Source organism: Dendrobates tinctorius, unplaced genomic scaffold (assembly GCF_039654945.1).
Source record: "Dendrobates tinctorius isolate UK_male_01 unplaced genomic scaffold, ASM3965494v1 ptg000038l, whole genome shotgun sequence".
In the NCBI taxonomy this organism is placed as follows: Eukaryota; Metazoa; Chordata; class Amphibia; order Anura; family Dendrobatidae; genus Dendrobates; species Dendrobates tinctorius.
In genome coordinates this window covers 13,054,619-13,126,707 of record NW_027361706.1, presented here as the reverse complement: position 1 = coordinate 13,126,707, position 72,089 = coordinate 13,054,619, and positions in this window count along the sequence as shown.

The window sequence follows — 72,089 nt, the reverse complement described above, 5'->3', positions numbered from 1 at the left end:
AAAAGGACGACACAATGTTCCAACAGAGCAACAACCCTATGTCTATCATACCCTAACAGTCTTCTATGACTGATGCAATATCTTGCCTATGGTAAAATGATAGTAGGCTTTTTTTGAATTTACGTAAATCAGATCACAATGTTTTAGGGGCAAACAAATTTCCTGAAACTCAATACAAATTTCATTCCCATCAAATTAATTCACTCATCTTTAGTTATTAACCAGTATATCACTAGTATTTAGAATTTCCTAAATGACTCAACTGTCCCTCAAAACTGGATTTGACAAAAGAGGGAATGGAGAGGTAGCTACGTTAGCAGTCATGCCAAGCATGCCATTCCAAGTCTACATTAGTAATCAGATTTATCCAAAAAATAAATGTAAACAGAGGTCTTCTTTAAGGCAGTGTTCTGTCTGGGTCAATATTAAAAGTTAAAATATGAAACTTGCCTGTTGATAGCTTGGGAAGAAATATTCAGTACAAAGAGCTTGTACAGTACATTTGTGTCCACAGCTTGATGTTAAAATTGAAACAAGATGATGAATCTTTTACACGTTCAAAGTGATTGTTCTGCATATTTCATAAATGGTTTACAGACAGAACGCTGATGTTACTTTCTCTTCTTTTAACTGCACCCCTCGTTCTATTTGATGCTTTAGATTAGATTGTCAGATTTACTTTCTTCTCTGACACAAGTTCAGTACGAGTGACCAGATGTTCTACTTTGGCTTCCAGCTCTTTTGTCTTTTTGAGGCAGTGGACTTTCAAATTCTTGATTTTCTCAAGGTCATCTTTGAAGTTTTTAAGAATCTTGATGGAGTAGCGAGAGACTGTTTTTTGCTGTCACAATTAGCCAAAATGTCACTGAAATCTCCATCGAAGCTTGCAGACATGTGACATGCAATTTATTTATTTAATCAGTTCTCCCATCCTGTCTTGGGTATAGTGAAATGCTCAGTATAATACCGAAATATGCATGATCGGAATAATTCCATATGTAGGATGATTCCTTTTTATCCGTTTGATTTCCATTTTCATGCCTCATATTGACAATTTATTTAATCTAACCCATTCAGAGGCTGTTTGGAAATATAGGCAGCACCACAATTAGTTTAGATGAAAGTCAATGCTTCATTTTTCGTTTGTACCAGTTTTCAGCTATCGCCTTTATTGTATTAATAGACACAAAACTTAATTTGCGAAACATTTAGAACTAAGGTCATATTTGAGGATGATGAATGACTGAGGCCAAGATAAGTGTAATGGAAATAATAATTCCGGTAATTATAACTGTTTTGGAACTATAGGTTCCCAATGACTTGATTGCTACATGTTCTCCCTCAAATACAATAAATTTAACAGGAAAAAACTGAATAATAAAAAAAATATTTTCTTTAATTCCTTTTGTTTAGAAGGCTGCCTTGAAAAAAAGTCAATGACAAGGTGCCCACTGCTGCAACCTCCAGTGGTCACCTGTAATCTGTGAAGAAACTTGTCATCAAAACGAGTGCTCAACTCGTCTTTAGTGCACTACAGGGGAAATTAAGTATTAAACTGTGCCTTTTGAAATAATGAATTTCTCTATGTACTCAGTGGATAGGCATTTTGATACAGTTTGTGGAATCAGTTGGCTAATCAGCTATTGTATGTGTAAGTTTTTCTCTCCTTCCAGTCTGGTATCAAATACTGGCATCCTGAGTGCCCATTTCTATCATTAGACCCCCCATGATGTCATGATGTTGTTTCAGACCTATTGACTTCGGGGGGACCTATATAATCAAAGGAGGTGCTCAGGATGATGGCAGTCAAGTGCTGAGGAAATTCACACTGCCCTTGACACTCTACTAGAGAGTACCAAAAGTGTACGCCGATTTTACACATCTATTTTGACTTATGTTCTGGCTCCACTCTCTTTCCCTATGCCCGTTGTGCCTCAATGACATCATCATCCAATGCCATCATACCTTTCCCTATGGCCAAAGCTCTTTGCTGTGTTTCATGTCAAGCTTTACAAGTTGCCTAGGGAGCCTCAATGAAGTCATTATACAAAGCCTTTTACGGTCCACTTAGACACACCGAAGTTATATGACTATTACTTCAGTGTAGAGTTGGGCTCAGTTTCTGAATGTTTTGGACTAGCCACCATCCAATTCCTGAGCTGCATCTTCATTGCAAACTTTTGTGAAGACCTGTTGGTTAACCCATCATTTGCTGTAAGCATTACAAACCGTTATTTGAGTCCGTTTGCGTTATGCTGTAAACTGCAGTGAACTCTACAATTCTCATCTACTGTTTTTGTAACTTTATGGTTAACCAATTGTTTATTGGAACATTGAAAACTGTTACTAGATACTGTGCACACTACACAATTTATTGAATCTTCTACTACCTCTTGGTTTTCCCATTGCTTGATGTAGCATTATGAACAACTATTCAGAGACTATTTACTATATTCAAGCACCACTGTAGACTCATGTGCTTCCTACAACTTCAGCCATTTTCCTCTTCATCTGCTGTCCTGTGGTCATCTGCCTTCTCAGCTCCGTGGCTTCCAGTGTCTCCTGCCTTGCTTGCTTGTTCGTCATTTAGATTAGCCTGTAATCTGGATCCTCAATGTTCCATGTGCCTTGCCAACACCTTGGCTTTATATGTTCACCCCGACCGGTGGCACTGCAAATGCACCTCCCGTGGTGAGCTCTAACCTACAAATGAGGATAGTGCAAATCGTTTTGCTCTTCTCCAGTATATACAGTTTGTGAAATCAGCCTGCTATTCATCAATGGCTCACTTATCATCTGCAGATGCTCTCAGTTTATCTTGTGCTAAAGCAGCATCACATATGATCAACGTGAGGAGATATAAACTCAATAATCTCATTCAATACAAGATGGCACGAGTGGATATCATCTGCGTGTGCTCAGAATGGAAGTACAGGCAGCAACTCCAACTTAGGTTTTTGAACACCAGGGTGATCCTGATGAACACCAAGTTTGAGTTCTTCATTCCGTTATCTAATTCATCAGTGTGGTGAGAGGCAGATTTGCACTATAGGTAACATATTTTATATATACTTTTATTTTCTTCACTCACAGTGCAGTCTTTTGTGGAATTATCCTTTGTATGTGTAGATGTATAGCTGACAATAAGCTATTTTGACATAATGTTCTTCAGATATTATCTATTGGCAATTCGTAAAAACTTTGATCTAATGTTCTTTCTCTCTTTATATACAGTGCTGTGCAAATTAATTGGGACAAAGCATTTTTTTTTTAAGTAAAATCGTAAGTTGGTTACCAGTCAGTGATTTAAACCAGTTTTAACTGCTTTGAACAGGTGTGAGTGCCGGTTTGAATCACTGACTGGTAACCAACTTACGATTTTACTTAAAAAAAATGCTTTGTCCCATTTAATTTGCACAGCACTGTATATAATATATGCAGTGAGGAAAATAAGTATTTGATACACTGTCGATTTTACAAGTTTTCCCACCTACAAAGAATGGAGAGGTCTGTAATTATTATCGTAGGTACACTTCAACTGTGAGAGACAGAACCTAAAAAACAGAAAATCAAATTTTAGAATTCTTACATAATTTTATTGCATGAAATAAGTATTTGATACAATAGAAAAATAGAGCTTAATATGTGGTACAGAAACCTTTGCTTTCAATTACAGAGGTCAGACGTATCCTGTAGTTCTTGACCAAGTTTGCACACACTGCAGCAGGGATTTTGGCCCACTCCTCCATACAGATCTTCTCCAGATCTTTCAGGTTTTGCGGCTGTCGCTGGACAACATCGAGTTTCCATTGGGTTCAGGTCTGGAGACTGGCTAGGCCTCTCCAGGACCTTGAAATGCTTCTTACGGAGCCACTCCTTAGTAGCCATGCCTGTGTGTTTTGGTTATTGTCATGCTGGAATAACCAGCCACGACTGATCTTCAAATGCTATCACTGATCGAAGGATGTTGTTGGCCAAAATCTTGTAATACATGACTCCATCCATGCTCCCTTCAATATGGTGCAGTTGGCCTGTCCCCTTTAAAGAAAAGCACCCCCAAAGTATGATGTTTCCCCACCATTATTCATGGTTGGGATGGTGTTCTTTGGGTTGTACTCAACCTTTTTTTTCTTCCAAATACGGTGAGTGGAGTTGATACCACAACGTTCCATTTAGGTCTGTCTGGATCATCCAGATGGTCATCTATGAACTATCGGCCTGGACATGTTCTGGCATGAGCAGGGGGCCTTGCGTGCCTGCAGGATTTTAATCCATGAAGGTGAAGTGTGTTACTAACGTTAATGTTTGAGAATATGGTCCCAGCTCTCTTCAGGTCAGCGACCAGGTCCTCCCATATAGTTCTTGGCTGATTCCTGACCTTTCTCAGACTCATCCTTAACCCAAGAGGCGAGATCTTGCATGAAGCCCCAGACCAAGGAAGATTGACAGTCATTTTGTGTTTCTTCCATTTTCTCACCAAGCGGATAGCCTATTGTCCTGTAGCCAATTATACAATGTTCTTTTCTTGTTTTTATATTTAGATTCTGCCTAACATAATTGAAGTGTACCTACAATAAAAATTACAGACCTCTCCATTCTTTGTAGGCGGGAAAACTTCCAAAATTGGCACTGTATCAAATACTTTTGTTCCCCACTGTATATATCGTTTTGATAAATAACAATTTTTTCTGCTGCACATCTTCCAATTTTCTGAATACTGAGCCCTCTATAACTCCGCCCACACCCCTGATTGGCAGATTTTTGTGTACCCTGTGTATAGGCAGAAATCTCATGAATATGAGGACTACCTGGTAGCAGGTTTACCAGTCCTGTAATAAGAAAATCCTGTTGATAAAACAGTGATTTTATCAGAACAGCAGCAGACAGCCCAGTAAGTGACACATCGCTGGGCTCTTACCCTTATATTATGCAGCTCTCAGTTTAGATGGCAAAAACCTGGGGACAGATTCACTTTAAATATAATAAATGAGTTTTTCCTAAATTATTTACATCAGTAATGTGGCATGGTTCTGTCTATCAGACTATTGGGTTGTAATATCTTATCTCTTACCAAATATCACTTTGAATTTGATGAAGGGGTTTAGCCATTAGTGATGTTTTTACATAGAGGAATTAGAAGAACTTTTAGGGCTTTCACAGTATCAAGGCTCATGAGTATAGTAATTATGCCATGGTACACAGACATTAGACTTTAGTTCATGAAAATGAATGCTATTAATTAAAATTATTGTTTTTTCAGGTAAGACTTAAGAAAAAAAGTAGCATTTTAGCCATCCGATCACAGACCTTCATCATCTGAAGTGAAGTTGACCGTGTTTGCTTTTTTTTCGGGTCTGTAGTCGGACAACCCATCTGTGATTCACAAACGATATGTTGGTGAAAGAATGTTCCCAGAAAGATCATGAATTCATTGCTTTGTGTTTTGAGCGTGTATGGCCATGGACTATGATATGTATAGCTGCATCTGTATAACTATGGTTCACTAGACGATTGCTTATACTATGGTTGTTCAACCATCAATCTACTTTTATCTAATGTGCATGACAACCCTTAGGGAAAAAGTATGTGCTGAGCTGTGGTGCTTTGGTGTGCTGTGAGTTTCAAAGCAGCATCAGTAAAATCTGTCATAGTGGAAGATCAATAGGAAGCCATTTTGAACTCATAAATATGGTCTTCTTTACTTCCCCAGAAGTTCCTAGTCAGGGCTGCAATTACTAAGATGGGAATTTCTTCTTAACCAATAGCTCAATGTCCAAATTAAATTGTGATCCTGATTAGAATTTCTGCAAATCGATTCATAGTACTCATTCCACTGGCCGGGCCTGTAATTTGTGGCAATATGTACCTTTTCCGAGTCTAGGCTCTGCTCCCTTCACCTCGGTCTGCTAAATCACTGGAGCTCAAAGTCGGTCTTTACAAGTAGTACGGCATGCTCTCATACGATCATCTACCTAGACCTATATAAGGCCTACCAAAATGCACACCTGTGTCTTTCTATTAAGACTTTTAGTGTTCTGGAGATCTGTCTGCCTACTGCTACCACTACCTCTGTTACCTGCTTTCCAGTCTTCTGTCCACCTGCAGCCTCCAGTGCTTCTTCTACCTGCTTCCTAGTCTCCTGTCTGCATGCGTTCTCCAGTGCTTCTACTACCAGTGTCACTCCTGCCTCATCTGCCTGTTGCACCGATGCACATAGCCCATGTGCCTACCTGGACCTTGGGCTTGGAGGATCCACCTCAGCAGATGAGCCAAAACACAATGGACCGGAAGCCCTGAGAATCTCTCTTTTGTTGAATAACTGTCTTGGTATCATTATGCATGTGACATCGATCCAGGCTGGCTAATCAAAAGACGAGCTGTGGATGCCATCAGGTAGGCGGCAGTTCTTAGGATACCTGTCCAATGGCCACAGATTACTGACCTGGCCGGTGGACTGGGTCGTGTGAATCAGTCCGTACTAATTCTTGCACTGATTATATAAAATCTGAAAACTGGGAACAAGAGAATATCATTACGGTTTTGTGTATTGTTTCTTTCCTGTTAGTCTATTAGTGTAATTATTGCATTAATGAACTATATGAGGCTGACAGTGGAACACGGATAGGCTGAACTATAAAATATTAGACTTCGACTTTCTAAAGATATTTTCAATTTTTATTTCAATCAAGATTCTTCCCAATTAAAAAAAAACACATTAACTGTTGATCAAAATGATTTTTCAGTTTTTCAATCAGTAATGAGAGTTAATCCCTAGGAATTCTGTGTGTCTGTTAAAGAAAGAAGTGTAAACGTATCGCTTCATGTACAGAGAATTATTTCTCTTCCGGACAGCAAAATCATTTGCAGAAGTTTGGTAAATGCTAAATAAATATTTTACTGGCAAATTCTAAAGCGCCGTGAAAAAGCAGTCGATATAAACAAGGCGATGCAGAAAGAGACTCTGATTGCTGTTCAAAAGCTTCTAATTGATATCACAGGATCCTGGCTAACACCTGGGCTAATGTGCTCATCTGAAAGACGATAGGGTCCTATGCGCTATTATAAGAAATGTTATTTAATGTAATATTAATTAGAGCTCATTATAAGAAAATTGACTCTTAGTTGTGTTTAGAGCTTTCCAAATGACTGTTCTGCAAGTTCGACATTCTGTAAATGTGCAGGGCTTTCAAACACACAAGCATCAAACTTGGAAGATCAAACACAGGTCCAAAAAACACATTTTAGCTCCTCGCCACAAATATGCGGTGTGGTTTGGAACCTTTGGAAATGAGCGTGACCCAATGGATGGGTGAAAGGTTCGGCTCCTCCCCGGTGACGGACTTGATCCTGCCGTCATTCCATTCCTCAAAGTAATTGAGTGGTGTGGAAATTATGAAATGGTCGGGATAATGTGAATCATGAGTTTGTGGGTCAGTCTGATGTTTTTAACTTCCATATAACACAGTTTTTAGATTATTGCTTTTCTACTGTAAGTCCATAGGAAAGTATCTGAGGCTGTGGCAAAAAAAAAATGAATTTTCCCGTGATTGACTGTCAAAATTACTGCCAGAGAAAAAAAATTTCCCTGTAATCTTAAAAGGAACCTGTCACCAAGTTTTCCCAAAATAAACTATGGCCACCACCATTAATGCCTCTCTTACAGTAGTCTAACAAGCTGTATATAGGTCCCCAACCGTCCTTGTACAGGCCAAAAATAACTTATAGTCCCACCATACAGCACATTTTGGTCCAATGGGCATCACTGGCCTTTCTTCGACGACACCTGTCTCCTTGCAATCACTGTCCTCCTTTTTGCTTCATGTGGATGACGCATCAAACGTCATCCATACAATGTCCCCAATCATGTTCCTGCGAAGGCGCACTGCCAAGTGCAGAGAGTACTATACTACGCATGCTCCAGCTTCACTTCTCGGCCATTTGCTCTCTTCAGTCTTTCTTGGCACATGCACATCATAAATTCTTTTCTCTGCCCTTGGCAGAATAGAAAGAAGTGCGCCTGCAGAGAAATGCGATTGGAGACATTGTGTGGATGACGTAGGATGCGCTATCCACATCACAAGAAACGGGGAAGGAGGGCGGCTTTTGCAAGGAGAGAGGATGTTCCGGATCCACACCAGAGATGCCCATTGGACCAGACTGCACCGTATGGGGGATTATAAAAGGTATTGCTATGCAGAAGGGGTTGGGGACTTATGTAAAGCTTGCTAAACTACTGTAACAGAGGCATTGGCGCTGGTGAGCTTAGTTTATATTAGGAAACCTGGTACCCTTTAAAGGAAGAATGTTCTTTTATCCCTTCACAACATCTGCAGTACATGTACGACTACGGGAGGTGCATTAGCGCAAACTACTGTGCATGCATGGAATGAAGATCACGTGAGATAACTCCAAGCGCCGCCACGATAAAAGGCGTGTGTCAGCGGTGCTAGTGCCTATCGTGGGTGTTTATCCCCTATGATGATGGTATCAATCGCCAACTTTGATCTGCATGGCAGAGGGAGTGAGCTGCCTCTCCAATCGGCACAAAGCAATTGCGATCACATTGTGCCGATGCTCTTCATGGTGACCCCTGGCCAAAGTTTGGCCACAGGGCAACCAAGATATGGTGGTCTGTAAGCTCCTGCTTATAGCAGTAGTTGACACGCTTCCTCCTTGTGTGCGATGCACACATGTAATGCCTTGCATTGCAGAGTATTAGATCAACGATCAGAGCAGGGAAAATTGATGTCTCACCCTCGGACAAGGTAAAAAAGCAAAAACAGTTTTTAAAAATTGTAACATAAAAAAAAATAATAATCACAAAATAAAGAACAACAAAAAAAGAAAATATATTAATACAATAAATTCATATATTTATTTATAAACAAAAAGAAAGAAATAAAGTACACATATTTGGTATCACTGCATCAGGAACAACATGACCTTTAAAACTGTCCAAATAGTTAGCCCTTCTGGGAACACTGTCAAAACAGGCAAAAAATTATGCATTTTCAATATACTGCTGAACAAAAAGTGGAATAAAAAGCAATCAAAAAGTCAAATGTGAATAAAAATAGTATACCGTAGGTAAAAACGTCATCTTGTCCTGGAAAAAAAAAAGCCGCCGTTATAGCTTAATCAGCAGAAAAATAAAAAAGCTATAGTTCTCAGAATCGAGTAATAAAAAAAACAATTCTTTTTTCTGTAAAATAGTTTTATTGTGTTAAAGTGCAAAAATATAAAAACATATATATATATATATATACTGTATATACAGTATATGATAATTATTTTGTACAGCATGATTAACTGATTTAAGGATATAGAAATTGTGTGAAAATTGCAAAATTTTCACCAAGATTCCTATATTTTCACAAATAAACGCAAAAAATGTCAGCATAAGTTTACCACTAACATAAAGTATAAAGTGTCACGAATAAACAGCCTCTGAATTTCTGAGATTCGTTGAAGTGTTCCAGAGTTATTACCACATAAAGAGACAATGATCAGAATTGTAAAATTTGGCCTGGTCAGGAAGGAGAAAACAGGTGCGGAGGTGAAGGGGGTAAAGCAAAGGATGCTCATGGTGGACCTCAAATAATATATTAGGAATAGTTCTATGAATACCCAAGTGATAATTGGGCAGCTACAGTTGCTGAGAAACTAATTGAAATGTGACAAGTACTATGGCTGCTCTTCCGGTTAGTAGAACATAATTACCAAACACTTTGACAAAAACAGGCTTTCTCAGCCGGGCTTTGCACTTGCCCATCTGCGTAATATAGTGTAGGGACTCACTGGATTTTACCCTTTATCCATTATGAAGGGAATTACACTGTACTTCAGGGGCCTTGAGGTTGGGTCAGACTAGTATCTGCTGACCCGAGGAATGAGCTGAGGTTGGAAACCAACATAAGCTGGGTCAGAACTAGAGATGAGTTAATCTACCAAAATATGAATTTTGACAAATCACTCAAATTTGATAGGAAAATTTCATTTGCATCAAATTTATTCAATGAAAATTCATTGTTGCTTATGCTCTGCTGTCTTTCCAAACCAGATCTTAATAAATGTAGGTTGTATTTAAAAAAATGGAAAAAATTGTCACCTCACCATTTACCTTTCCTGCCACCGCAGCAGCCAGCCATCCTGTCCTCCGAGCCTCTTCTTCAGCCTGCTTTACTCTGTTTAGGCCTGTGATATCATAACAGTTTGCATGCATAGGCTAAGGACACACGATGTGATGTCGTGATTTGCGCAGCTATGGCACCATGCGCAATAACTTTATTTATAAGGATGCACATAACGGGGAAAGTCAAAAAGAAGAGGTGAGGAAGACCAAATGGTGAGCTCTGGTTGTCTGGATAGGTGAGTGAACAGATGAGTAGAGTTGAGCGAAACGGGTCGAAAAATTTCAAAAGTCGCCGACTTTTGGCAAAGTCGGGTTTCATGAAACGAAACCTGACCCTAGGATGAGGTCGGCCACGAGGTCGGCGACTTACGCGCCAAAGTCGCGTTTCAAAAGTTTGTTTTGCGCTCTTTTTCAGCCAATCAGGATCCATGGACACTGTGGGCAACGTGATGACATAGGCAGGGGTCACCACCATCTTTCAGAAGGGCATGCAAGTGATTGGCTTGCTTTGGTGGGCGTCACAGGGGTTATAAAAGGGCATGCACGCCGACCGCCATCTTACTTCTGCCGATCTTAGCATAGGGAGAGGTTGCTGATTCTGTAGGGAGAGCGTTAGGCAGGGAAGAAGAAAAAAACTGCTTCTGCTGCTAGCGATTTTGCCTGTACAACACACCAGTCATGGTGTGTGCAGTGCAAGGGGAGGCTATATTGTGGTGGATCAGCGGTGTTGGTTGTTAGGCTGCCTTCTAAGGCTTCCTGACAGCTGCATTGCTGTTTACCCACTGCTCTGCAAACTGCTTTTTTAAAAGCAATCCCAATTTTTTTTTTTGTCCTGCTGAGGTACTGAGCGTGCATTTTTTCACACCATACAGCGGTGTACGCTCCTCACACAGTACCGTGTAACGGCTGTTATCACAGCCACAGTGAAGCTATCTGTGTGTCACTGTGGAAGGATAAGTGGAGGACTTGTTCCATTCTTACAGACCTACACTCTAGGGAGATTCCTATTCTGCCCAATTCTACATACACCTTGTAGTTTGTGATACACTAGCCAATTTCTGCCTGTGACATAGCGCTCTGATATTCAGTGGGCCTCACACAATCCAAAAGTGTCCAGTGTCCACTAGTGTGTGCAGAAATTCAAAATCTCCCTTATCCTGTAGTCACTTTTTTCACACCTGTGCCATCGAGCCTGTGACATAGCGGTCTGATATTCAGTGGGCCTCACACAATCCAAAAGTGTCCAGTGTCCACTAGTGTGTGCAGAAATTCAAAATCTCCCTTATCCTGCAGTCACTTTTTTCACACCTGTGCCATCGAGCCTGTGACATAGCGCTCTGATATTCAGTGGGCCTCACACAATCCAAAAGTGTCCAGTGTCCACTAGTGTGTGCAGAAATTCAAAATCTCCCTTATCCTGTGGTCACTTTTTTCACACCTGTGCCATCGAGCCTGTGACATAGCGCTCTGATATTCAGTGGGCCTCACACAATCCAAAAGTGTCCAGTGTCCACTAGTGTGTGCAGAAATTCAAAATCTCCCTTATCCTGTGGTCACTTTTTTCACACCTGTGCCATCGAGCCTGTGACATAGCGCTCTGATATTCAGTGGGCCTCACACAATCCAAAAGTGTCCAGTGTCCACTAGTGTGTGTAGAAATTCAAAATCTCTGTGATCCTGTAGTCACTTTTTTCACACCTGTGCCATCGAGCCTGTGACATAGCGCTCTGATATTCAGTGGGCCTCACACAATCCAAAAGTGTCCAGTGTCCACTAGTGTGTGCAGAAATTCAAAATCTCTGTGATCCTGTAGTCACTTTTTTCACACCTGTGCCATCGAGCCTGTGACATAGCGCTCTGATATTCAGTGGGCCTCACACAATCCAAAAGTGTCCAGTGTCCACTAGTGTGTGCAGAAATTCAAAATCTCTGTGATCCTGTAGTCACTTTTTTCACACCTGTGCCATCGAGCCTGTGACATAGCGCTCTGATATTCAGTGGGCCTCACACAATCCAAAAGTGTCCAGTGTCCACTAGTGTGTGCAGAAATTCAAAATCTCCCTTATCCTCTAGTGACATTTTTCACACCTGCGACATCGAGCCAGTGACATAGCGCTGTGATATTCAGTGGGCCTCACACAATCCAAAGGTGTCCAGTGTCCACAAATGTCTGCAGAAATTCAGAATCTCCCCTGTCCTATAGACACCTTGTACCTTGTTTTACATTACTATATAGTTTGTTGGATTTTGTCTACATTTCTACCAAAAATGAGGAAGGCTGGTGGAAGAGGCCGTGGAATTGGGCGAGGGTTGGCAGCTGGTAATGATGGTGTTGGTGGTGGATCTGATGGTAGTGGCAAAAGCAAAATAGGACCGAATGCAGGAGGTGTTGAGCCTGCGTCATCGTCTGGCTCCACAAGGCCTCGAAGGCTTAGTTTTCTAGGAGTTGGCAAACCGCTTTTAAAGCCAGAGCTTCAGGAAAAAGTTTTGTCTTACATTGCTGACTCAGCCTCCAGCTCTATCGCCTCCTCTTCTGAAGTTGTAAAAAATAAAAGCACTGAGTAGTCATTGGAGGCTCATGTTCATGAACCACACCTTTCCTTGTGTCCTTCAACCCAACCAAGATTGAAGGATGACGCAGGCCATAATACTGATTACTCCATGGAGCTGTTTTCACATACCATGCCTGGATTATCAAGTGAAATGGTGAATTACCCAGGCCAAGATGAATCTGACATGGAGTGCACTGATGCACAGCCGCTGATAGATGATTCTGCTGGTACATTCACTCAGAGCACTACATTGTCCTCGCAGTGTACAGAGCCAGATTCTGACCCTGATGAGACTCAGGTGCCACTTCCCACACACTATACCACCATACATGACATTGAAGAGGAGGTGAAGGATGACCCAGTTGTTGACCCAGATTGGCATCCATTGGGGAAGAGGGTGCTGCTTCCAATAGCTCAGATGAGGAGGAGCATCCACAGCAGACATCGACATCGCAACAGCTGTTATCTGGCAGGCCCGGAGCACTCCAAAAACAGGTTCCAAAAATCAAAAGAGTTGCTGGACAGCTTGTCCAGAGGGTCAAAAGATCACAGCGTGCTAGGCCGCAAAATGTCTGCCAAAGTAGGAAGAGTGCAGTGTGGCACTTTTTTGAACAAAATCCTCATGATCAGGCCAAGGTTATCTGTAAGAAGTGCGCAAAGACCTTTAGCCGAGGGAAAAATCTGAAAAATTTGAATACCAGTTGCATGCTTAGACATTTAACCACCATGCACTTGCAAGCGTGGACACAACACCAAACCTCATGTGCCACATGTGCAACTGATCACAAAGAAGGTAGTCAACAACGCTACATTGTTTCCCCCACTGTAAGCCCACCGGTTAGCACAGCAGCAAATGTTGAAGTGTCGTTGCAAGGCCACAGCAGTCAGGGAATCCCACTGTTATATCAACGAAATACTGAATCTAGGCCATCAGAAAGAACACCAACTCCATCACCATCATCAACCCTCTCTCAGTCCGCCCTGTCCACCACTACTTCCACCATATGCAGCTCTCAAGTCCAGCTCACCCTCCCAGACACTATGAGTAGGTCAAGAAAGTACTCAGTCTCTCATCCGCGTACACTGGGTTTGAACGCCCACATTGCCAAACTAATCTCGTTTGAGATGATGCCCTATCGGTTGGTGGAAAGCGCAGCTTTCCGCGAACTCATGGCCTATGCAGTACCACGCTATGACCTACCCAGTCACCACTTCTTCTCTCGCAAAGCCATCCCAGCCCTCCACCATCATGTAAAAGACCGCATTGTCCATGCACTCAAGCAGTCAGTGAGTGGAAAGGTGCACCTCACAACTGATGCATGGTCCAGTCGGCATGGCCAGGACCGTTACGTGTCCATCACTGCGCACTGGGTTAATGTGATGGATGCAGGGTCCACAGGGGACAGTGGTGGTGGGACAGTGCTGCCTAGCCCACGGTATAGGAAACAGTTGGCTGTAGGCGTTCGACCCTCCTCCTCCTCCTCCAGAAGCAAAAGCTTGTCCACAAAGCGCAGTCGTACGAGCACTCCATCTGCAGCTGCCACTGTTGCACACGAGGTGTCCCCCTATCGAGCAGCTAGTGGAAAGGGTCAGCAGGCTGTGTTGCAGATGATCTGTTTGGGCGACAGACACACCGCCGAGGTGCTGGCCGAGTACTTGAAGCGACAAACTGAGTCATGGCTGGGCAGTGTACATCTTGAGGCAGGCAAGGTAGTTAGTGATAACGGCCGTAATTTTGTGGCAGCCATAGCCCTTTCAAAACTCAGCCACATACCTTGCTTGGCTCACACCTTGAACCTGGTGGTGCAGTGCTTCCTCAAAAATTATCCGGAGTTAACAGCCCTGCTCCAGAAGGTGCGAAGACTGTGCGCGCACATCCGCCGGTCGCCTGTACACTCCGTTCGTATGCAGAAGCTGCAGCGATTGCTCCACCTTCCCAACCACCGCCTCATTATCGACATTGCAACAAGGTGGAACTCCACCCTGCACATGGTGGAGCGGCTGTGCGAGCAGAGGCAGGCCATAATGCATTTGTGGGAGGATACACGGCCAGGCACTTTGAGAGCAGACATGGAGTTGACAGGTGTGCAGTGGTTGAAGCTGAAAGACCTCTGTAAAGTCCTTCAGTGTTTTGAGGAATGCACACGGCTGGTAAGCGCAGACGACGCCATCCTTAGCATGAGCATCCCACTTATGCGTCTGCTCATGCAAACTTTGACGCACCTTAAGGAGCAGGCGTCTGCAGCCAATGTTAATGAGGAGGAAGAGGAGGAGGGAATCCTTGATGACATTCAGCCATTGTCTGCTCAGGGACCTCTCCTGGACGAGGTGGAGGAAGAGGAGGAGGAGGAGGATGATGATGGGGATGATTACTTAGGGGAGGAGGATGCATCTCGTGGGGCAAGTGAAAATGTTGGCGTGGCAAGGTCTGGTACAGGGTTTGTGCGTGACTGGAGGGATGTGGATTTGCCAGAAAGTGCTCCTCCAACCAGCAGTCGCAGTGCATCATTGACACCGGGAACATTGGCCCACATGTCAGAATATGCCTTGCAGATCCTAAAAAGGGACCCCCGCATTGCCAAAATGATGAACGATGACGACTACTGGTTGGCCAGCATCCTGGATCCACGCTATAAAGGCAAATTACAAAACATCATGCCACAGGAGAACCTTGACCTAATATTGGCTAATAAACAAGCAACTCTGGTAAATCGGTTGCTTGAGGCATTCCCAGCACACAGCAGCGGTGATGGTTCTCACACGAGCCATACGGGCCGGGGGCAGCTTGGCAGAGGTGTTCATGGTGCACACAGCAGAAGTGGCGTTGGAGACAGGGGTTTCATGACAATGTTGTGGACTGATTTTTCAAGTACCGCTCACACAACTGGTAATACTGCATCGATGGAAAGTGACAGGAGACAGCAGTTGTCAACTATGGTTACAAACTACTTTTCCTCCCATATCGATGTTCTCCCACACAGGTCATTCCCCTTTGACTATTGGGCTGCTAAACTGGACACCTGGCCTGAATTGGCACAATATGCCTTACAGGAGCTCGCTTGCCCAGCTGCAAGTGTGCTATCGGAAAGAGTCTTCAGTGCAGCTGGATCAATCCTGACAGAAAAAAGGACCCGTCTGTCAACCCAAAATGTGGATGATCTAACCTTCATTAAAATGAACCATGCATGGGTTTCCAAGGATTTTGTCCCACCTTCCCCTGATGACACATAGGGTGACAGAAAAATGGCTTGCTTTGGTCCACCTCTTCCTGGGACTTGACCTATTTCGCCTTTTGCATCAGTTGAATGTCCAACATCAACATATGCCACTTTCTAAAACTCCCTAACTGTGCTGCCTCCCCCCCCATGGCCGGGGTCACCACCTAGCGCACGACACTGTGCGAGTGCCGTTGCCCTGGACAGGTGGGTAGGCCGACTCTTGGGCGCGGGCACTGGCACAGGGTCCCTCATAGTGCAATCAAGTGTCTCTGATGGTGGTGGTGCACACCCGCCGTCAGACACACCGGCGTACTATGAGGGGCCCAGTGCCAGTACCGACGCCCACGAGTGGGCCCCCCTTGCTTGGGCAGGGCCCCAGCATTTGCAATCTTTACCTCTCCCTGTTCCTCCGCTGTGTAGTCTGGGCCGTCAAATCCATACTGTGCCTGACACCGTCTCAGCCTGCCTCCTGATGCATAGACATATATTTTGAATGTGTACGATATCCATACATGTTATCCGGGGATGCGGTACCCTTTCTCACCTTTGTGCAATCACGTGCAAGCCATACTGGGCCTAACACCGTCTGAGCCTGCCTCCTGATGTATAGACATATATTTTGAATGTGTAGGCTATCCATACATGTTATCCTGGGATACGGTACCCTTTCTCACCTTTGTGCAATCACGTGCAATCCATACTGGGCCTAACACTGTCTGAGCCTGCCTCCTGAAGTATAGACATATATTTTGAATGTGTACGCTATTCATACATGTTATTCGGGGATACGGTACCCTTTCTCACCTTTGTGCAATCACGTGCAAGCCATACTGGGCCTAACACCGTCTGAGCCTGCCTCCTGATGTATAGACATATATTTTGAATGTGTACGCTATCCATACATGTTAGCCTGGGATACGGTACCCTTTCTCACCTTTGTGCAATCACGTGCAATCCATACTGGGCCTAACACTGTCTGAACCTGCCTCCTGAAGTATAGACATATATTTTGAATGTGTACGCTATTCATACATGTTATCCGGGGATGCGGTACCCTTTCTCACCTTTGTGCAATCACGTGCAAGCCATACTGGGCCTAACACCGTCTGAGCCTGCCTCCTGATGTATAGACATATATTTTGAATGTGTACGCTATCCATACATGTTATCCTGGGATACGGTACCCTTTCTCACCTTTGTGCAATCACGTGCAATCCATACTGGGCCTAACACTGTCTGAGCCTGCCTCCTGAAGTATAGACATATATTTTGAATGTGTACGCTATTCATACATGTTATCCGGGGATACGGTACCCTTTCTCACCTTTGTTCAATCACGTGCAAGCCATACTGGGCCTAACACCGTCTGAGCCTGCCTCCTGATGTATAGACATATATTTTGAATGTGTACGCTATCCATACATGTTATCCTGGGATACGGTACCCTTTCTCACCTTTGTGCAATCACGTGCAATCCATACTGGGCCTAACACTGTCTGAGCCTGCCTCCTGATGTATAGACATATATTTTGAATGTGTACGCTATCCATACATGTTATCCGGGGATACGGTACCCTTTCTCACCTTTGTGCAATCACGTGTAATCCATACTGGGCCTAACACCGTCTGAGCCTGCCTCCTGATGTATAGACATATATTTTGAATGTGTACGCTATCCATACATGTTATCCAGGGATACGGTACCCTTTCTCACCTTTGTGCAATCACGTGCAATCCATACTGGGCCTAACACCGTCTGAGCCTGCCTCCTGATGTATAGACATATATTTTGAATGTGTACGCTATCCATACATGTTATCCGGGGATACGGTACCCTTTCTCACCTTTGTGCAATCACGTGCAAGCCATACTGGGCCTAACACCGTCTGAGCCTGCCTCCTGATGTATAGACATATATTTTGAATGTGTACGCTATCCATACATGTTATCCGGGGATACGGTACCCTTTCCCACCTTTGTGCAATCACGTGCAAGCCATACTGGGCCTAACACCGTCTGAGCCTGCCTCCTGATGTATAGACATATATTTTGAATGTGTACGCTATCCATACATGTTATCCGGGGATACGGTACCCTTTCTCACCTTTGTGCAATCACGTGTAATCCATACTGGGCGTGAGAACGGCTGGCGAGCTGTTAAGTAAGCTACAGCACCTGTGGTTTGCACACGTAAGTTTTTCATTTTTTCAGGAATGACGGTTAGGCCTAATTCCGGAACTGCGGTTGACCTGCACTTACTGGGAAATCATCGTTCACGGGTAATAATTGTAATCAGTGATCCCCATCACTAACGTTGTTCAGCGGGTCATCTGCACCTGTAAGCGACAAACGCTGGCCTTTTCAGTGTAGCACACATGCAGCCACGGACATGTAAGGGCACGACACACCAGTTATTGGCCAATCTCATGTGCCAGAGCCTCACGTGTCCCTCTAGTAAGCCGGACTCGGACCGCGGGGCATGACGGAGTCTCGTTCGTTAACGGAATTAAGCTTGCAATGTGTGCATCTGTTCTGTAGCTGGCATGGTTGAGGTTTCCCAGGTGGAGTCGAATTTAACCGTAGGCTCCACTCCTGGTGGTGCCCTTCTGGACATTCCTTTAAGGTTCAGCTTTGCAACCATACTGCCCACGTAAAACAAACACTTTGCCTTCATGAACGCTGTTTGGAGAGTCATGACTCGTGGGAATAACCCCGCCCAATCAGTTAACCTGCTAGAGAGATCCTTCGTTGCTCCCAAGCATGACATCACACTCCCTAGGAGGAAGGTAATGCCACTGTGGCGACCGTACTCCTGGGGGCGACACAAGTGCACTGATGCCAAGCCACTGCTCGATGAATCTGCTGGTACATTGACCCAGACCACTACATTCCACTCGCACGCTACCCGGCCTGAATCTGACCCTGATGAAACTCAGGTTACCCTTCCCATATACAGTTCCATCTTACACGGTGACAAAGAGGAAGCTGCAGATGAAAGTGCAGGTTCGGCCCACCCGCCATCAGACACACCACCGTACTATCAGGGGCCCTGTGCCAGTGCCGTCGCCAACGAGTGGGCCCCCCCTGCTTGCTCAGGATCACAGCACTTGCAAGGTTGAAATACTGCGCAGTGAGATGGAAGATGGGGACAACGAGGAGTCCAGACTAGTACAGGGATTCCCTAGCAAGGAGACTTATTTCATTGTTTTCAATGTTGGGACAGCAATTTTTGGGGAGCACTATACTCTGGAGAATGATAGATGGGGCCCACCATACACTGGAACATTCCAAAGGTGGACATCAGACACTGGAGCAGCATTTACAGGGCCCATTATACACTAGAGCATTAGAAATGGGGCCCATTATGTTTGGGGCATTATTTGGGCCCATAAGACAGTGGAGCTTCATCCATGGGGACCAACATATACTGTAGCATTATGTGGAGCTCATCATATACTGTTTCAAACATTATATGGGACCAATGATTCTGTATGGAGAAATAGATGGGCCTCGTCATGAGATGTAAAAAGTGAAGTATTTTTCATTGTACTATACCGCTATTTCTCTGCCGTATCGGAGCATGATGAGTTGTGGTATGTGTTAAAGGGGCGCTCTTTCACCCAGGGCACATGAAAACCTGGAGCCAGCTCTACCCCCCCACAAACTTTAGCCAAATAACCCCCATTTTTCAGTGCGTAACTTGTATTATGAAGTTAATTAAGGTTGACAAGCTTAAGTAAGAAGAATTGATGCTTTTGGCATTCAAATGAGCACTGTAGGTGTGTTTCCTGTCCTCCTCTCACTGCCGACTTTTATTCCCCATTGACTTACATTGGGTTTCGTGTTTCGGGACGACCCCGACTTTTCCCTATAATCGGCTGATCTTGCTCGACCCGACTTTTGGAAAAGTTGGGTTTCACGAAACGAAACTCGACCCTAAAAGACCAAAAGTCGCTCAACTCTACAGATGAGTATTATTTTTTTTAAGCTGAATTTTTTGCTGAATTTGTGCCGAGTAAATTGCAAAAAAATCAGATTGAGGAAAATTCTATTTTGGGAAAAATTTGAGCAGAATTCAAATATTCTTGACTAAATTTTCTCAGACAAAATCTAGCTGTCACGCTTGTACACAGGTAAGTCCAGCAGATGACACAACATATAAATAAGATGGGATAGAAAAAGGAGATGAAGGCCCTAACTGTAGGGAGCTGGGGATGGGACACCTCCTGACATGAACCTTTGCCTGTCCCTAAGCTTCCCTAACTCCCTATGCGGGTCCTTCCCCCATCACCGTCACTTGCCTAGTCCCTGACTGTCATCTCTATAAACCCTGGCTAGTGCACTAGCCTCACCATTGCAGATGGTAACACACAGGAAAAAAAGTCGAACAGGGGACAAACAAAAAGAACACCACTCATTGGCTCTGCTGCCAATCTTCACAGCAGCTGAGTAAAAGGCACTAGGACAGCATAACTCCCACAGCATCAACATCACCATCATAGGTGAGCTCCACACCCCTAGCTGGTCTGCATAGAAGTAATTCTATAATCGACGAACAGCTGATAGGTGACTATATAAAGGGAGGTGGGAGTGGTTTCAAGCTATCATCAGCCGACCAGCCTAAAAGTCAACTTCCAGCAAGAGACTGACATTAACTATTGCTGGACCAAAAGGAAAAAACATTTCAGTTTCAGTGGACCCAGAACTGCCACGACTCCCTTAATGATTCATGAAACTAACAATTGGATCCAAATGCGCATTCTGGGATAGCCGAGCCAGGATAAGTTCAGGAGATCAATTAGAATACAAGGCAGATAGGAGTCAAATAGACTAAGGGTGGTGGGTTTCAGGAGAATATTTTAAAAGCCAAAACACAGAATGGCAGCCAAAAAGCTCAACAATAGTTGGCACAAAAGACAGGACACTAGGGTTTAAACAAAATGCTGTTAGAGGCCATTATCCATGAAATTTCACCTTTTTATTGGTCCCATGAGAAGCTCTTGTGATTGACCAGAATGCGAACACACGCAGAAAATAACATGGCACTATCCAAAATATTGCAAAATCTCCACCATCTTGCTAGATACAGTTTGTACCACACGACTTTTTGCTGACATTTCATATTACATTCTCCAAACATTCGGACTAAATCCAAAGTCAAATCTTTGGTTGTAAGTAAAACGCTCTGTAAAGCTTCTATGGAACCAGTTCAAGCAAATGCAGTTTTTGTTATGAATATTGTTTGTAAACATGACAATCAATGTCATTTAGGCATCTAAGTGCTTACTTACGTTTCAATTGGGATTTATTTCATTTACGCTTCAAAAGTGAATCGCATGTTCTATTTGTTATACGAAATATAGAATACATATAAGCTAATTGCTGTTGTTCTAAATGGCAATATGTTTTCTATTTAAAGTTCACTTGGGGAAAAACAAAGCAAACGTTTTTTCAGTTTAATGAAGTAATAGGTTATTATGAGATTTTGCTGCATGGAAATCTTTCGTAGAAGAATGTTTAAAAGAAAAAAAGCCCTCAAATTTGAAACAGCTTTGATTCTGTTCCATTGAATTAATACATCATTAAAACAGTATTACTTTACTGCATCAGAAAAAATAATTTGCATATAAATCAATATATAAAGTCACTATAGCTAGAAAAACTTACACACACAGGGGAGAGGTTTAGAACATTGATTGGTAAATGTTTGATCATGGGTGCAAATAAAGAGGTGTTGAGGTTTCCCTGGGGAACAGGGGGATCTGAAGGTCCTACTTAAAGGGCATCTGTCAGTAGGATCAACCCTCCTTAGCCGTCTATATGGGCTTGTAGATCATAGAAAGTTCAATAGAATGATACCTTGATATATGTGATTCGCTGTCTTATTCCAGAGAAATCTTCTTTTTCTTAATATGTCAATGCGCTATTAACACTAGGACTACTGGACTCGTGACCCCGCCTAGAACTACTGAAAGGAGTCATTTTGACTCCTTGCTTGTTTTCGTTTATTTTTAGAGTTTCATTTGTGGTTATTTATTAATAATTATATTTTTTGTAATGTATTATTATTGTGAGATCCAACAGTAATGCTTTTGATTGTTTTTTTTCTGCTTTTCTTATTTTTCTACAGAAAATAACAATAATTATAATAGACGTTTTTCAAACATTTTTTTTTATTCAAGTGCACACATATAAACAACAACTGAAGAACAAAAAGCAGAGAAAATGTAGGTGGAGGAGCATAAAAATGAAAATATGGCGCAGAATTCACCTTCTAAACATTTGGTGTTTCGCATTTTAGGCATTGCCTTTGATTTATGGCAGTACATTGCCCACACAAAGACTTGCCACAAGTCTTACAATTGCCGACAGATCTATTTTTCTTGCACTTTTCTTTGATCTGGCAAAATTTTGTTTGAACCATCACTTCTGAGCATGTAGAAACTTGGGACGTGGAACCCTTTTCCCTATCTGTGACATAAGGACCACTCAACTCTCTCACAAGCGTTTGCAAAAATGCCTTGCGTGACATTTTTTGGTGGGTAATCTCCTTGAATATTATCCATGCATTTATACCCGCAAAGTCTAAGGCATTTTCAAATGCATGAACAGGCCATCTCCTTGTGCATGTTCTTGTGGTATATTTTCGTGCCATCTGATCCACTACATCTACTCCATATTTTGTTTCATTGTAAAACTTTACCGTTTCTGGAGTTTTTTTAGCGGAATCAGACGCAACAACAACATCTGGATGGACGGAACTCAAAATGACAACATTTTTGTTGGGCTTTCCTTGATATACTGTAAGTGTAAAATTGTCTTCATTTCTAAACACTTTAGTGTTGTACAATTCCTCTTTCATGGATTTTATTTCTTTAGGCACTTCTCGCCTTATCTTGTTCAGTGTTCCCACGATGGTTGTTCCTTTGCTTTTTAGCTGTTTAGCTAATTTTACTGAAGTAAAATAATTATCGGTTGTAACATTGCGACCTTTTTTCAAAAACGGGTCCAATAACTTCATTACCACATGGTCAGCTAAACGGTCCTCAGCACGGCGTGTGTCATCTTTTGCCTAGATAAGGGAAGCCATTTGCCAGATATTTGCTCTCCTTATCAACAGCTAGCCAATATTTGTGGCCATATTTATCTGGTTTGGAAGGCATGTACTGCGTGAATGGACACCTAGTTTTGCTTGGGAAAAGTTGCTCATCCACCGTTATGTATGGGCCAGGTTTGTAACACGCAATACAATTTTCAATAAACCTGTCCCACACAGTAGAAAATAGAGCAAACTTGTCCGTTTGCAGTCTCTCCGATCGAGTAGATTTCTCATCAAATCTGATAAGATAAGAGCCTAGAGTAAACAAGCTATTTTGTTCAGTATTACACAGTAATACAAGCAGGTAAAACACAAGGAAAATGTGAAAAGTTGACATGTAAATTGAACTACATCTATATGAACATCAGGGTAAATAAGACAGAGTGAAAAAATTATGCACAAAACTTTATAGCAACATTTAGTGACAAAAGGACCTCAAAATATAGTAGGGAGTCAAAATGACTCCCTTCAGTAGTTCTTGGTAAATTTTGAAAAAAACGCGCAAATTTTTCACCAAAATTATTTATTCTCACAAAATCTTTTTCCACATCATATTTGAGGAAAGGTCACCGAGTTTCAAGCCGGAATTCTGAAAAATGTAGTCACAGAAGAGAAATAAAAAACGAAAGGAGTCAAAATGACTCCATCAGTAGTTCTAGATCATCCACAGAATCTGCCTTTAAAGGTGATGTTAAATGAAAGGGGGAGTTACCAGTGTGAGACATGTAGATCAGGAGAGCAGACCAACAGTCATTGTCACAATTCTTCCTATAAGTGTGTCTTGATGCAGTGAATGACAGTTCTCCCCTTCAATCTAGGACAGGGGCATGCTGAGCTGTCAGTGTGGTGATTGACAGCTCAGCTGTCAAATCAGATGCTGGGGCGTGCTGAGCTGTCAGTGTCTTGAGTAACAGTGTAGGGGTCCAATTAGGGCCAGGGTGTGCCAGGGTTTTATCCATGTGTCTCCTGTTCAGAGTAATTACCTGGCTATTTAGCCAGCTCTTTGCCTTAAACTGATGCCAGTTGTAGCTTTGCTCAAGAGGTGTTTCTTTGCTCTGTGCTCCTAATCTTGTATTGTGATCTTTGCTACTTGACCTTTTATTGGCCTTGGCCATCTGTTTGTTGAGCCTTTTTGTCATACACTGCTGAGTAGCATACACAGTTACTAGGCCCAAAGTATTAAGTGGTGTAAATGCAGTCAAAAACTGGTTCTTTCATAAACAGGCGGCATAGCTCGGTTCACGGGTGGGCTCCTCTTCTGAGTAGCAGACACAGTTACTAGGCCCAAAAGGATTTTCAGGACAATATGCGGTAAAAAATTATTAGAAACACACATGGTGTAGCTCCTTCACAGGTGGACTACACCGCTGGCTACCAGACACCGCTACTATGCCCTAAAACTGTCTATTATGATTGAAAACCATTATTAATGTGAAAAAAAAAAGATACGCTTTTGTTTAATGAACCGTTCTCGAACGGAAACTCGAACAGCCGAATTTTAATCAAAGTATTGTAGTTCGATGAACGGATCTAACACCGCCCAAAACAGCTAGAATTTGAACTTGGCCAACAGTTCCACTCAAACACCACTCATCTGTAATCAGGAGGCAGACTCAGACGGTCTCAGGCACAGTACGGATTCAACAAGATTTGCAGAAAGTTGAGAAAGGGTACAGTATCACCGGATAACAAGTATAAATAGCATAGTTTAAACATTTAAAATCTCTGTGTTTATTTCTGGAGTCCGACAAAGACACTCACAGCCTCAGTATGGATTAGACAACAATCTAAAAAGTAGAAAAAAGAAAATGTTTTTGAAGCGTACACCAGTATACACTGTTGGGGTATTTTTAAATCTTCATATATATTTCTGTCTCAGTAAGACAGTCCAGACTCTCCGCAAGAGGAAACGAGATGGATAAAAGTACAGACATAAAGTCGAGTGATTGCAGAAATTTAGGAATTACTAATCAGGGGAAAAACTCCCGGAAGAATTCTCAGAGTGATTGCAGAAATTTAGGAATTACTAATCAGGGGAAAAACTCCCGGGAGAATTCTCAGAGGTGATGCTGACCCTCAATTACTTTGTGTGTGGAGACAGCGAAAACAGTTCTTTGTGAAGAAAGGGTTGCTGTATCGCAGTACCATTGATCCCATCACCGTTACTCATCTCCATCAAATTTTGTTCACAGGGAGAGATGTAGACATGGTCCTCACTGCCTATCATGATCTGTCTGGTAACTTTGGAGTGCAAAAGACAGAAGCCACAGGCTGTAGGCGATTCTATTGGATTGGCATGAGAGGGCACATTTAAAAATGTGGGCAGGAATGTCACACGTCTGTGAGTAGGAAAACTGTGAAAGCTGATGATAAACCATCACTGAATCTCATTGTGAGTCAACGTCCATAAGAAATGGAAGCCATTGATCATCTGAAGCTAGAGCCCGGCCAGCAAGACAGGGCATAGCTACATCTTAACCATCATCTATCAGTTCAGCAAATTTGTAGTGGCAGTCCCAGGGAAGGATTTGACAGCCCAGACTACACAGCGGAGTAGCAGGGAGAGGTAAATATTGCAAATGCTGGGGCCCTGCCCAAGCAAGGGGGGCCCACTCGTGGGCGTTGGTACTGGCACTGGGCCCCTCATAGTACGCCGGTGTGTCTGACAGCGGGTGTGCACCCCCACCGTCAGAGACACTTGATTGCACTATGAGGGACCCTGTGCCAGTGCCGACGCCCAAGAGTCAGCCCACCCACCTGTCCAGGGCAATGGCACTCGCACGGTTGCGTGCGCTAGGTGGTGACCCCGGCCATGGGGCGGGGGAGGCAGCCCAGTTAGGGAGGTTTAAAAAATGGCATATGTTGATGTTGGACATTCAGCAGCTGCAAATGGAGGAATTGGAGAAGTCCGAGGAAGAGGAGGACAAAAGCGAGACATTTTTCTGGCAACCTATGTGTCATCAGGGGAAGGTGGGACAAAATCCTTTGAAACCCATTCATGGTTCATTTTAATGAAGGTTAGATCATCAACATTTGGGTCGACAGACGGGTCCTTTTTTCTGTCAGGATTGAGCCAGCAGCACTGAAGACTCTTTCCGATAGCACACTAGCAGCAGGGCAAGCGAGCTCCTGTAAGGCATATTGTGCCAATTCAGGCCAGGTGTCCAGTTTAGAGGCCCAATAGTCAAAGGGGAATGACCTGTGAGGGAGAACATCGATATGGGACGAGAAGTAGTTTGTAACCATAGTTGACAACTGCTGTCTCTTGTCACTTTCAATCGATGCAGTATTACCAGTCGTGTAAGCGGGACTTGAAAAATCAGTCCACAGCATGGTCATGAAACCCCTGTCGCCAACGCCACTTCTGATGTGTGCACCATGAACACCTCTTCCATGTTGCCCCCTACGGCTTGTTGGAGAACCATCACCACTGCTCTGTGCTGGGAATGCCTCAAACAAATGGTTTACCAGAGTTGCTTGTTTGTTAGCCAATATTAGGTCAAGGTTCTCCTGTGGCATGATGTTTTGGAATTTGCCTTTATAGCGTGGATCCAGGATGCTGGCCAACCAGTAGTTGTTATCGTTCATCATTTTGGCAATGAGGGGGTCCCTTTTTAGGATCTGCAAGGCATAATCTGACATGTGGGCCAATGTTCCAGGTGTCAATGATGCACTGCGAGTGCTGGGTGGAGGAGCACTTTCTGGCAAATCCACATCCCTCCAGTCACGCACAAACCCTGTACCAGACCTTGCCACGCCAACATTTTCTCTTGCCCCACGAGAAGCATCCTCCTCCCCTAAATAATCATCGGCATCATCATCCTCCTCATCCTCTTCCTCTTCTTGCTCCACCTCGTCCAGGAGAGGTCCCGGAGCAGACAATGTCTGACTGTCATCAAGGCTTCACCCCTCCTCTTCCTCATCCTCCTCGGCTGCAGACGCCTGCTCCTTAATGTGCGTCAAAGTTTGCATGAGCAGATGCATAAGTGGGATGCTCATGCTTATGATGGCATTGTCTGCGCTTACCAGTCGTGTGCATTCCTCAAAACACTGAAGGACTTTACAGAGGTCTTTCAGCTTCAACCACTGCACACCCGACAACTCCGTGTCTGCCCTCAAAGTGCATGGCCGTGTATTCTCCCACAAATGCATTACAGCCTGCCTCTGTTCGCACAGACTCTCAATCATGTGCAGGGTGGAGTTCCACCTTGTTGCAACGTCGATAATTAGGTGGTGCTTGTGAAGTTGGAGCTATCGCTGCAGCTCCTGCATACAACTGGAGTGTACGGGCGACCGGCGGATGTGCGAGCACAGTCTTCGGACCTTCCAGAGCAGGCCTGTTAACTCCGGATAATTATTGAGGAAGCACTGCACCACCAGGTTCAAGGTGTGAGCCAGGCAAGGTATGTGTCGGAGTTTTGAAAGGGCTATGGCTGCCACAAAATTCCGGCCGTTATCACTAACTGCCTTGCCTGCCTCAAGATGTAGACTGCCCAGCCATGACTCAGTTTGTCGCTGCAAGTAGTCAGCCAGTACCTCCGCAGTGTGGCTGTTGCCCAAACACATCATCTTCAACACAGCCTGCTGAAGCTTACCACTAGCTGTTCGATAGTGGGACACCTCGTGTGCAACACTGGCAGCTGCGGATGGAGTGCTTGTGCGACTGCGCTCTGTGGACGAGCTTTCGCTTCTGGAGAAGGAGGAGGGTCGAACGCCTACAACCAACTGTTTTCTATACCATGGGCTAGGCAGCACTGTCCCACCGCCACTGTCCCCTGTGGATGCTGCATCCACCACATTAACCCAGTGCGCAGTGATGGACACGTAACGGCCCTTGCCATGCCTACTGGACCATGCATCTGTTGTGAGGTGCACCTTTCCACTCACTGATTGCTTGAGTGCATCGACAATGCGGTCTTTCACATGAAGGTGGAGGGCTGGGATGGCTTTGCGAGAAAAGAAGTGCCGTCTGGGTAGGTCATAGCGTTGTACTGCGTAGGCCATGAGTTTGTGGAAAGCTTCGCTTTCAACCAACCGGTAGGGCATCATCTCTAACGAGATTAGTTTGGCAATGTGGGCGTTCAAACCCAGTGTATGCGGATGAGAGGATGAGTACTTTCTTGTCCTACTCAGAGTCTCTGATAGGGTGAGCTGGACTTGAGAGCTGCATATGGTGGAACTAGCAGTGGACATGGCGGACTGAAAGAGGGTTGATGATGGTGATGGAGTTGGTGTTCTTTCTGATGGCCTAGATTAAGTCTTTCGTAGCAATAACATTGTGATTCCTTGACTGCTTTGGCCTTGCGACGACACCTCAACATTTGCTACTGGTGGTGTGCTAACCGGTGGGCTTACAGTGGGGGAAACGATGTAACGTTGATGACTACCTTCATTGGGAGCAGTTGCACATGTGTACGTGAGGTTTGGTAGTCTGTCCACGCTTGCAAGTGCATGGTGGTAAAATGTCTAAGCATGCATCTGGTATTCAAATTTATCAGATTTTTCCCTCGGCTAAAGGTCTTTGCGCACTTCTTACAGATAACTTTTGCCTGATCATTAGGATTTTGTTCAAAAAAGTGCCACACTGCACTCTTCCTACTATGGAAGACATTTTGAGGCCTTGCACGCTGTGCTAATTTGACCATCTGGCCTAGCTGTCCTGCAACTCTTTTGGTTTTTGTAACCCGTTTTTGAACTGCTCCAGGCCTGCTAGATAACAGCTGTTGCAATGTCGATGCCTGCTGCAGATGCTCCTCCTCCTCTTCTGAGCTATTGGCAGCGGCACCCACTTCCCCCAATGGATGCCAATCTGAGTCAACAACTGGGTCATCCATCACCTCCTCTTCAATGTCATGTGCACCTTCCTATGTGTCACCATGTAAGGTGGTATAGTATGCGGGAAGTGGCACCTGAGTTTCATCAGGATCAGATTCTGGCTCAGTACACTGCGAGAACAATGTAGTGCTCTGAGTGAATGTACCAGCAGATAAATCGAGCAGTGGCTGTGCATCATTGCACTCCATGTCAGATTCTTCTTGGACTGGGTAATTCACGATTTGACTTGATAACCCAGGCATGGTATGTGAAAAGAGCTCCATGGAGTAATCTGTAGTGTGGCCTGCCGCATCCTTTACTTTTGGTAGGGGTGAAGGACACAAGGAAAGGTGTGGTTCCTGACCATGAGCCTCCAATGACGACTCAGTGCTTTTATTTTTTGAAAGTTCAGAGGAGGAGGCAATAGAGCTGGAGGCTGTGTCAGCAATGTAAGCCAAAACTTGTTCCTGAAGCTCCGGCTTTAAAAGCGGTTTACCTACTCCCAGAAAAGGGAGCCTTCGAGGCCTTGTGGAGCCAGACGATGATGCAGGCTCAACACCTCCTGCATTAGGTGCTATTGTGCTTTTGCCACTACCAGCAGATCCAACATTTTTGGGAAAATGTACCCAAAATACCACCAGCAATATGGTACTGTAAAACAAGGTACAAGGTGAACTAATTTCTCAGGCCCAGTGTAGATTACACCTCAATATAACAGGCTGAAATTGGATGGTGTATAAAATGTCTATATAGGACTGGGTGGAATTTGAATCTCCCTACAGCCTTGAGGACACTGAACTATTATCTCAGGCCCAGTGTAGATTACACCTCAATATAACAGGCTGAAATTGGATGGTGTATAAAATGTCTACATAGGACTGGGGAGAATTTGAATCTCCCTAGAGATTTTAGCAAGCTGACCATGATGCTCTCAGTCCCAAGTATGGCAGCAGGCAGCCTAATAAGCAGGACTGCTGCACACAAAAGTGTGGAAAAATGAACGCTTGGTAACTGGGCAAAAAAGAGGATGAAAAGTATTTTTGCTTTTAAAAAGCAGTTTGCACAGCTTTCTGAAAACAACAATGCAGCTATCAGGGAGCCTTATAAGGCAGCCTAATAACCAACAGAACTGATGCACCAAAATATAGCCTCCCCTTGCACTGCACACTAACTGGTGTGTTGTACAGGCAAAATCGCTAGCAGCAGAAGCAGTTTTTTGTATCTTCTTCCCTGCCTAACGCTCTCCCTATAGAATCAGCAGCAGCTCTCCCTTTTCTGAGATCAGCAGAAGTAAGATGGCGGTCGGCGTGCATGCCCTTTTATAGCCCCTGTAATGCCACACAAAGCAAGCCAATCACTCGCATGCCCTTCTCAAAGATGGTGGTGACCGCTGCCTATGTCATCGCGTTGCCCACAGTGTGCATCCTCCATCATTGGCTGAAAAAGGGCGCTGGAAGCATCTTTTGAAACGCGACTTTGGCGCTCTGGTCGCCGACCTTGTGGCCGACCTCACGCTATGGTCGGGTTTCGTTTCATGAAACCCGACTTTTGCGAAAGTCGGCGACTTTTGCGAAATTCGGCGACTTTTGCGAAAATCGACGACTTTTGAAATTGATCGACCCGTTTTGCTCAACTCTAGTTACATTCATTACATGTCTCACACTGGTAATGCCTCTTTCATATGAAATGAGCTCTGAAGGCAGATTCTCAGGGTGATCTATGTCTGGTGAATAGATCTTAACATCTTGTTTACATAATAAATAATAATGTGGATTACTCTGGAATAAGAAAACAGATCGCTAATATCAAGGCATCATTTTATTCAACTTCCTATAACCTACATGCCCATATAGATGGATTAGGAGGGTTGACCTTAATGATAGAAAACCTTGGTGTTTGTGCCTCTATTATGGACACGACCAAGAAATAAAAATAATACAAAAATAAGCACGTTATTTCACTTCTGCACATTTACATTTAACTAAATATTAAGTAATATAACACCAGAAGGAACCTTAGATACCAAATTATGTACCCAAAGAAAAGGAGATAATTATGATCAAACACTAAGATGAGACAAAAACGAAGCTTTCTGTGCGAAACGCGCGTCGGGTGTGGTAGGCACCTGGATATCTGCACTTTTTGGCAAATATGCAATGATTCAATTGATCTGCTAATACTGCTAACTAGAGTTGAGCGACTTTGGTCGGATCGGGTTTCATGAAACAAAATTTGTTTCAGATGAAACTGGTCCGACTAGGGCAAAAAAAGTCGGAGTTTCATCCGAAACCCGACCCCAATGCAAGTCAATGGGAAATAAAAGTCGGCATTGAGCGAATTACATTCCTCCACTCAATGCCGACTTTTATTCCCCATTGACTTGCATTGGGGTCGGGTTTCGGACAAAATTCCGACTTTTTTTTCCCTAGTCGGACCAGTTTCATCTGAAACAAATTTTGTTTCATGAAACCCGATCCGACCAAAGTCGCTCAACTCTACTGCTAACGCCTTGGTTTATCATCTGTATTACAACCATGGTTTGGACCACATGACACTGGGTCTTATTGTAGCAGGTCCTTACTATACACCCTTGGATGTACCTTTTGTAAATCCAATTTGTGGTTTACTTTGTTTACTAGCACTTGCACTTTAATATATTTGTATTTTTATTTATTGGTACTTAGTATTTCCCAGGACTACGCAATTGACACATACTGTAAATATTAGTTACCCATTGTTTTTATATCCAGGTATCCCCACCTTTGGTTTTCTTGTACCGGTTTCTTTATGTGCTTCCTCTTGATGTTGTTTATTGGAAATTATGTATATATGATTAAAATGGTATTTTAACTTTGCTTTAAAATATAAAATATACTTTTTTAGCTCATTATTGAAAAGTGTGTCTCATCTTAGTTTTTGATCATAAATATTAAGTAATGAATTGAAATACAAAATGGAATACTTTGGTTTTTGGCTTCCATTTTTATCCAAATTCTTAAGAAATTTTTTAAGATGCGAATTATGTCAGTCCTTGGCGTGCCAAATTTTAAGAGACTTAACATATCAGTATTGATTTTTATGACTATGATTATTATTTTTGTTTATTATAATGCAAATAATAATATTTTGATACATTTAGCGGTCCAAACCACAAACACCTAGCATTTTCAGCACCAAGCAGACAGAAAAGGCTGTCCAAGCAAGAGGAGACCCAGCCTTTTGTGAGACCACACTCCTGTTTTATGTCTCTTACAGCCAAAGCAATAGGATGGCGAATAGACCTCTTTATATGTAGGCTCCCAAATGAAATAAACTGAAAGAATTCTGAAGTAACTGTACCAAACATTGGCACGGTTGTTTAGACTCTGCTTTGGGCAGAAATAAAATGTGTTTGCCTTGGCACAAGTCAAGTAAAGTGGAAGAAGGCAGCCAAGCACACAATCCCACCTTTGTCCTAAGAGAAATGATTAGCCATCAAGTAAATGAGTTGCCATAATGCAAGGTTTTCAGAGATTAGGTAGCACTTTGTATGCAACAGTCATTAGAAAAAGTAATGCATATCCTGAACGGAAAAAAAAATGATGTGCATTATAATACTAATTCACTTACTGCATCAAAACTTGGGCTGAGCAGAGACTGTCTGGACAGATATCTTCGGGATGCACTATAATGTTAAAGATTCAATGAGTATGTGGAAATAAATGAAAAATTAGCAAAATATTGATTTTTACCCCCATAGAATTAAATGCTTATCTGGGTCTTTACAGTTAATAATGAATATAAACAATATGAAACTGTAATTGTGAACCTACCATCAATGATTTGGGGTCCACAGAGGAAGGGAAACAACTGGCAAATTTTGCTTCACTTAAAGAGGCGCTCCTCCTCCCATCAAAGTTTTTGTCCGCTCAATATATCGCAATCATCATATTATACAGCACTGTGTACTTACAATTTCGCATTTTGCCTTTCTACTCAGTTAATTATTTTCTTTTCCATTAGGTCTATGACATCACGTGTTTAAAAACAGACTAGCTGAATCATTCTAAGCTCTATGTAGAAATATGAAGTGTCTTTTCCCTGAATAAGTTATCACTAGAACTACAATTCTAAATCTATTTATGAGAAGTGAGCTCTGATAAATTCTCACTATCCTAAAATCACCCTTAATGGCTGCTGCATTCCTTGCCTTGGCTTTTATAGAGGTTATGAGAGTACCTCTTGATTGGCTGCGGTATACCATGTGATGTAATAGCTGCAAGACATTATGATGGTTGTGCCGGAGGTAATTTCAGCTCTCTGTGATTGATGCAACGTTCTGCAATGTGTAAGATGGTGGCAGACATTATTTTTGTGATTTACATGAATCAATTAACAAATTGCTTGAATTTGCCAGGACCTGCTAATTTCATGAAAATCAATTTCAACAAACCAGCGCAATGGAATAATTAGTACAAGGTGCTGCCCAACATGTTAAAATAACAATGACATACAACTTAGAAGTACACTTTTAAAAGTTGATGAAATAATGATGCTCATCTGGGCAAACATACTATGTCCACAAAAAGTCAAAACAATAACAATATTCAGTGCTCAAATATTACTGTCATGCAATACCCAAATCACACCATATAGCAATATATGTACGCGAATATGTGAATATACATGTTGTACTTCTTTGTGCACAAATAATAGTCTTTTACCTTTTTAAGATAGGGAATTTAAAGCTGGGGCTAGGGATATTGGTAGATGATCTAGACTGAGTGGTAGCTATCAATACTCATATGATTCTCAAAGAAAAAGCGATAATACCATCTGGGAACTTGAACAACAGAGCAACAACTAAAAGGAAGTCCGTTGTCACAATATAACTGTTCCAAACAAGCACAGGTGCTCTGTGCCCTCTTGGCTGTGGCTAAACAGTTCAGCACACCTTCCCACCTACTTGTTCTCCATCAATCTTCACACTTCTCTGGATCCTGCAAAAGTCAGAGATGTCAATCAAGGAAGACATCACGTGTTTACCACAACAGAGAGTAGTCAGAAGACTGCAGTGTCCTATTCCACATACTCCTGCACTGATTAGAAGCACTTCCCCTTCATATTAAACAGTGCAGGTTTCTGCTAGCAGTGCAGGGGTTAAATATGTTTGGTTGAGAGTCTCTGCAGCTTTCCTGCTTTGATGATCTCAGCTGTTCAGTGTTGACCACTCCCCTCTGCTATACTGTATATACTCGCCTCTGGCAGTTAGAATTGCCAATGTTAGTTTTATACTGCCTGGTATGGAATTGAAGGTGTTTGTAGAACAGGCATTGGCGTTTTGGAGTGTTGTTCTAAAGACTGTTGCTTGGTGATTCATCTGTGTACATATCCTCCTCTTCTACTATTTGGATGTTCCTTCCTCTTGCTTCCCGGTGTTCCACTCTTTTGTTTGTGAGTGCATAACTGTATGATTGGTATTTTCAGTTATCCCTGTACGTTTTCCCTGGTTAGTCTGGTTTGTGTATTCTTATATACCACTACTCTCCACTTGACTGGGTGTGGGAGAGCAGGACTGATTCAGGAACTCAGCAAGGTACAAGGCCCTGGCATTTAAATCATTACAAGTAATCCGGGGAGCATGGATAGCTATAGTGCTTTAAGGATAGGGAAGGAGCCTCGTGATATCAAACTACAGTTACGTGACAGAAGAGGGGGCTGAGAGCAGTTGGGAAACAAGTAGGTGGAAAGGTGCACTGAATGTAATGGCCACAACAAAAATGCACATGCACCGAGTTCCTGTGCTTGGTTTGAGCAGTCATTTTGTAATGACATACGTCTTTTGTCAGTATAGCTTAGAGTCAATGCTCTATGTGCTGGTGGTAGATTATATAAAGTTGTGCCCAGTGGTTACTGGTAAAGGCTCACTCAGGGATTTCTCCATTACAGCTCCGACTACTGGTAGATCATATACATCTTGTAGCAGATAAAAGCTTAAATATTTCAACCTTTAGCCAAGTAGTGAATGTTTTGTGTATGTTCAATAACCTTAATGAAGTTTGACATTTGTGTAATATATCACATTATACACATTAATAATTGTGTTTGTGGAGACTTACCAGTTATATATTAACTTATTTAACTCTTTTGCATCAAATACTTTATATTTTAAAAGCATTATATGTTTGATTCATATACAGTTTAAGAAATGTCTGACTGCTGATCATAAAAAATTGCTGTCCTATTTCCCATATTTTAATGGAATGGTGATCAAGTATAAGCACTTCGGCTCCACTCAAAGTCTATGTGACTGGTGGAAATACTCAAGCACTATACTCAGCTAATTCAGTCCCATAGACTTTGTATAGAGTATTGTGGCGCATGCGTGACTGCCTCCTAGTTCAAATAAGGGGCATAATATCCCTGTTCATGTGATTGGTGGAGGTCCTAGTGGTGAAATCACCACGATAAGACACCTATAGTATCATGTGAATAGGTGATCAGTTGTGTTAATGAGAACACTCCTGTAAAGGTGTTGTTGAGTTCCACCATATCAATGACCTATCCACAGGAGAGGTCATCAATTAAAGATTAGTGAGGATCCGACACCCAACACCCCCATTGATTACAAGTCTCCTTACACTGGCACTGGCATGTCAGTCTCCAAAAGGAAATACACTACCCTTTATATCCCAGTCATTGGCCTCTCATACAATAAAATCAGGTCTCTTGTTTTGCCCTGAGGAGGAGCAACATCCCCGAGACATGTGTCTGCAAACAGAGATTCTGGTTTGGCTTTTATCCTAAGAATTATGGCAAAACTTGTTAAAGGATCAATATTGACTTTCAGGAATGTTACTTCTGATAGGTGCCACATGAGTTCAAGTCCTCTTCATCTCTGAAGAGGCAATTTGCATACATCCTATAGAAGTTGTTCTGTGGTTACTGGCAGCAGACACTATATATTGAATTGAGCTGCACTCTGCATGTCCATTCAAAGTGTTGCATCTGGCGACCAACAGAACAAATAACAGCTGGTTAGTGTGGACACCTGTCCATTTCATATTAATTACCGATCCCGTGGACAAATTCTTTTATACATTGTATAAAATTTGCCTTCTCTTCTCAGATAAGGCAGCCGGAACAGTCACAAACTGTCAGTGACATCACTAGTCCTTGGTGATGTCAGAGTTTCAGACCAGAAGATGACTTCCTCCACTATCCGAATAGATAAAAGAAATCATCTTATCTTCCATTGTTTTTCTATAACTGTCGAACTTAGCTATCAGTTTCCCCAAGAGTAGCTTTTATGAGGTCTTTATTATAGTTTATTATTTCATTTTTTTTTTCCAATATTTTTAGTTCAAGAAATATAACAAAGAATGCGCACAGGCTTTTTATCTCATAAGGCTTAAAATACTGGAACCATTTACAATCCAAATATTTCAATTTTCTTGTCACATTATATCGTAGGCTCCTTTCATTGCGTCAGAAATGTTCATTTTGAATTTTAGCACTATAAATATGTCTAACAGGTTCAATAAATGTCTCCCAAACCAAAACTAGGAAATTAATTTTTAGGAAGGAAATTTTATTTAGCAATGTATATTTTGGCAGCCAGCTCAAATACATGAAAATAAATCAGGAAGTCATTTTACCAAACTATTAAAGAAGACTATGAAATCATTTTCGAGTGCGGTTTTACATCATTAAAGTACATTGAAACATACACATTGCAGTCAGGAACAGTTCTGTACTAATAACATGCTTCTAAGAAGTTTTCCATTCAATTCAGGTGTGAAATTAATGCTTTCTCGAATACAGTATCATTCGCTTGCAATAAATTACTGGTGAAGGCAACCCATAAATTAGCTTAAATAACATTACCATGACATGTTGTCAAGGAGTGAAACGTGGCTGCTTTAAATTTGACTGCCTCGGCCATGAATCATTAGCCAATTAAGTAATGTCTTGGGTAAAGATGGAAGAACAGTTTTATACTGGGTCCATGAACCTATTTTGGGGGGTGCACTTACTTTACAAACCAATGTCAATTTTTTGTCCAAAACTGAATTCTCAAAATTCAACTTCAAATGAAAACTTTCATCCGAGTTTGTTAAGTTTCACACAAGTTCTGGGGTCGCAAAACGTGTTACGTAGCACATAAATCTTTTTTTTTTTTTTTGCAAGATTTCTGTAATGGAATATTTATTTTTTTTACCAATTAACCAATTACATTAAACAGCTGTGACAATAAGGATGGCACAAATGAAACTTTGTCGTCTCGATGTAATATGTCATTTTGTTATAGAATCTGATATGTATCGGCTAATCTTTACGGAATTACTATTATGAATGTACATTAGATAAACAATGGCCAAACATGGCGAAATCGCAGGAGAAGATAACTGTCCATTGTGTGTAGGGATGTTCCATAGAACTATGTTGGATTTCATTATGTCCAATTATTTGCTTTCATGGGAGAATCAAAAAAATGGAAGAAAATGGAAGAAAATCCCTCTCCCACTAAAAACACATGCACGCTTGCCCAAACTGAATATGCATGGGAATGGGGGAAGCCAGAAGGAATAGCTGTCCAGTGGATGTTCATCTTTGGTACAATATTTTCCTGTTGAAGAATTTGTAGTTCTAGGAGATTGGATCTTCCTTGTCTAATTTTAGACAATTACCTGAACCAGCTGTGTCCAAGAACAATTTTTGTCACTCTTATGTAAAAGGAGTATTCCAGTAAGAGAAGATCATCATCTATAAGGATAACTATATTGGTGGGGGGTCTGATTTCTTAGACCCCAATGATCGAGTACAGTGCTCTGCTATCTCTGGAAACCCTGTAGAGAATGAATTTATTAAAAGTACACATGTGCAACTGCAGCTCCATTTACACAGGTGTACAAGTCCCCCATGAAGTTGATTGGTGAGGACTAGAGATGAGCGGATCAATCCACAGAGGATCAACTGCAGCTCCATTTACACAGGTGTACAAGTCCCCCATGAAGTTGATTGGTGAGGACTAGAGATGAGCGGATCCATCCACAGAGGATCAACTGCAGCTCCATTTACATGGGTGTACAAGTCCCCCATGAAGTTGATTGGTGAGAAATAGAGATGAGCGGATCAATCTACAGAGGATCGCATTCAAGTTAAACTTCCTGAAATTTGTCATTCCACTCACGGATTATCCTACCTTGTACAGTGGTGGTCAGTACTGGGGAGATCACAGATCAGAAGTTCCCAGAGTAGCACAGTTTGTAGTCATTTTCCATCTCCAGAGTCACTGGGCAAGTCTTTCTCTTCTGTAGAGTGTAAGCTCTCATGGTCAGCAGGGTCCTCTTTCTCTCTCTCTTCTACAGATTGTAGGTTTTCATAGTCAGTGAAGTCTACTCTCTCTCTTCTGTAGGGTGTAAACTCTTATAGTCAGTAGGTTCCTCTTTCTCTTTTGCTATAGAATGTAAGCTCTTATGGTCAACAAGGTCATCTAGCTCTCTTCTGTAAAGTGTAAGCTATTATGGTCACCTGGTTCCTCTCTCTCTCTTTGTTTTGTAGAGTGTAAGCTCTTATGGTCTGCGGGGTCCTCATTCTCCTCTCCCACATATGTATTTTCCCAACAATTAAAAGTTTTAAGTATTGAGATTCATGCTAACTTATTAGAGCCGAATCAAACTCTTAGGGAAAATTCAGTGATGCTGGCGAATTTCAATTTCAACGGATACACTCATCTCACGTGAACAGATCTCTTTCTGCATGACCACGCTGGCTTCCCGTAATACCCTGCTGCTGTGACATACTGTACCTTCTATGTTCGTGATACCTTCCAAATTGGTGGTCAGTTCCTGGGTCATCAGCGATCAGCTGTTCCCAGTGGAGCACAGTCGGACACAGGACTGACAGTTTGTATGGTAGAGTTGATTTTCATCTCCAGATTCCCCAGTGGAATGTACATATCATGATTAAATTTCTCTCTTTCTCTCTCTCTTTTTCTCTTCTTTCCAGTACTGAAATCTGCCCTATTTTTTTGTTATTCACCAAATTTGTAGGGAAAATTTGGCTAAGCTGGTCAATTCTAATTTCAATTTATCCGTTCATCGTTAAAAAAAGTTAAATAAAAAAAGTCAATAAAATAAAAACAAAAAACCAGAAATAAATCATAATAAAATATTTTGCCATTAAAACTGTAAGTTATTTGTCAAAAGAATAATAAACAAAAAGTCATAAATATTATTACTATTGATGCATTTGGAATGACCTGAGAAATAAATCTATGTTATTGTTTAGAAACTTATTTGTGACCCACTAAAATAAATACAATATACATCCAAATAACAGAAAAAAAATACAAACAACACAAGCATGAATTAAATAAAATAGGAATAAACTTTATGCTTAATTCATGATTTGTGATTAAAATTATCCAACGAAAAGAGAGTATCGCACATGAGTGACAATGTGTATCACTAGACTTGGACTGGCCCACAGGAAAGCAAGAGAATCCTCTGGTGGGCCACCACTTTCTTATATGAGCAGTACTTGGCACAATATACTTGTACAGACAAAGGCGGCATCTTATTCATTTAATAATTTACCCAATTCATTGTTATATAAATGTGTGATTGAGGATAATGTCACATTTGCATGTAGCTGAAAAGTGAGGAACTGGAGTTGGTTACTGGTGGGCTCATGGCACCCCAGTCTGACACTGTATCACTACCTGATAGCAATATCAGACATATCAGGAATTCAGCAGTAAACAAGGATATGAAACTATATCATTAGTATAAATATAAGGCAAGGTGGCCAAACTACTGGAGAATACAAGCAGATAAGTACCTTTTGTATAAAATGTAGCCAAAACACATAGTGAATCAATGCCCCACTGGTAAACCCAAGTGGAAGCCGATCACCCATGTTATGTTGTTATTTAACATATAGTTAACTCCCTAAAAATGAAAAATATAAAACATTCCAAAAATGCTGTGGTTTCATCATGTGACCACAAAAAAATGGTTTAAAAAGAAATCAAAAAGTTGTAAGTAAAAAAGTGTTATCATTGAAAATGTTAACTCATCCTGCAAAAAAAGAAACTTTCATTCAGCTCTATCAGCAGAAAAATAAAAAAGTTATAGCACTCAGAAGAGGTACATGTACAACCAAATTATTTTGTTGTAAAAACTTTTTTAGTGTGCAAAAGTAGCAAAAGATAATAAAAATCTATATACGGTATGTTTGATATTGTTGTAACTGTACAGGCCCAAAGATTAATGTTTACTTATCACTTTTACCACACAGTGAACAGCTTAAAAAAAACTGTAAAGAAAAAGAATTTATGAATTGTTGTTTTTTTGTTTATTCTACATCCCAAAAAATCAGAATAGAAAGCGACCAAAAAATGTTAAGAACCTCAAAATAGTATCAATAAAAACCTCTACTCATCAAGCCAAAATAAGCCCTCATAGAGCTCTGTTGGCAAAAAATTAAAGAAGTCTTGGCTTTCAAAATTTGGCCATCCAAAAATCATTTTCTTTTGTAGAAAAGCTTTGTAGCATGCAAAAGTATCAAAACATACAAACGTAATCAAAGGGTAAAATTGTTATAACACTTATACTACATACTCAACGGCGTAGAAAAATAGAATCCTCATATGTTGTTTATTTGTTGATTTTGCCTCTCAAAAATTGGAATAAAGCTCAGCTTACATTTGAATGGAACTGCAAGGATCATATTCTTTTCCAACCGCTCTACCCTGTGCCAGTCGTTGCACTGGTTGCCCATCCAATATAGAGTTCAATATAAACTTATCACTCTCACCCACAAAGCTCTCCATGCTTCAGCACTTCAATAATCTGAACCTCCCATTCCTGTCTCCAAGACTTCTCACGAGCTGTCCCAAATCTTTGGAATGCACTACCCTGGACACATTGATTAATCCCCAATACCCACAGTTTTATGCGTGCACTAAAAATGCATTTTTTAGGCTGGCCTATCCCCTTAATATACTTATCTAACTATCCCTGCTTTATCCCATACAAAATTTTCTTCGAAAACATGACCCTTGTATCATCTGTTCACACACCCTACATGCACTTAGTATCCCTCTATGTCCGTACAGTTACTGATTGATGACTAGTTCATGCAGCATTACATGAACACTCTATTTATTACATTGATGACTGGACTCTACAATGAAAGCAATTAATACCAACCACTAGAGTTGAGCGACTTTTGGTTTTTTAGGGTCGCGTTTCGTTTCGTGAAACCCGACTTTTCCAAAAGTCGGGTCGAGCAAGATCGTCCGATTATAGGGAAAAGTCGGGGTCGTCCCGAAACACGAAACCCAATGTAAGTCAATGGGGAATAAAAGTCGGCAGTGAGAGGAGGACAGGAATCACACCAACAGTGCCCATTTGAATGCCAAAAGCATCAATTCTTCTTACTTAAGCTTGTCAACCTTAATTAACTTCATAATACAAGTTACGCACTGAAAAATGGGGGTTATTTGGCTACAGACTGTGGGGGGGGAGGGCTGGCTCCAGGTTTTCATGTGCCCTGGGCGAAAGAGCGCCCCTTTAACACATAATACCACAACTCATCATGCTCCGATACGGCAGAGAAATAGCGGTATAGTACAATGAAAAATACTTCACTTTTTACATCTCATGACGAGGCCCATCTATTTCTCCATACAGAATCATTGGTCCCATATAATGTTTGAAACAGTATATGATGAGCTCCACATAATGCTACAGTATATGTTGGTCCCCATGGATGAAGCTCCACTGTCTTATGGGCCCAAATAATGCTCCAAACATAATGGGCCCCATTTCTAATGCTCTAGTGTATAATGGGCCCTGTAAATGCTGCTCCAGTGTCTGATGTCCACCTTTGGAATGTTCCAGTGTATGGTGGGCCCCATCTATCATTCTCCAGAGTATAGTGCTCCCCAAAAATTGCTGTCCCAACATTGAAAACAATCAAATAAGTATCCTCGCTAGGGAATCCCTGTACTAGTCTGGACTCCTCGTCGTCCCCATCTTCCATCTCACTGCACAGTATTTCAACCTTGCAAGTGCTGTGATCCTGAGCAAGCAGGGGGGGCCCACTCGTTGGCGACGGCACTGGCACAGGGCCCCTGATAGTACGGTGGTGTGTCTGATGGCGGGTGGGCCGAACCTGCACTTTCATCTGCAGCTTCCTCTTTGTCACCGTGTAAGATGGAACTGTATATGGGAAGGGTAACCTGAGTTTCATCAGGGTCAGATTCAGGCCGGGTAGCGTGCGAGGGGAATGTAGTGGTCTGGGTCAATGTACCAGCAGATTCATCGAGCAGTGGCTGGGCATCAGTGCACTTGTGTCGCCCCCAGGAGTACGGTCGCCACAGTGGCATTACCTTCCTCCTAGGGAGTGTGATGTCATGCTTGGGAGCAACGAAGGATCTCTCTAGCAGGTTAACTGATTGGGCGGCGTTATTCCCACGAGTCATGACCCTCCAAACAGCGTTCATGAAGGCAAAGTGTTTGTTTTACGTGGGCAGTATGGTTGCAAAGCTGAACCTTAAAGGAATGTCCAGAAGGGCACCACCAGGAGTGGAGCCTACGGCGTAATTTGACTCAACACGGGCAACCTCAACCATGCCAGCTACAGAACAGATGCACACATTGCAAGCTTAATTCCGTTAACGAACGAGACTCCGTCATGCCCCGCGGTCCGAGTATGGCTTACTAGAGGGACACGTGAGGCTCTGGCACATGAGATTGGCCAATATCTGGTGTGTCATGCCCTTACATGTCCGTGGCTGCATGTGCGCTACACTGAAAAGGCCAGCGTTTGTCGCTTACAGGTGCAGATAACCTGCTGAACAACGTTAGTGATGGGGATCACTGATTACAATTATTACCCGCGAACCATGATTTCCCAGTAAGTGCAGGTCAACCGCAGTTCCGGAATTAGGCCTAACCGTCATTCCTGGAAAAATGAAAAACTTACGTGTGCAAACCACAGGTGCTGTAGCTTGCTTAACAGCTCGCCAGCCGTTCTCACGCCCAGTATGGATTACACGTGATTGCACAAAGGTGAGAAAGGGTACCGTATCCCAAGATAACATGTATGGATAGCGTACACATTCAAAAGATATGTCTATACATCAGGAGGCAGGCTCAGACGGTGTTAGGCCAAGTATGGATTGCACGTGATTGCACAAAGGTTAGAAAGGGTACCGTATCCCCAGATAACATGTATGGATAGCGTACACATTCAAAAGATATGTCTATACTTCAGGAGGCAGGCTCAGACGGTGTTAGGCCCAGTATGGATTGCACGTGATTGCACAAAGGTTAGAAAGGGTACCGTATCCCCAGATAACATGTATGGATAGCGTACACATTCAAAAGATATGTCTATACATCAGGAGGCAGGCTCAGACGGTGTTAGGCCCAGTATGGATTGCATGTGATTGCACAAAGGTTAGAAAGGGTACCGTATCCCCAGATAACAAGTATGGATAGCGTACACATTCAAAAGATATGTCTATACATCAGGAGGCAGGCTCAGACGGTGTTAGGCCCAGTATGGATTGCACGTGATTGCACAAAGGTTAGAAAGGGTACCGTATCCCCAGATAACATGTATGGATAGCGTACACATTCAAAAGATATGTCTATACATCAGGAGGCAGGCTCAAACGGTGTCAGGCACAGTATGGATTTGACGGCCCAGACTACACAGCGGAGGAGCAGGGAGAGGTAAAGATTGCAAATGCTGGGGCCCTGCCCAAGCAAGGGGGGCCCACTCGTGGGCGTCGGTACTGGCACTGGGCCCCTCATAGTACGGTGGTGTGTCTGACGGCGGGTGTGCACCACCATCGTCAGAGACACTTGATTGCACTATGAGGGACCCTGTGCCAGTGCCCGCGCCCAAGAGTCGGCCTACCCACCTGTCCAGGGCAACGGCACTCGCACGGTGTCGTGCGCTAGGTGGTGACCCCGGCCATGTGGGGGGGAGGCAGCACAGTTAGGGAGTTTTAGAAAGTGGCATATGTTGATGTTGGACATTCAGCTAATGCAAAAGGTGAAATAGGTCAAGTCCCAGGAAGAGGTGGACCAAAGCAAGCCATTTTTCTGTCACCCTATGTGTCATCAGGGGAAGGTGGGACAAAATCCTTGGAAACCCATGCGTGGTTCATTTTAATGAAGGTTAGATCATCCACATTTTGGGTTGACAGACGGGTCCTTTTTTCTGTCAGGATTGATCCAGCTGCACTGAACACTCTTTCCGATAGCACACTTGCAGCTGGGCAAGCGAGCTCCTGTAAGGCATATTGGGCCAATTCAGGCCAGGTGTCCAGTTTAGCGGCCCAATAGTCAAAGGGGAATGACCTGTGTGGGAGAACATTGATATGGGAGGAAAAGTAGTTTGTAACCATAGTTGACAACTGCTGTCTCCTGTCACTTTCCATCGATGCAGTATTACCAGTTGTGTGAGTGGTACTTGAAAAATCAGTCCACAACATTGTCATGAAACCCCTGTCTCCAACGCCACTTCTGCTGTGTGCACCACGAACACCTCTGCCAAGCTGACCCCGGCCCGTACGGCTCGTGTGAGAACCATCACCGCTGCTGTGTGCTGGGAATGCCTCAAGCAACCGATTTAACAGAGTTGCTTGTTTATTAGCCAATATTAGGTCAAGGTTCTCCTGTGGCATGATGTTTTGTAATTTGCCTTTATAGCGTGGATCCAGGATGCTGGCCAACCAGTAGTCGTCATCGTTCATCATTTTGGCAATGCGGGGGTCCCTTTTTAGGATCTGCAAGGCATAATCTGACATGTGGGCCAATGTTCCCGGTGTCAATGATGCACTGCGAGTGCTGGTTGGAGGAGCACTTTCTGGCAAATCCACATCCCTCCAGTCACGCACAAACCCTGTACCAGACCTTGCCACGCCAACATTTTCACTTGCCCCACGAGATGCATCCTCCTCCCCTAAGTAATCATCCCCATCTTCCTCCTCCTCCTCCTCTTCTTCCTCCACCTCGTCCAGGAGAGGTCCATGAGCAGACAATGGCTGAATGTCATCAAGGATTCCCTCCTCCTCTTCCTCCTCATTAACATTGGCTGCAGAAGCCTGCTCCTTAAGGTGCGTCAAAGTTTGCATGAGCAGACGCATAAGTGGGATGCTCATGCTTAGGATGGCGTCGTCTGCGCTTACCAGCCGTGTGCATTCCTCAAAACACTGAAGGACTTTACAGAGGTCTTTCAGCTTCGACCACTGCACACCTGTCAACTCCATGTCTGCTCTCAAAGTGCCTGGCCGTGTATCCTCCCACAAATGCATTATGGCCTGCCTCTGCTCGCACAGCCGCTCCACCATGTGCAGGGTGGAGTTCCACCTTGTTGCAATGTCGATAATGAGGCGGTGGTTGGGAAGGTGGAGCAATCGCTGCAGCTTCTGCATACGAACGTAGTGTACAGGCGACCGGCGGATGTGCGCGCACAGTCTTCTCACCTTCTGGAGCAGGGCTGTTAACTCCGGATAATTTTTGAGGAAGCACTGCACCACCAGGTTCAAGGTGTGAGCCAAGCAAGGTATGTGGCTGAGTTTTGAAAGGGCTATGGCTGCCACAAAATTATGGCCGTTATCACTAACTACCTTGCCTGCCTCAAGATGTACACTGCCCAGCCATGACTCAGTTTGTCGCTTCAAGTACTCGGCCAGCACCTCGGCGGTGTGTCTGTCGCCCAAACACATCATCTGCAACACAGCCTGCTGAGGCTTTCCAATAGCTGCTCGATAGGGGGACACCTCGTGTGCAACAGTGGCAGCTGCAGATGGAGTGCTCGTACGACAGCGCTCTGTGGACGAGCTTTCGCTTCTGGAGGAGGAGGAGGAGGGTCGAACGCCTACAGCCAACTGTTTCCTATACCGTGGGCTAGGCAGCACTGTCCCACCACCGCTGTCCCCTGTGGACCCTGCATCCACCACATTAACCCAGTGTGCAGTGATGGACACGTAACGGCCCTGGCCATGCCGACTGGACCATGCATCAGTTGTGAGGTGCACCTTTCCGCTCACTGACTGCTTGAGTGCATGGACAATGTGGTCTTTCACATGATGGTGGAGGGCTGGGATGGCTTTGCGAGAGAAGAAGTGGCAACTGGGTAGGTCATAGCGTGGTACTGCATAGGCCATGAGTTCGCGGAAAGCTGCGCTTTCCACCAACCGAAAGGGCATCATCTCAAACGAGATTAGTTTGGCAATGTGGGCGTTCAAACCCAGTGTACGCAGATGAGAGACTGAGTACTTTCTTGACCTACTCATAGTGTCTGGGAGGGTGAGCTGGACTTGAGAGCTGCATATGGTGGAAGTAGCGGTGGACAGGGCGGACTGAGAGAGGGTTGATGATGGTGATGGAGTTGGTGTTCTTTCTGATGGCCTAGATTCAGTATTTCGTTGATATAACAGTGGGATTCCCTGACTGCTGTGGCCTTGCAACGACACCTCAACATTTGCTGCTGTGCTAACCGGTGGGCTTACAGTGGGGAAAAAATGTAGCGTTGCTGACTACCTTCGTTGTGATCAGTTGCACATGTGGCACTTGAGGTTTGGTGTTGTGTCCACGCTTGCAAGTGCATGCTGGTTAAATGTCTAAGCATGCAACTGGTATTCAAATTTTTCAGATTTTTCCCTCGGCTAAAGGTGTTTGCGCACTTCTTACAGATAACCTTGGCCTGATCATGAGGATTTTGTTCAAAAAAGTGCCACACTGCACTCTTCCTACTTTGGCAGACATTTTGCGGCCTAGCACGCTGTGATGTTTTGACCCTCTGGACAAGCTGTCCAGCAACTCTTTTGATTTTTGGAACCTGTCTTTGGAGTGCTCCGGGCCTGCCAGATAACAGCTGTTGCGATGTTGATGTCTGCTGTGGATGTTCCTCATCTGAGCTATTGGAAGCAGCACCCTCTTCCCCCAATGGATGCCAATCTGGGTCAACAACTGGGTCATCCATCACCTCCTCTTCAATGTCATGTGCACCTTCCTCTGTGTCACCGTGTATGGTGGTATAGTGTGCGGGAAGGGGCACCTGAGTCTCATCAGGGTCAGAATCTGGCTCTGTACACTGCGAGGACAATGTAGTGCTCTGAGTGAATGTACCAGCAGAATCATCCATCAGCGGCTGTGCATCAGTGCACTCCATGTCAGATTCATCTTGGCCTGGGTAATTCACCATTTGACTTGATAATCCAGGCATGGTATGTGAAAACAGCTCCATGGAGTAATCAGTAGTATGGCCTGCGTCATCCTTCAATCTTGGTTGGGGTGAAGGACACAAGGAAAGGTGTGGTTCATGAACATGAGCCTCCAATGACGACTCAGTGCTTTTACTTTTTACAACTGAAGAAGAGGAGGCGATAGAGCTGGAGGCTGAGTCAGCAATGTAAGACAAAACTTTTTCCTGATGCTCTGGCTTTAAAAGCGGTTTGCCAACTCCTGAAAACTAAGCCTTCGAAGCCTTATGGAGCCAGACGATGACGCAGGCTCAACACCTCCTGCATTCGGTCCTATTTTGCTCTTGCCACTACCATCAGATCCACCACCAACACCATCATTACCAGCTGCCAACCCCCGCCCAATTCCACGGCCTCTTCCACCAGCCTTCCTCATTTTTGGTAGAAATGTAGACAAAATCCAACAAACTATATTGTAATGTAAAACAAGGTACAAGGTGTCTATAGGACAAGGGAGATTTTGAATTTCTGCTCACACTAGTGGACACTGGACACTTTTGGATTGTGTGAGGCCCACTGAATATCTGAGCGCTATGTCACAGGCTCAATGGCACAGCTGTGACCAAAGTGACTAGAGGATAAGGGAGATTTTGAATTTCTGCAGACACTGGACACTTTTGGATTGTGTGAGGCCCACTGAATATCTGAGCGCTATGTCACAGGCTCGATGGCACAGCTGTGACCAAAGTGACTAGAGGATAAGGGAGATTTTGAATTTCTGCAGACACTTGTGGACACTGGACACTTTTGGATTGTGTGAAGCCCACTGAATATCTGAGCGCTATGTCACAGGCTCGATGGCACAGCTGTGACCAAAGTGACTAGAGGATAAGTGAGATTTTGAATTTCTGCAGACACTTGTGGACACTGGACACTTTTGGATTGTGTGAGGCCCACTGAATATCTGAGCGCTATGTCACAGGCTCGATGGCACAGCTGTGACCAAAGTGACTAGAGAATAAGTGAGATTTTGAATTTCTGCACACACTTGTGGACACTGGACACTTTTGGATTGTGTGAGGCCCACTGAATATCTGAGCGCTATGTCACAGGCTCGATGGCACAGCTGTGACCAAAGTGACTAGAGGATAAGTGATATTTTGAATTTCTGCAGACACTTGTGGACACAGGACACTTTTGGATTGTGTGAGGCCCACTGAATATCTGAGCGCTATGTCACAGGCTCGATGGCACAGCTGTGACCAAAGTGACTAGAGGATAAGTGAGATTTTGAATTTCTGCAGACACTTGTGGACACTGGACACTTTTGGATTTTGTGAGGCCCACTGAATATCTGAGCGCTATGTCACAGGCTCGATGGCACAGCTGTGACCAAAGTGACTAGAGGATAAGTGAGATTTTGAATTTCTGCAGACACTTGTGGACACTGGACACTTTTGGATTGTGTGAGGCCCACTGAATATCTGAGCACTATGTCACAGGCTCGATGGCACAGCTGTGACCAAAGTGACTAGAGGATAAGTGAGATTTTGAATTTCTGCAGACACTTGTGGACACTGGACACTTTTGGATTGTGTGAGGCCCACTGAATATCTGAGCGCTATGTCACAGGCTCGATGGCACAGCTGTGACCAAAGTGACTAGAGGATAAGTGAGATTTTGAATTTCTGCAGACACTTGTGGACACTGGACACTTTTGGATTGTGTGAGGCCCACTGAATATCTGAGCACTATGTCACAGGCTTGATGGCACAGCTGTGACCAAAGTGACTAGAGGATAAGTGAACTTTTGAATTTCTGCTCACACTAGTGGACACTGGACACTTTTGGATTGTGTGAGGCCCACTGAATATCTGAGCGCTATGTCACAGGCTCGATGGCACAGCTGTGACCAAAGTGACTAGAGGATAAGTGAGATTTTGAATTTCTGCAGACACTTGTGGACACTGGACACTTTTGGATTGTGTGAGGCCCACTGAATATCTGAGCGCTATGTCACAGGCTCGATGGCACAGCTGTGACCAAAGTGACTAGAGGATAAGTGAGATTTTGAATTTCTGCAGACACTTGTGGACACTGGACACTTTTGGATTGTGTGAGGCCCACTGAATATCTGAGCGCTATGTCACAGGCTCGATGGCACAGCTGTGACCAAAGTGACTAGAGGATAAGGGAGATTTTGAATTTCTGCAGACACTTGTGGACACTGGACACTTTTGGATTGTGTGAGGCCCACTGAATATCACAGCGCTATGTCACAGGCAGAAATTGGCTAGTGTATCACAAACTACAAGGTGTATGTAGAATTGGGCAGAGTAGGAATCTCCCTAGAGTGCAGGTCTGTAAGAACGGAACATGTCCTCGACTTATTCTCACAGAGTGACACAGATAGCTTCACTGTGGCTGTGATAACAGCCGTTACACGGTACTGTGTGAGAAGCGTACACCGCTTTATTGTGTGAAAAAATGCACGCTCAGTACCTCAGCAGGACAAAAAAAAAAATTGGGATTGCTTTTAAAAAAGCAGTTTGCAGCTCAGTACCTCAGCAGGACAAAAAAAAAAAATTGGGATTGCTTTTAAAAAAGCAGTTTGCAGAGCAGTGGGTAAACAGCAATGCAGCTGTCAGGAAGCCTTAGAAGGCAGCCCAACAACCAACACCACTGATACACCACTATATAGCCTCCCCTTGCACTGCACACACAGTGACTGGTGTGTTGTACAGGCACAATCGCTAGCAGCAGAAGCAGTTTTTTTTCTTCTTCCCTGCCTAACACTCTCCCTACAGAATCAGCAGCAACCTCTCCCTATGCTAAGATCAGCAGAAGTAAGATGGCGGTCGGCGTGCACGCCCTTTTATACCCCCTGTGACGCCCACCAAAGCAAGCCAATCACTTGCATGCCCTTCTGAAAGATGGTGGTGACCCGTGCCTATGTCATCACGTTGCCCACAGTGTCCGTGGATCCTGATTGGCTAAAAAAGAGCGCAAAACAAACTTTTGAAACGCGACTTTGGCGCGTAAGTCGCCGACCTCGTGGCCGACCTCATCCTAGGGTCGGGTTTCTTTTCATGAAACCCGACTTTGCCAAAAGTCGGTGACTTTTGAAATTTTTCGACCCGTTTCGCTCAACTCTACCAACCACCTTTCGTGTCTCCCCTTTTTCCTCATAGATTGTAAGCTTGCGAGCAGGGCCCTCATTCCTCTTGGTATCTGTTGATGTATGTGATTATTGTTATGCTGTAATGACTTTTATTGTCTGCAAAAGTCCCGTCTAAAATGTAAAGTGATGCAGAATATGTTGGCACTATAGAAATAAAATTATTATTATTATTTATTATCCTGTACCCTGTACTGAGCATTTACATCAGATTTACTGTCTAAATTCATGAAAAATATAATTCAGTTTGAACCACTCACTAAAGTGAGGTAGATAGAGTCACTGTGGACTTCATACGGCCCTTCATCCAAGCGTATCCGTCTTTTTAGGTGTGTTCAAAAGTGTAATTGCCAACAGTTTTATGAAAGCCTAAAAAAGAGGGGACACGTTACAGATACCGTATTTTCCAGCGTATAAGACGACTTTTTGACCCCTGAAAATCTGCTTAAAAGTCGAGGGTCGTCTTATACGCTGGGTGTCGTCTTATAAGATGAGTGCATACGGCGGGAGTGGTCCCGATGAACAAGGGAGGGTGTAAATGGTGTTATCATCCCACTTTTACCTCATTGGTGGCAGCGGTGCAATGGAGCTGCCTGGGCCTCCGGACTTTGGGGAAATGCCGGAGGAGCCCCGACGCTGGACAGAGAGCCTCCACAGCCGCCCCCCCCAGCACAGCGCCCCCACGCTGGACAAAGAGAAGCCGCCGATCCCCAGCACAGAGCCGCCACAGTGCAGATGGAGTAGCCTCCGATCCCCAGCACAGAGACCCGCAGACAGCATCACTGCCACCAATAAGGTAAAAGGGGGATGATAACGCCACATACACCCTCCCTTTGTCATCGGGATCACTGCCCCGCACCCGGCATATAAGATTACACATGGCATATAAGAAGACCCCCGACTTTTAAGAAAATTTTCTATTTTAGCTGGAAAAGTTGGGGGGTCGTCTTATACGCCGGAAAATATGGTAGCTCAAAATCTCTGGAAAAGTGACACGGTTCAACTCCAAAAATCAAGGTTGAATGCCTCTAATGCTGTGAAATTCTGTGAGGCAACTTTGGCTTCAAAATTCTCACTGCACTCCTTGATGATTATAAGAGATGTAGTTTCCAAAATGTGGTCATATGTATGTGTGTTTAGTGATGGGGGAGGGTTTGCCAAAACATTAGTTTCTGATACCTCATATGTTATCAATGCATTTCGGAGAAATAGTCCAACATACTGTGGAGTCCATTTTTCTTTCATACCCTTTGTAAAAATAAAATATATGAGACTAAAACAACATCTTAGTGTGCAATCATTTGCAAATTTTCATTTTCACGACACAATGTTACGAAATTCTGTGAAGGAATCGTGGTTCTAAAATTTTCACAATATCTATAGATCAATTTCTTGAGGAGTGTATCTTCCAAAATGGGGCCACTTGTTCGGTTTTCTATTGTTCTGGCAAATGTGATATGTTGTCCACAATCTAGCCCAAACAATTTTGCACCCAAAACATGAAATAGTGCTCCTTCCTTCCTGAGCTCTGCTGTCTGCCCAAACAATAGCCACGGTATAAGGTATCACCATATTCAGGAAAAAGTGCATAACATTTTGTGTGGCTCATTTTCACCTATTATCCTTTGTGAAAATGAAAATTAAGGGCTAAAGCAACATTTTAGTGGAAATAAAATAGAATTTTTAATTCCATTCATTCCACATTGCGTGAAACACCTGAAGGGTTGATACATTTTCTGACATAATTTTCAATACTTTGGTGGATGCAGTTTTCAGAATGGTATTTTTAGGGAGTTTTCCAATACATAAGGGTGCTTTCACATTGCTTTCTGTGTCCCCATTGGGTCAAAAGTCTGAAATTTGATGCAAAAATTGGGTCCGGATGTGTGTGCCAATCGTGCCAATAGACTGTAATGGTGACAGCAGAGCAAGCGTGAGCTATGCCATGCACTTTTTCAGGGAGTGTACGCCTACAGGAAGTGGACACTGAGTGTCCGCCTCCTGTAGGCGTACACTCACGAAACTGATGCATGGCACAGAGAGCGTCCACTCTACCATCACCATTACAGTGTAATGGTGCCGTCGGCACATGTGTCTGGACTCCGTTTTGCGGGGGATTTCGGATATATACCCCGACGGGGACACAGAACGCAATGTGAAAGCACACTTAGACATTCAAAGTCACTTCAAGACTGAATAGGTTGGTAAAAAAGTATGTTTTGAAAAATTCCTTAAAAAGATTAAAAAAAATTTGCTTAAATTTTAAGCCTTCTAAAATCCTAACAAAATGACAGGGCATTTGAAAACTGAAGCTGATGTAAAGCAGACATATGATGAATATTATTTATTAGCTTCTTTTTTGTATAACTATATGGTTTAAGGTTAAAAAAAAATCTAAATGTGAAAATTGCTATTTTTTATATTTTCATCAAATCATATATTTTCAGAAATGTCAAGCAAGTAGAACTAAATTTACCACACAAATAAAATGCAATGTGTCCCACCCAAAGAATATCAGAATCACTGGGATCTTTTGAAGCGTTCCAGAGTCACTCCTTAGTGTGAATTTCATATTTTATTGCATAGACAATCCAAAATAAAGAAAATAATTTATGGATTGGACAATTAGACCTTCTTCATACAGTCTTCTGATTAGTAGACTTTCATGGCTTGGTTCCTCAGACAGTCTTCTGATTAGTAGGCTTTCATGACTCGGTTTGGGGATTTGATCTGGTGCTCCGTTGTCAGTTCTTCTGCCTGTTGCGCTCTAGCTCTTTTTCATTCCCTGTCCAATTGCTGATGGACTACAGATGTGGACACTGGACAAGGATCTTGCCAATCTTTTTGATCTGCTCAACTATATAATCATCAGTCAAAAACAAGTTTCCAATTTTTTATCTGCAAATTGATTTTGTGTATGTAAATATTCAGGCGCAGACTGGATCCCACCAATGAAGGAGTCATATGTAGGAAATGAGTGAGCACATTAACCCTAATTGCCTCCAAATTTGATAAATGGAAGCCTACAAATGACAATATGATGCTTGGAAAGTGTTGGTCAAAAAAGAAATTAAATTGCCATTGATATCGCAGAAGAACAATAAATACGTTATTCATTTTAATAGTTTCCTCTCCTTTTCGAAAACCATGTAACATCTATTTTGAGTACAAAGGGGGTCACATAATTCCACTGTTTCAAACCCCCATCCAAGATCAAACTAATGCCTGTGAGTAACTGCTTGTTAACACGTATCTATGTTTGTTCAGCTTTTCCATGGGTCCAGGCTGTGAAATATCTTTCAAGCCCTGTCTGTTCACTTAATTGCGACATCCTAAATGAAGAAATAACTGGAGAGGTCCTTGTTCCCAGTCCACCTTATATTCGGCAATTACATTCTTCCAGCACATAAACACTTATAAATAATCTGTGTTTAATTGACTTATGGAAGGTAATGTATAGATCTTTAATCTCCCTTGTCCCGCGCCATCTGTTTTGTGTTTAATGGTATACAGTAACCTTTGATCGCTGCTATTTAGAAATTGTAATATGTATTCGGAATGACGGAGAAATATTCGCGTATCATAAATCTCAGGTCAGCCTGAAGGTTTCCCAACACATTCGCATTGGAAATGGTTACATGGGCTTCATCCAACCGTTAGTTTTCTGTATATGGTCCAGTAATGTGGGTTCATGTCAGACATGTCCAAGTAACTGTGGTTTCGATGATAAGAAAATAAGAGAAAATTCTCTACTATGTCAAGACGGTAAAAGAAAGTTATAGTAAATGTTATAAATGTTTCTCTTAATGCATTCAACATGCTCAAATTATTCTTGTCTTCAAGCACTTAAAGTACAGGTTCATCTTTTGTGAACTCACAGAAACATATTATGGACTTGCCAAGTGGCAATTTTCTATTATTATACTATTTTAGGGATCTCTAGATCAGTGTTCCTCAACTCCAGTCCTGAAGAGCCACCATCCCCTGGGGAATACTAAGGAAACATGTCCTATTGGTGGTTCTTCAAGACTGAAGTTGAGGAACACTGCTCTAGATGGTGGTAGACTGGTGGTCTGGGCTACAGGTAATTGAAGGTCATGGATCTTTTAACAACCACTACAACCATAATTGACTCATAGGCCCTCATTCATTATTTGCTTTTTTCGACACTTTCCTTTTTTGTCTTGACTCTTGAGACATTAGTTGTTTTTGGTGCCAAATTTTCCAAAATGGTGCACACGCTTCATGAATGTGGTGCAAAGTCAAAACTGGTCTGTCTTTTTTTATTGTCTTGAATTATTTTTTCGACATTGCAGCATTTAGCGTCAAGAATCACATGTTGTGCAAAATGGAGAAAAAAATTATGGCATGCTAAAAAAATACACCAAAGTGTCAAATTGGAAGAAATGTGGATATGTCCCGCGCTGCTATAACAATAACGATCCAGGCATATAGATGATGAAAGAAGGTACTTTATTCTCTATTCTCAATGCTTTTCGAAGTCAGTTCAACTTCTTCCTCTGGAGATGCATAAGTCCATCCTTCATCATCTATATACCAGGATCGTTATTGTTACAGCAGCGCGGGGAATATCCACGTTTCTTCCAATTTGACACATTGAATCGGTCAGTGAATTGACCTGTGGATCTGCAGCGGCTGTCGACTCTGATGAGTCTTATATGCCCTAACATTTAGGAAAAATAGGTGAGTGCAAACTGAGTGTTTAATCAAAATCACCACCAGATAAGACCCTATTGGCGCTTTTTTCTCCTATAGTGTTTCTGAAAAAAATACACCAGTGGTTACTGTAATTGATTTGTGACGAACTTTGTGACTTTTAAAAAGTCACGAATGATGAATCAGGCGAAAACTTCTAGAAGCGCTAATCTCTGCCGGCAAAGTGGAAAGCAAAAGAAAAAATATATCTCATATAAAATAAACTATAAAAAAGGCACAAATAGAATAATGAATTGGGTGCAATTAAACAAAAAGGCGCAAAACACACAAAGCTTGACCAAAAAAACAAACAACAAACATAAAAGCAAAGATAAATCTTGGCCAGGATGATTGAGAGACATTTTTTTTTAGGTCTGCATTTTGACATTAAAGCACATCTGTAATTTCTCTTATAGCCCTTGTCGACCATAATGAAACTAAACTGCTTTTGGTGCACACGCCAATCTGATATGTCCTAGAACTATCCCGACTCTTACGCTCTGTCTCTTGCCATTCGCCCACTTTGAATTGACAGCTTCTATTCATCAGCATTTTGCCAGCACTGTAAGCGCTAGAACCTTTCCTCACTTTTCAGAATGCATTGTTCCTGACATTTTCTTCTGGCTTGCCTATCCGAAAGACTGAATGATCTTATTTTTATTATGCCTTCACGTAGTTATACAGAAAAGAACAAGAGCAAAGATACAAATTCTCCAAAGTTTCTTATATCTGCCTCAGCTTCTCTGCTTACAGTGGATAACATTTGACAACAGGCGGTAGACAAAAGCAGACAGAATAGACAGTAGAAAGACCCATTGTGATCCGCGCTTTGGAGCGATTTTACAGACTGGACATAATTTGGGTAAATAAAGTACTCGGCAATATCGGTAGCCTTCGGAATGTAGAAATATGGCATGGTGCCCAATCTTATGAACAAGTAACCAATGTAATGCATATTGGTACTAACTCTTCCATAGTGGCAGCTGCTCTTTCATGTCCCCCTCTTTGCCCTAATTTACAGAACTTTAGTAGCATTCTGAAAACGCTGATAATTGTAATCAATATCTAGTCCTCTTGGGGACATTCCCTTTGTCTCCTTATTCAGTAACACCTGAGGTTTACATCGACCTATATAATGTTTAAGTGTTAGGAGTACAGCAGATGCCATAGGACAATGCAGGTAAAAACCTGGGTATAGTTGTCACATGGCTGTGCCCTTGATTCATCATTTGCTTTTTTCTCTATTGTACTGGGGTTGTTGGTATAGAAAGGATTTCTTCTCTGTAGGATTGTTGGAAATTTATGAAATCAAATGACACCCTTTGATTTTTAGTGGTCAAAATGTAATATATCTCATTATATCATCTAAGTAAGTGGCAGTGCCAATACAAGTAGGTGGCAGTGCCAGTACAATTTTTGTCATACCGTATATCAACCATTAAAATGGCTGGATCTTTATGACTTCAAGAAGCACTCCTCCTCCCATCAAAGTTTTCATCCTCTTAATATATTGCAATCATCATATTATATAGCACTGTTTACTTACAATTGCTCATGTTGCCCTTCTACCTAGTAAATTCTGCTCTTTTCTCAGCTCTCAACAGAAACAGCAAGTCCCAGGGATGTAGAATTGTAGTTCTAATGATGACTCATGCAGGGAAAAAAGACTTCCTGCTTCCACATAGAGCTTAGAAAGATTTGGCTAGTCTGTTATTAATCATGTGATGTCATAGACCTAATGGAAAAGGGAATAATTAACATGGTAGAAAGGAAAAATTAGCAATATCAAGGACATAGTGCTGATGATTGCAATAAATTAAGATAAAAATGTTGATGGAAGCGCTTCTTTAATAGGGCAGATAGAAAGGCATTAATGATCTGTAAATGGCTCCACAGATTGTAATGTAATCTATGACAATGAGATTCCTTTAACTATGTCTTCTACATGAGAAAAGCATTATTGAGGTATTTAAGATCTTCTTTCCAATTAAACAAGTTTACTGCTGAAAAGGACAATGACGGTAATTAAGAAGCTCATATATCAATGTACAGAAAAGAGCAACTATTGTATACAATATGGCAATTTCTCAGAGAAAATCTTGGCTGATTCTTGAGTGCTAATCTCAAAGTCGATGTTAATTTTAGTTCAGAACAAAATAACATTCTTGTAGGATTACAGTCGGCAAGAAAGCACAAGGTTCTGTAATGATTGAGCGCCCTATTTTATCCAGCAGAGGAAAAGATTTCTCCAGAGAGTTTAGGTAATATGAATTAAAAGTCTGTAACAAATTCAGCATAGGAGCAGAAAGTCTTCCATGAAGTCATACATTAGCCTCTGCGGTTTACGAAAAATTTTAAAATGTGTCTTCTCTACGGTTAGACATATCAGATAGCTACAGGTGTTTGATATGAATGGTTTTAGTAGAGGGGGCCATGGCCATGGACTGTCCTTGACTTAGTCAGACTAGAAGAGTTCATGAAAGGTAATTCCAGTTATTTAGCTGTCAACGTTCAGGAGTTAATTAAAATTTTGTAGTTTGACTTTCCGGTGAAAAAGTAAAATTTTGTAACAGTTCCTAGTATGATGTTTGATTGATTTCACACACCAGTGACCATTTGATTACATAAGGAATTGTGTAATACTTTATTTCCCCTATGGTAGCACTCTAAGGAAATTAGAAACTCACTTCCAAGTTCCATCAAAGGCTTCACCTTGATTCCATTGGCAGGAGATTTTGGGATCAGATCATGGTTAGGGGACCTTCTTTAACAAAAAGTGATTTTCCAAGATAAATATGGTTTAAAATGGAACAATGCTGTTGGATAATTTGTTTTACCGTAATTCTGAGATTTTCCTTACTTTTAGTCAGGCTTGTCAAACTGCTGTTGGGTTGTCAACATAGTGGGAAAATTTTACAAGAGTCAGTTAAAATACAAAAAATATGCAACCACTCAGGATTTTTACACCAGTCTCGGCCAGCTCCATCAACTTCTTGAAAAGTTGTAGATTTTCCAGGAAGGTGCACGCCTGAGAAATTGATCACAGTTTACATAACAAACGGTATAAATTACAACATGCATGTACTCCAAATTATGGCATTACGACATAAATTGCGACAACCCCTTGACTGGAGTACATTTCTTGCGGTGAACACAGCAAGATATTCCAAGTGGGCACAACTAGAAGCAAGGTGAAATTTATTAAAAGTAACACTTACTCTTGCTCATTCCTCTTCAAGATTTGTGAACAAAATGCTGTTGGCCCCGATTCATCAACACCGACGATGGTCATGCGGGAGCAGGGTGGAGTCAGATACCTGTGATTTATTAAGAGGCAAATGTCTCTTAATGAATCGGGAACGTTTGATGGGTGGCATGAGCCTCTGTACATCTCACCACAAACCTTACTACAGTCAAGTACTGGAGTGAGATTTCTGAAATAAGGAACACCACATCTCAAAAGGAATTAGGCTGACTGTAAAGTTGTGCCCCTGTCCTACCCCATTTCTACACATTTTAGTGGAGCTGAGGAAAACTGTTGTAAAAATGGAAAAATACACAAAATTTTGAGGAAAAATGTTACTACTTTTCAAAGTGATTTAAAACAGTATTCTGGTATAAAAGCTTTGATGAATCAGAGACTTTGTCTCTTTGCCCCAAATTACAGTCTAGTCAGTCTTTTTCTCAGACTGGATCTCAAGGTTTTTTATAATATAATAATAATAAATTTTATTTCTATAGCGCCGACATATTCCGCAGCACTTTACATTTCAGAGGGGATTTGTACAGACAATAGACATTACAGCATAACAATAATCACATAGATTATAACAAATACCAAGAGGAATGAGGGCCCTGCTCGCAAGCTTACAATCTATGAGGAAAAAAGGTAGATACGAAAGGTGGGTGGTAACAGTTGCCCTGATTGTATGGACCAGCCATAATGTTAAGTGTACAGACACAGAGGGCTAATGGATGCATAAAGCATGTGGGAACATGATGCGGGGAACCTGGTTATGGTAAAACTTTTGACTGTGCCACCCAGGGATAGATTAGGTTAATGTGTTGAGGCGGTAGGCCAGTCTGAATAAATGCGTTTTCAGGGCACGCTTAAAATTGTGGGGATTGGGGACTAATCGTATTGACCTGGGAAGTGCATTCCAAAGAATTGTCACAGCACGTGTAAAGTCTTGGAGACGGGAGTGGGAGGTTCTGATTAATGAGGATGCTAACCTCAGTTCATCAGCAGAATGGAGTGCGCGGGTAGGGTGGTATACTGAAACAAGGGAGGAGATGTAGGGTGGTGCTGAGCCATGGAGGGCTTTGTGGGTGAGGGTAATAAGTTTATACTGAATTCTGGAGTGGATGGGTAGCCAGTGTAATGACTGGCACAAGGTAGAGGCATCGGTGTAACGATTGGTGAGGAATATGATCCTGGCTGCAGCATTCAAGACAGATTGGAGAGGGGAGAGTTTGGTAAGAGGGAGACCGATTAGAAGAGAGTTACAATAGTTGAGACGAGAATGAATAAGAGAAACAGTAAGAGTTTTTGCGGAGTCAAAAGTAAGAAAAAGTAGAATTCTAGAAATGTTTTTGAGGTGCAGATGACAAGAGCGAGCCAGTGATTGAATGTGGGGGGCAAAGGAAAGCTCGGAGTCAAGTATGACCCCAAGACAGCAGGCATGTTGCTGGGGAGTAATAGTGGAACCACACACAGAAATGGCAATGTTGGGTATAGGTACATTAGTAGAGGGAGGAAACACAAGGAGTTCAGTCTTTGACAGATTCAGTTTCAGATATAGTGAGGACATGATGTTAGACACAGCGATTAGACAATCGCCGGTGTTTTCTAGAAAGGCTGGCATGATGTCAGGAGAAGAAGAGTATAATTGGGTGTCATCAGCATAGAGATGGTACTGGAAACCAAATCTACTGATTGTTTGACCAATAGGGGCAGTGTACAAGGAGAAGAGGAGGGAGCCTAGAACCGATTCTTGAGGAACCCTAACAGTAAGGGGAAGGTGAGAGGAGGAGGAACCGGCAAAAGATACAGTAAAGGAGCGGTCAGAGAGATAGGAGGAGAACCCGTAGAGAACGGTGTCCTTGAGGCCAATGGAACAGAGCATAGTGAGGAGGAGCTGATGATCCACAGTGTCGAATGCTGCAGAGAGATCCAAGAGAATTAGCATGGAGTAATGACCATTTGATTTAGCTGTTAGTAGATCATTAGAGACTAGAGTTGAGCGAAATGGGTCAGTCATATTCAAAAGTCACCGACTTTCGCTAAAGTCAGGTTTCATGAAACGAAACCCGACCATAGCGTGAGGTCGGCCACGAGGTCGGCGACCAGAGCACCAAGGTCGCGTTTCAAAAGATGCTTCCAGCGCCCTTTTTCAGCCAATGATGGAGGACGCACACTGTGGGCATCGCGATGACATAGGCATCGGTCACCACCATTTTTGAGAAGGGCATGCAAGTGATTGGCTGGCTTTGTGTGGTGTCACAGGGGCTATGAAAGGGCGTGAACGCCGACCGCCATCTAACTTATGCCGATCTTAGCACAGGGAGAGCTGCTGCTGATGATGATTCTGTAGGGAGAGCGTTAGGCAGGGAAGAACAAAAAAACTGCTTCTGCTGTTAGCGATTTCCACTGTACAACACCACAGTTTGTGTGCAGTGACAGGGGAGGCTCTATTTTTGTGCATCAGCTCTGTTGGTTATTAGGCTGCCTTATAAGGCTCCCTGATAGCTGCATTGCTGTTTGCACACTGCTGTGTAAACTGCTTTTTTAAAAGCAAAAAAACTTTTCTTCCTCTTTTCTGCACAGTTACCAAGCGTTCATTTTTCCACCCTTTTGTGTGTGCACTGTGCAGCAGTCCTGCTTATTAGGCTGCCTGCATCCATACTTGGACTGAGAGCATCATTGTCAGCGTCCTCGAATCTCTAGTGAGATCCAAAATCTCACCAATCCTCTAGACACCCTCCACCTTGTCATACACCATCCAATTTCAGCCTGTTACATTGAGGTGTAATCTCTCCTGGGCCAGAGACAATAGTTCTGTGTCCTCAAATCTATAGTGAGATCCAAATTCTCACCAATCCTATAGACACCCTACACCTTGTCATACACCATCCAATTTCAGCCTGTTACACTGAGGTGTAATCTCTACTGGGCCTGAGACAATAGTTCAGCATCCTCAAATCTATAGTGATATTCAAATTCTCACCAATCCTATAGACACCCTACACCTTGTCATACATCATCCAATTTCAGTCTGTTACATTGAGGTGTAATCTCTATTGGGCCAGAGACAATAGTTCTGCGTCCTCAAATCTATAGTGAGATTCAAATTCTCACCAATCCTATAGACACCCTACACCTTGTCATATACTATCCAATTTCAGTCTGTTACATTGAGGTGTAATCTCTCCTGGGCCAGAGACAATAGTTCTGCATCCTCAAATCTATAGTGAGATTCAAATTCTCACCAATCCTATAGACACCCTACACCTTGTCATATACCATCCAATTTCAGTCTGTTACATTGAGGTGTAATCTCTCCTGGGCCAGAGACAATAGTTCTGCGTCCTCAAATCTATAGTGAGATGCAAATTCTCACCAATACTATAGACACCCTCCACCTTGTCTTATACCATCCAATTTCAGCCTGTTACATTGAGGTGTAATCTCTACTGGGCCTGAGACAATAGTTCAGCGTCCTCAAATCTCTAGTGAGATTGAAATTCTCACCAATAGTAGATACACCTTCTACCTTGTTTTACAGTACCATATAGCTGGTGGTATTTTGGGTACATTTTCACAAAAATTAGTAAGTATGGTGGAAGACACCATGGAAGTGGGCGGGGGTTGCCAGCTGGTCCCGGTGGTGGTGGTGGTGGTGTTGCATCTGTTGGTAGTGGCAAAAGCACAATAGCATCTAAGGCAGGAGGTGTTGAGCCTGCGTCATCGTCTGGTTCCACAAGGCCTCGAAAGCTCTCTTTTCTGGGAGTAGGTAAGCCACTTTTAAAGCCGGAGCTTCAAGAACAAGTTTTGGCTTACATTGCTGACACAGCCTTCAGCTCTCTCGCCTCCTCTTCTGAAGTTTCAAAAAATAAAAGCACTGAGTCGTTATTGGAGGCTCCTGGTCAGGAACAATACCTTTCCTTGTGTCCTTCACCCCTACCAAAATTGAAGGATGTGGCAGGCCACACTACCGATTACTCCATGGAGCTCTTTTCACATACCATGCCTGGGTTAGCAAGTCAAATCGTGAATTCCCCAGTCTAAGATGAATCTGACATGGAGTGTACTGATGCACAGCCACTGCTAGATTTTTCTGCTGGTACATTCACTCAGAGCACTACATTGTCCTCGTGGTGTACTGAGGCAGAATCAGACCCTGATGAAACTCAGGTGCCCCTTCCCGCATACTATCCCACCTTACACGGTGACACAGAGGAAAGTGCACATGAAATTGAAGAGGAGGTGATGGATGACCCAGTTGTTGACCCAGATTGGCATACATTGGGGGAAGAGGGTGCAGCTGCCAATAGCTCAAAAAAGGAGGATCCGCAGCAGGCAACGACATCGCAACAGCTGTTATCTGGCAGGACCGTAGCAGTTCAAAAACGTGTTACAAAAAGCAAAAGTGTTGCAGGACAGCTTGGCCAGACAGTCAAATTAGCACAGCGTGCAAGGTCTCAAAATGTCTTCCATAGTAGGAAGAGTGCAGTGTGGCACTTTTTTGAACAAAATCCTAATGATCAGGCAAAGGTTATCTGTAAGAAGTGCGCAAAGACCTTTAGCCGAGGGAAAAATCTGAGAAATTTGAATACCAGTTGCATGCTTAGACATTTAACCACCATGCACTTGCAAGCGAGGATGGACTGCCAAACCTCACGTACCACATGTGCACCTGCTCCAAATGAAGGTAGTCAGCAACGCTACATCGCTTCCCCCACTGTAAGCCCACCGGTTAGCACACCACCAGCAGCAAATGTCGAGGTGTCGTTGCAAGGGCAAAGCAGTCATGGAATCACAATGTTATTGCTGCGAAAGACTGAATCTAGGCCATCAGCAACACCACCATCACCATCATCAACCCTCTCTCAGTCCGCCATGTCCACCACTAGTTCCACCATATGCAGCTCTCAAGTCCAGCTCACCCAACCAGAGACTCTGAGTAGGGCAAGAAAGTACTCATCCTCTCATCCGCGTACACTGGCTTTGAACGCCCACATTGCCAAACTAATCTCGTTAGAGATGATGCCCTACAGGTTGGTTGAAAGCAAAGCTTTCCACGAGCTCATGGCCTACGCAATACCATGCTGTGACCTATCCAGTCGGCACTTCTTTTCGTGAAAAGCCATCCCAGCCCCCCACTTGCATGTGAAAGACCGCATAGTACATGCACTCAAGCAATCAGTGAGTGGAAAGGTGCACCTCACAACAGATGCATGGTCCAGTAGGCATGGCCAGGGCCGTTACGTGTCCATAACTGCGCACTGGGTTAATGTGGTGGATGCAGGGTCCACATGGGAGAGCGGCGGTGGGACAGTGCTGCCTAACCCACGGTATAGGAAACAGTTGGCTGTAGGCGTTCGACCCTCCTCCTCCTCCAGAAGCGAAAGTGGGTCGCCCTCCCAGGGCTGTGGGGTACTCGGTATCGGGCCGGTATCAGCAGGATGTGTCACAGCAGCAGTGACCCAGACCGTGGCCCTGGGCGCCCAAGTAATGGGGGAATTGAAATGGTGGTATGTAGTTTGATAAATAGTTCGTGACGCCACCTGTGGTGGTGTAGAAGCTGGTACCCTGATGTAGCGGTGCTGGGTGCGTTGGCGCAAGAATGAATGGAGGACACCAGGGCTTAGGGCTTGTAGTTCCAAAGCTTTACTCACAGTCTGTAGTACACACAGGTGCCTGCCTCCGTGCCGTGTCCTCCGGGTCAGGGACTCAGTCAACCTCCAGGCAAGATGTAATGCTCCTTTCTAACACTCCGCCAACATGTGCCTTTCTGAACGTCTCCTCTATGGCGCCTTTAAGTGTGAAGTACTCCCAGTACTGAGTTACACTGGAGTGCTTCCTGACAGATGTTCCCAAGAACTCTACTTGTACGGCAGACAGCTGTAGCCTGCTTCGGGGACTCCTCACTCCGGAGTCCCGGCTCACTATCCGAGTTGCTGTTGTGCCCCCAAGTCTTAGATGGGAGTAGTGCATTTACAGCCCACTACTCCAACGATGTCTGCTGCAGAACCATTAGTGTCCATACAACCTCGGGGACTGGGCCCCGGCCTTGCGCTTAGAACTTCTAGGCAGGGTTCTTCCTCTAACCCACGTCCTCTCTGTCCCCTTTTACTCCTACATTCCGTACTATTCTTTCCTTCTTATGGAAGATAAGGTTTCAGTTCAATCTCTTTCTCCTTCTTTCCTTTCCCGTGCCAGCAGACCCGGGTCACTCAAGTCTGCTGCTGCAGCACCTCCTTCCTCCATCCCTCTCTCAGGGATCTTCTTTCTTCACTCCTCTCTGAGTGGCTTCCTCTCTCCGACTGACCTTCTGACTAATTCCTGAAATTCTAAACCTTCCGCTCTTTTATGCATTCTCAACTCCACCCGCCTCCCAGCACGTTTAATGTTTCAAGCAGGGAACCACCAAAGGTGCTCTGCTACTCTCTAAGTAAGAAGCCTCAATGTGGCTTTGCTGAACTACTCTTGTGTGGGGTGCGAATGTTGGAGCGTGGTCAGGAGCCTCCAACTTACCTGGATGGTGGGGCACCACACCTCAGGAGGAGGTGCAGTACCTCTGTGGCGATTGAGCCTCAGGGGTGCCACAAAAGCTCGTCACGAGGTGTCCCACTATCGAACAGCTAGTGGTAAGCATCAGCAGGCTGTGTTGAAGATGATGTGTTTGGGAGACAACAGACACACCGCGGTGGTACTGGCCGACTACTTGCAGCGACAAACTGAGTCATGGCTAGGCAGTCTACATCTTGAGGCAGGCAAGGTAGTTAGTGATAACGGCTGAAATTTTGTGGCAGCCATAGCCCTTTCAAAACACAGACACATACCTTGCCTGGCTCACACCTTGAACCTGGTGGTGCAGTGCTTCCTCAATAATTATCCAGAGTTAACAACCCTGCTCCATAAGGTGCGAAGACTGTGCTCGCACATCCGCCGGTCGCCGGTACACTCCAGTCGTATACAGAAGCTGCAGCGATTGCTCCACCTTCCCAAGCATCGCCTAATTATCGACGTTGCAACAAGGTGGATCTCCACCCTGGACATGGTTCAGAGGCTGTGCGAACAGAGGCAGGCTGTAATTAATTTGTGGGAGAATACACGGGCAGGCAGTTTGCAGGCAGACATGGAGTTGTCTGGTGTGCAGTTGTCGAAGCTGAAAGACCTCTGTAAAGTCCTTCAGTGTTTTGAGGAATGCACACAGCTGGTAAGCGCAGACGACGCCATCATAAGCATGAGCTTCCCACTTATGCGTCTGCTCATGCAAACTTTGATGCACATTAAGGAGCAGGCGTCTGCAGCCGAGGAGGAAGAGGAGGAGGGGAGCCTTGATGACAGTCAGCCATTTTCTGGTCAGGGAAGTCTCATGGACGAGGTGGAGGAAGAAGAGGAAGAGGAGGAGGATGATGGGGATGATTATTTTGGGGAGGAGGATGCTTCTCAGGGGGCAAGAAAAAATGTTGGCGTGGCAAGGTCAGGTACAGGGTTTGTGCGTGACTGGAGGGATGTGGGTTTGCCAGAAAGTGCTCCTCCACCCAGCATTCGCAGTGCATCATTGACACCTGGAACATTGGCCCACATGTCTGATTATGCCTAGCAGATCCTAAAAAGGGACCCCCGCATTGCCAAAATGATGAGCGATGACGACTACTGGTTGGCCAGCATCCTGGATCCACGCTATAAAGGCAAATTCCAAAATATCATGCCACAGGAGAACCTTGACCTAATATTGGCTAACAAACAAGCAACTCTGGTAAACCGTTTGTTTGAGGCATTCCCAGCACACAGCAGCGGTGATGTTTTTCCAACAAGCCATAGGTGGCAACATGAAAGAGGTGTTTGTGGTGCACACAGCCGAAGTGGCGTTGGACACAGGGGTTTCATGACCATGTTGTGGACTGATTTTTCAAGTACCGCTCACACGACTGGTAATACTGCATCGATCGAAAGTGACAGGAGACATCAAATGTCAACTATGGTAACAAACTACTTCTCCTCCCATATCGATGTTCTCCCTCACCGGTCATTCCCCTTTGACTATTGGGCCAGTAAACTTGACACCTGGCCTGAATTGGCACAATATGCCTTACAGGAGCTCGCTTGCCCTGCTGCTAGTGTGTTATCTGAACGAGTCTTCAGTGCTGCTGGATCCATCCTGACAGGAAAAAAGGACCCGTCTGTTGACCCAAAATGTTGATGATCTAACCTTCATTAAAATGAACCATGCATGGGTTTCAAAGGATTTTGTCCCACCCTCCCCTGCTGACACGTAGGTTGCCAGAAAAATGGCTTACTTTTGTCCTCCTCTTCCGCGGGCTTCTCCAATTACTCCATTTGCAGCTGCTGAATGTCCAACATCAACATGTGCCAATTTTTCCACCTCCCTAACTGAGCTGCCTCCCCCCCACAGGGCCGGGGTCATCACCTGGCGCACGCACCCGTGCGAGTGCCGTTGCCCTGGACAGGTGGGTGGGCACACTCTTTGGCAACGGCACTGGCACAAGGTCCCTCATAGTAGAATCAAGTGTCTCTGACGGTGGGGGTGCACACCCGCCGTCAGACACACCAGCGTACTATGAGGGGCCCTGTGCCAGTGCCGTCGCCAACGAGTGGGCCCCCCTGCTTGCTCAGTATCACAGCACTTGCAAAGTTGAAATACTTACCTCTCCCTGCTCCACCGTCGTGACGTCTTCCGCGTTTCCTGACAGTGACATTCTGGTCAGAGAGCGCGATGACATCACGTCATGCCCTCTGCCTAAACAGTCCAAGTGCAGTGAGATGGAAGATGAGGACAGGGATTCCCTAGCGAGGAGACTTATTTAATTGTTTTCAATGTTTGGACAGCTATTTTTGGGGAGCACTATACTCTGGAGAATGATACATGAGGCCCACCATACACTGGAGCATTCCAAAGGTGGACATCAGACACTGGAGCAGCATTTACAGGGCCCATTATGCACTGGAGCATTAGAAATGGGGTCCATTATATATGGAGCATTATTTGGGCCCATAACACAGTGGAGCTTCATCCATGGGGACCAACATATACTGTAGCTTTATGTGGAGCTCATCATATACTGTTTCAAACATTATATGGGACCAATGATTCAGTATGGAGAAATATATGGGCCTCATTACTCTATATAGTGCACTATGCGGTGGCCATAATACTGTATGGAGTAATATACTGTCCGTTTTTGGAGCTATTGGAGAATTTAAAATGGATATCAGTCATGAGATGTAAGAAGTGAAGTATTTTTCATTGTACTATACTGCTATTTCTCTGCCATATCAGAGGATCATGAATTGTGGCATGTGTTAAAGGAGCCCATTGATACTCTTTGGCCCTGGGCCCACGAAAATCTGAAGCCAGCCCTACTCCCCCACAACTTTAGCCAAATAACCCCCAGTTTTCAATGCCTAGCTATTATTATCAAGTAAATTAAGGTTGACAAGCTTAAGTAATAAGAATTGATGTTTTTGGCATTAAAATGGGCACTGTAGGTGTGTTTCCTTTCCTCCACTCACGGACTTTTCTTCCCCATTGACTTGCATTGGGTTTCGTGTTTCAGTCGGCCTTCGACTTTTCACGATAATCGGACGATTTCGTTCGACCCGACTTTTGAGAAAGTCGGGTTTCATGAAACCCAACTCGACCCGAAAAAAGGCAAAAGTCGCTCATCTCTATTAGAGACTTTAGTGAGGGCATTTTTAGTAGAGTGTAAAGAGCGGAAACCGGATTGGAGAGGGTTGAGAAGAGAGTTAGCAAAGAGATAGCGGATAAGATGGGAGTGGACCAGGCGTTCCAGGAGTTTAGAGATGAAGGGAAGATTAGAGACAGGTCTATAGTTAGCGGCACAGTTTTGGTCGAGGGATGGTTTTTTTAAGTAGTGGATGTATGATGGCTTGCTAAAATGAGGAGGGAAAGATACCAGAAGAGAGAGAGGCTAAATATTATAGTTAGGTGAGGGGTGACAGCAGGGGAAAGGGACTGGAGGAGATGTGACGGAAATGGGTCACTGGTGCAAGTGGTTGGGCGAGAAGATGCAAAGAGCCTGCTTACTTCTTCTTCTGTGACTGGTTCAAAATCAGAGAATGAGCTAGATGCAGTGGGGGAGGGAGGACAGTGCATGGTATGAAGTGATTGGGAGATAATTTCCTGTCGGATCTGGTCAATTTTTTCTTTGAAGTAATTGGCCAGATCGTCAGCTCGGAGCTCAGTGGTTGGGACCTGTACTCTTGGGTTGAGTAGAGAATGAAAAGTGTCAAAGAGACATTTCGGGCTATTAGACAGTGAGGTGATGAGGGTGTTGAAATAGGTTTGTTTGGAGAGGTGAAGGACAGTGTTGTATGTTCTAAGCATAAACTTATAATGGATGAAATCTTCGTGTAGATTGGATTTTCTCCACAGACATTCGGCGCACCTGGAGCACCCCTGCAGGAAATGTGTTTGTAGGGTTTGCCAGGGTTGTCTCCATTTGTGTTGTGGTGTTCTATTTATAGGGGGTACAAATTCATCCAGGGCACTTTGAAGTGTTTCATTGTAATGCTTCAATGCAGAATCAGGACATGAGAGGGAGAAGATGGGGCCAATGAAGACTGCAAGTTCTTCATAAGTTTCTGGGTGTTAATTGCCTGTATGTTTCTATAAGTATGGACAGTGGGGGTGCCCTGAGCAGCCTGGCAGTTCTTGATAGAGAATGAAAGAAGATTGTGGTCAGAGAGCGGGAGAGGGGAGTTTGCAAAATCATCCTCTGCACAAAGCCGAGAGAAGACCAAGTCAAGGGAGTTTCGGTCTTCGTGCGTTGGAGAATTAGTAAGCTGCGAAAGGCCAAACGAGGAGGTTAGAGATAAAAGGTGAGTAGCAGATGGGGAGAGGGGAAGAGCAATGGGGATATTGAAATCTCCCATGATGAGGGTAGGGATGTCACAGGGGAGAAAATGTGGAAGCCAAGTGGCAAAATGATCCAGGAACTGATGGGAGGGGCCGGGAGGACGATACACCACCGCCACTCGCATGGAGAAGGGGGTGGGGGGGTTTGACTTTCTATAACATGAGGGACCAGGGTGGGGAGCAATGTCTCCTGCGACTAGGAGGAGGATAGAAAGAGTGAGCAGATGGTTAAGTGATTTGTGAGAGCGTCTCTTATGTTGAATGGTGGGACTGACTGGATCTGTGCAATTTATCAATGTGAAAAGAGCGTGAGTGCTATACATAGGAAAGGAAAGGAGCGAGGGGCCGATATGGATGGAGTGTAGAGAGTTAATGCCAGGGAAGTGGATATGTGTGAATGCAGCGGCCAGGATATAAATTACACAGATGCATATGGTATATATTTGTTGTACTCCAAATGTACAGGGAGTAGATATATACAGTATAAATGCCTTACCTGTCTCCAGCCCTCTCTAACTGCCATGTTATAACTGCCTCGTACTTTGATACATGAACTTCGATTACATGTGCATAAATGCCCATGTTTTTTGTATCTTATTGAAGAAAAAAATGTTTCTGTTTGTTTTTTTATAGAATGACATTGTAGAAACTGTTATAGAAATATGTGAACCTCATGAATGTCTTTTTGGTCATGACTAATGTCTATTCTGGTAGAACAAAATAAAATTAAAGCGTTTTGGTGTAGGTCAATGCAATTTTTCTTGGTTTTCTTAGTTCCATGTTCTCAGTTCCATTTTTTCTGGAAAACGTGGCTAAAACACAAATAGCTACATTTCTTGATGTACACACTGAAAAAAACAAAAATGAATCATAAATATTTAACATTAACAATAGACGCTAGGTGAGAAAGAGACAACTGTTGGTGCAATAGTAAGAAAATGGAAGAAATACAAAATGATTGTCAATTGACATCGATCTGGGGCACCATGCAAAATCTCACCTCGTGGGGTATCCTTGATCATGAGGAAGGTGAGAGATCAGCCTAATACTACACGGGGGAACTTGTTAATAATCTGAAGGCAGCTGGGACCACAGTCACCAAGAAAACCATTGCTATGGCTGGTTTCACACTAGCGTTTTTTAGCACTGCGCATCGTGCGCGTACATGCGCATGCGCAATGCGCCCCTATGTTTAACATGGGTGGGCATGGTCTAGCGTTTGTTGCATTTTTTGTGCGCCCAATCTGCCTCAAAAAAGCGCACGCGCACAAAAGCGCACGGATATCGCAAAAAAAAAAATCACATTTCAGTCTATGGGAACGCTGGCGTGTGCATGGACATGTGCACGTCAGCGTTTAAAAATGCATGCGTTTTAACAGTTCACATGGCTACAAACTGGTTAAAACGCAAGCACATAAAATAAGCAAACGCATGCAAATTGCTTAATGCGTTTTTTGTATGCATTTGGACTGCGCAGGCAGTGCAGCGCAAAAAAACGCAAGTGTGAAAGTAGCCTAACACATTACGCCGTAAAGGTTTAAAATCCTACAGTGCCGGCAATGTCCCCTGCTCAAGAAGACACATGTACAGGCCCGTCTGAGTTTGCCAGTGGACACCTGGATGATTCTGTGAGTGAGTTGGAGAAGGTGCTGTGGTCAGATGAGAGAAAAATCGAGCTCTTTGGCATTAACTCAACTCACCGTGTTTGGAGGAAGAGAAATGCTGCCTATGACCCAAAGATCACTTTCCCCACGCCCCCATGTAGGTGGAAACATTATGCTTTGGGGGTGTTTCTCTGCAAAGGTCACAGTACTAATTCACCGCATCAATGAGAGAATGGAAGGAGCCATGTAGTGTAAAATCCTGAGTAACAACCTCCTTCCTTCCACCAGGAAATTAAAAATGAGTTGTGGCGGGGTCTTGCAGCAAGACAATGTCCCAAAACATACAGCCAAGGCATCAAAGGAGTGGCTCAAAAAGAAGCACATTAAGGTCATGGAGATGCCTAGCCAGTCTCCAGACTTTAATCCCATAGCAAACTTATGGAGGGAGTTGAAGCTCCGAGTTGCCAAGCGACAGCCTCAAAATCTTAATGATTTAGAAATGATCTGAAAAGATGAGTGGACCAAAATTCCTCCTGACATGTGCGCAAACCTCATCATCAACTACAAAAAAGTCTGACTGTTGTGCTTGCCAACAAGGGTTTTGCCACCAAGTATTGTCTTGTTCGCCAGAAGGATCAAATACTTATTTCTCACTGCAAAATGCAAATAAATGTACATAATTTATACAATGTGATTTTCTGGATTTTATTTTTGATATTCTATCTCTCAATGTTAAAATTAACCTGCCCTTAAAATTATAGTCTGTTCATGTCTTTGTCAGTGGGCAAACTTACAAAATCAGCAAGGTACCAAATAATTATTTCCTTAACTGTGTTATATTTCATTTACATTGCAAGATAATTAACAAATAACAAATCCATCAATAATATGGTAGATGGAACATACAGTTGTGTGAAAAGTGTTTGCACTCTTCCTGATTTCCTATTCTTTTGCATGTTGTCACACTGAAATGTTTCAGATCATCAAACAAATTTAAATATTGGACAAAGATAGCACAAGTAAACACAAAGTACAGTTTTTAAATGAAGGTGTTTATTACTAAGGAAAAAAGAAATCCAAACCTACAGGGCTCTGAGTGATTGCCCCCACCATCCCCAAAGACCTAAATTAACTGTGGTTTAACACATCTTCAGGTCTGATTACTGCCACACCTGTTCTCAATCAAGAAATCATTTAAATAGGACCTGCCTGACAAAGTGAAGTAGACCAAAAGATCCTCAAAAGCTAGACATCATGCCGCGATCCAAAAAAATTCTGGAACAAAAGGGAAACAACGTAATTGAGATCTATCAGTTTGGAAAAGGTTATAAAGCCATTTCTAAAGCTTTTGGACTCCAGTGAACTACAGTCAGAACCATTATTCAGAAAAGGCGAAAACATGGAACATAAGTGAACCTTCCCAGGAGTGACCA